This window comes from Equus przewalskii, chromosome 15, assembly GCF_037783145.1.
Source record: "Equus przewalskii isolate Varuska chromosome 15, EquPr2, whole genome shotgun sequence".
NCBI classification, from domain to species: domain Eukaryota; kingdom Metazoa; phylum Chordata; class Mammalia; order Perissodactyla; family Equidae; genus Equus; species Equus przewalskii.
Genome location: NC_091845.1, coordinates 75146408 through 75217516, shown reverse-complemented (window position 1 = coordinate 75217516; position 71109 = coordinate 75146408). Strand labels below are relative to the sequence as shown.

At 51.1% G+C, this 71109-nt stretch overlaps 1 protein-coding gene, 1 long non-coding RNA gene and 1 pseudogene across 7 annotated transcripts; 2 read left to right on the top strand and 1 right to left on the bottom strand.

Moving 5' to 3' along the window:
* The first annotated feature begins 9019 nt into the window (after nt 1-9019).
* Nucleotides 9020-12353, top strand: LOC139076207 (proline-rich protein 23A-like; annotated as a pseudogene).
* Nucleotides 12354-28502: 16149 nt separating this feature from the next.
* LOC139076209 (uncharacterized) lies at nt 28503-58539 on the bottom strand. Of its 6 annotated transcripts, XR_011527587.1 has the most exons (9): nt 58134-58534; nt 57697-57799; nt 56288-56412; nt 35243-35378; nt 33920-33990; nt 33229-33395; nt 32016-32173; nt 31757-31858; nt 28503-30269 (listed from the first exon to the last, which is right to left on the bottom strand). It is a non-coding gene; the product is annotated as an uncharacterized lncRNA (long non-coding RNA). The 6 variants fall into 6 exon arrangements; XR_011527583.1 differs by lacking the exons at nt 56288-56412; nt 57697-57799 and adding an exon at nt 36375-36495 and having other exon boundaries at nt 58134-58539; XR_011527582.1 differs by lacking the exons at nt 57697-57799; nt 58134-58534 and adding an exon at nt 36375-36495 and having other exon boundaries at nt 56288-57548.
* Nucleotides 58540-59270: 731 nt separating this feature from the next.
* On the top strand, nt 59271-61862 carry FOXL2 (forkhead box L2). Its single transcript, XM_070577569.1, has one exon. It carries the CDS (start codon nt 59412-59414, stop codon nt 60546-60548), a length of 1137 nt encoding a protein of 378 aa, XP_070433670.1. The 5' UTR covers nt 59271-59411; the 3' UTR covers nt 60549-61862.
* Nucleotides 61863-71109: the final 9247 nt, after the last annotated feature.

Below are 71109 nucleotides of genomic sequence, written 5' to 3'. Positions count from 1 at the left end.
TGAGAAAGGAGTTGGGCAGGAAACCCATGTTCGGGTCTTTGGACAGAGGCCAACACCCTTGCTCAGCCCTGCCTGTGCTGACAAGGAGCATCTTAGCTTCACGGGAGCAGAAACACCAAGGCTCACGAGGCCACAGCTCAGCACACGTGAGCACCTTCCATGTGCTGGGACTGTGCTCAGGACTTGGAATACAGAGAGGAACACAAACAAAGCTGCTGCCTTCAGGTTGCTCAGTGTCACGGCGAAGGGAGATGTTAATCAGATGGACCCACAAACTCATATATGATTACAACTGTGATAGGACAATGAAGAAGAAGTCAGGGGAATATGAGCTGGGGGGGACCAGGAAGGCACCCTGGAGGAAGTGACTGAGAGTGGAATGATGGGCAGGACTAGCCAGGTGGCTGACACTCCAGGGCAAGGGAGGAGCGCATGCAGAGGCCCAGGGGCCCAAAGGAGATGGACCAGTTCTGAGAACCGGAAAGAAGTTGCTGCAGCCAAAGAGGGGGCTTTAGAAATTGTGGGTGTGGACAGGTGAGGAGAACCATTCCTGGGACCGCAGCAGCTGATCGGGAGATGCAAGCCTAGGAGACCCCTGCCCTGGGAGGCTGTGGAGTGGGGAAGGAGCCCTGGATCAGTTGGGGATCAGTGCATCTGCGTATAACAAAAAGCCAACATAACAATAACTGGGAAAAAAGTAAATGAAGTTCTTCTCTCTCAAGAAGTCTGGATTCTCCATGCCAAGATTAGGGCCCTGTCTCCATCTTTCTGCTCCATCACCCTCCTGTGGCTTCCATCCTCGAGGTGCCACCTGAGGGGGTTCGGCCATCACATGCTCACTGCACACCTGCAGGAGGAAGAAGAGATGGCAGCAAAGGGGCCTCTGCTTCACTTCCAGATCCTCCTCAGAAATGCCACACAGCCCTTCCGCTCAAAACAGTCACATGACCACACCAGGGCTCAAGGGAGCCAAGAGACTCGCCTTCTTAGGAAGGGTGCACGGCTCTGGAAGAGGAAGGAGAGGTGTGTGCTTTAAGATTACGGAAGTTGCCTGAACAACTGCCAACCTTACTGGCTTATGCCACGACAAGCTCATCTGATGGGTTTGTAGATGAATTCCTGGTCTGTATTCAGGTTCCCTCCTTGCGGAGGAGGGGAACACAGGCCCTTCATCTTCGGGATCCACCCTCCTCTGGGCCAGGCCTAGACTTGTCCTCTGACTTGCTTTCACAGCAGTGACCACAAGGAGTACACTGAGTCATTCAGGTTCTTGCTCTCTTTCTCCCTGTTGTTTGTTTTGTTTTGTTTTATACTAGTAAACATATTGGTCTGGGTGAAGGGCTGTGCTCTGTTGATGGCCCAGACTGTAAACCATTCATTCATGCTTTTATTCGTTACACATGTTTAGCACTGACTATGAGATAAGCAAGACGCTAGGACACTGGAGGATACAAAGGGAAGGAGATATGACTTTGACCTACAATGGCCTATGTCTCATCAGGATAAATACAAAGTTTGGTAGTTAGAAAGTGGAATCGGCACAAGAAATATTTAGATATTTAGATTGTTCTGGAAATGAATGGATCAGCTAGGGTGCCTTCAGCTTCATGTAACAGAATTTCTGGCTCCAAGTGGCTTCAGCGCAGGTGGTTATGATCTCACCAACAAGGAGTCCAGAGGCAGGAGGCTCCAGGGTTGATGAATTCATCCTGTCAGCAGGGGCTGGCCTTTGCATCAGCTCCTCTGGGATTCTCTTTACCTCTTTCCTCATGGACTCACTTTGGCTGCTGCAGTTGCTAACATCACACGCTCACCCTACCAGGTCTAAGGCAAAGAGTGATGACTGATTCCTACCATCTGCTTTTCTTTAGTTAAAGAGATAAAACTTCCCCAAACACCACCTGCCTCCTACAGCAGGCGTCCTGTCAGGCTCTATTGGTCAGAACGGAATCAAATGCCCTCCTCACCCCCAACCAATCCTAGCAAAAAGGAAGGGAAGGACCATGATTAATTTCCTCCAGTCACGATTCATTCTCTGGGAATGGGCCCGCTCTCTCTGAGCCCATTGCATCACAGACCAGAACAATTTACGTTTTATTTATTAGTATTACCGTTATTCAATGTAGAAGAAAGAAATGACTGCTGGGGAAAATACCAAAAATGTTTTCAACAGCAGGCAAGAAGCTCAAGGACTAAAAGTCCAAGTATAGAATGGATTATCATTGTAGATGTAGAAGCCAAGGAAAATGAAGACAGGGTGTAGTGGTGCCAGCAGTGAGCAGGGCTAAAGTGTTTAATAATGACCACAGGGTTGGGGAAAGGGCAGACAACTGCATAGCAGGGGTGATGGGGTGCCGTCCAGGAACGGTACTCCCATGTTCTCAGATGGGCAGCTTATTCCTTCTGTTACCCTGGACCCTCAGCAGGAGGATGCTTCACCTTCTTGGAGTCTTACCTCCTCTGTCCTTGTCCTAGGCCACCTGCAGCCCACCCACTCTGCACTCGATCTCCCTTTCCCAGAGGTCCAGTCCTCACAACCGGTATCAGATGGGAGAAGCTGGGACAGCAAACCAAGTAATCGCAGTGTCAGGATCCAGGCGCTTGGGTCACCATAGAAAGCCCTGGGCGGAGCTTCCGTGATGGACGGGCCCAGGGAGGACCCACACCACTTGAGGGCAGCCTGCCCTCTGTCCGCTCTCAGACCCTGGCAGGTCCCGGGAGCAGGTAGTTAGGCTGCCATCACCCCGACTTGTTCCACCTGTGAAATGAAGGCTCTGCAACCGGGGAGAGGGAGCCTGGAGCTGCAAGGGGCAAGGGTCAGTATGGACACCAATCTGCCTCTTAGGGTATGGCATCCTAGAGGTGACATCAGGAGGGCCACAATGAGAGCCACCTGGCGACGGGCTCGCAGAGCTGCCTGGTGATTGGCCGCACCAGCAAAACCAAGCTCAGGGCCTCCTGGCGAATGGACACAGGCACGGTAGTGACATCACGAGGAGGCATTGTGATGGGCCCGGGCGCCAGCCCCAGGCCTCAGTGAGGGGAGAGAGACGGCGCTTCCACCTCAGCTCCTCCTGCTCTTTGCCTCGTTCCCACACCAAAGGGTAGCGCGCCCCTGCCCACTCGTCCTGCCGGGGCCTCTAGCCCACACCCTGCGCTCCGCCTTCTCGTTCGAGTCCACCTTCACCGCCTTCTGCAGTCCGGCAGGTCCCCGCACCGGCCCTCATGCCTCAAGGCCCCGCGGCCCGGCCCGCAGCTCTCCTCAGCCCCGCGTTCCCATTCGGTGATCCCGCCCCCCCAGCCGGGAAGGGCCACTCCCAGACCTCTAGCATCGCAACCGGGTTGAGCACAGGTAGCAGTGTCCCCCAGACACCCAGCTGACCAGAAGCCCTCCGACCCATCACAGCACAGGGCAAATGAGTCCCCTGGCCACCCCCAGACCAGGAGCCCTCTGACCCAGCGCAGCAAAAGGCAGCTGCTGACCCCCACTCCTCGTCCTCAGGGACACCCCCACCCCGCATTTGGACACCGGGTGTCCCATCCCAAGTCTTCCCTATCCGTTCCCCGGGTCCTCATCTGCCTGTGGCCATCAGCACCTCTGCCGGACCCAGGTGAGCTGGCTGGAAGAAGAAAAATACCTTGTCCCAGTGTTGTGGGCCCCACCACTGTGCTGCATGGGAGAATCCGCGCCCGGAAGTTGCAGAGTGAGGAGAACGGTCTCAGAAACCTCCCATCACCTCCTGGCAACCTTGGCCCTGCCCATGTCCCTGGCTCCCAGGTGGTGCCCCACCCGCCAGAAAGGGAAAAATGAGTCCCAGAGGCCCCCAGTGCCCCACCACCATTCGATCAATCTGTAAAGCAGATGGAAGGCCAGGAAATAAGGCACGAAGAACATCCTCTACACCAAAACGTGGGGCATCTTGACCCAGACATGAGAAATCCGAGGCCACTGGTCCAGGCAGAAATGCATCTTCCACGGAGCGGCCGGGTGGGGCTGTCTGTGAAGGCGGAGGTTGCTGCCTCCGCGCGAGGCCGGCCCAGAAAGGTCAGCGGTTCCTGGCCAGGTGCCAAGGCCTGGCCGAGCTTGGAGCCTTCAAATCACAGTCCGCCTGTGCTGAGTTGCTGGTGGGTACATAGGCTGAATACCCTGGGCCTGGGGCTGACTTCAGCCTGATGTCCTGGTGGCATATCACCTGGGGAGCCTTTTTCTTGTGGGGAGTTCTCTTGTTCACAGGACGCGAAGGCTGCCATGCCTTCGAACAAGAGAATGACCAGAAGTTGGAAGAGCTGCCCATGGAAATCCTGCTTATAGAGAAAAGGTTGACAGACTCTGAGGGAACGCTGAGATTAACAACAACAGCTCTTAACGCCAGCAGGGAAATTAATAAAAATCTGTCTAAGTGTCTGAGCTGCAGGGTTCCCTAAAGCGGTGTGAAGAAAATCAAAAGTTGAAAAATCTGCTTGTCAACTTGGCATCACAGGAAGGACATGATTTAAAGAACTTGCCAGAGGACCAGGCCTCCCCAGACATGACTGGATAAGGAGGGGCCTGCAGCAAGTTCCTAGAGGAGTCCTCCTGATTGGAGGGGGAGGGGAGGGGTTACAGGAACAGGCCAAGGGTGTCAGTAGCAGACCCAGGTCCAAGAGCTGGAGAGATGCTATGGCGAAATGCAGGGATTCCCAGAAGCTTTTGCCTGCCAGGCAACATTGTCACAGTACCAAGGGTTGATGTCCCCACACACCCAACCCAGGAGGGCATAGGCCTAGCAGGGGAGCTGGAGCAGAATGCGGGTCAGCTCCTTGAGTGGAAGCGGTGTGAGCTTCATGGTGTTTGTGGGTTTTAAGTAAATGTCTTGGATGCAAAAGTGTCCCTGAGCGATTGTGATGTACAGCCCAGGATCAGAGTCACTGCACCCTGTCACACGAGTCGTCACATTCTCCAGCTGGGCAAGGGTCTAATTTGACCCTCAGAACAGAGGCATGAGGTGGGCAGGGGTCTCCGTGGTCTGAGAAAGTGTCGGTGAACCAGAGTGCTGACACTGAGCACAACCTGTCCTTCCCCATCAACACTTTCCACACGGTGACTCCTCTAAAGCTCAAAGCCAGCCGCTGAGGTGGGCGCCATTCTGATGGAAAGCAGAAGCAGAGCGTCTGCTCACAGGCATTTCTGCAGAGAGCATCGCTGGCCCGAGACCTCACAGTCAGTTTGTGGCAAAACTTGATTTTGGACCCTGATGTTATGACTCCAAACTCCAGTCAAGCCAGCAGGTGCATCTCAGCCGCAGGTTCCTGTCTGACTCGGGCCTTTGATGAGCAGATGTGAGGGGAAAGACCATGGTGGAGAGAGGCCAGAGGCATAGGACACATTCCCTGCCTCGGGGTGAGGGGGTGTGGGGTGAGGGCCGCAGGGGAGAGACTGGAGAGAGGGGGCCGGGCTGGTGGGCTGCGTGCTCAGAGCCGCAGGAGCCCTGCAGGATAGAGAAGTGGGCTTTGCTCCGGCTGCTCTGGGTGCGGAGATGAACGAATGGAGCAAGGCGGAGCCGGAGGCAGGTGGGAACAGGCGTGTCAGGGAGATTGGAGGCATCTGTGGACACGGAGGGAGGTGGCTGCCTCCAAGAGGCAGAGCTGAGAATCGGTGATGAACTAGACGTTGGGGGGCGGGCAGGGAGGAGAACATCGAAGTTCCAGGCTCGCCACCTCTCAGGCCATGGTCCCGGGGACTGTGGCTGGAGCTCAGGTCGGGTGCAGATCCCCATGACCTGGGCCCGCCTGTAGCTCAGGCCAAGGGGGAGGTAGAGAGCCTGGAGCTGTGGCCAGGGCCGTGCTCAAGGCGCACGTGCTCACAGCAACCAGGCATAAACCGAGGAGAGTCACAAAGAAGGCTGGGTTTAGGGGGGAAGGCGAACTTGAGGGCGACTTGCACGGTGTCGGAGCCGTTTCGAGGCCTGCTGGCTTCAGGAGCCAGTGGGGAGGCGGGTGGAGTCCAGGTAACTGGCACCTGAGGGCAAGTGGCTCAGAGCTGGTGTTAACATGATGAATGTCCACCTCCAGTGAGGACTAGGAGGAAGTTAGCGGTTTGACATTTGGTGAGGGTCTGCTCTGGGGGTGGACGCCGTGCGGGGCCCAGACCTCTGGGCCGGCCCTCCCGGGCAGGGCAGCATTTCACACTCCTCTCCTGCCAGCCGGGACCCCAGATCTCCTGCACTGGGCAGGCTCTGAGGGGCAGAGGGCACAGGGTGCACTTGCGTGAGTCCAGCGCGGGGAACTTCCTCTGCTCTGCCGCTCAGACCCAGCCCACCCACACCCCAGGTCTGCAGACACAGCAGCCTCCTCAAGGCCAGAGGGGCCAGGACCTGAGTTTGGGGGTGTGATCCAGAGCTGCTCACCCCTCCTGAGGCCCCAGTTCCTTCAGCAGTAAAATGCAGACAACGAGGGAGGGATGGGATGGGGTGAGCGGGAGGCAGGAAACTACAGGGATTGGGGAGGTGGTGTCAGGGGCAGGGGACTGGTGGAGTCCGGTGGAGGGAGGAAGCGGGGGTCCACCGTGAGCCTTCGAGCCCTCAGCTGACTACTGCTGGAGGAGGCAGGTGTAACCTGTGCCTGGAGCCCCACAGGATCAGATGGTGCCCATGAACAATGAAGCCCCTGGTGTGCTTTGCAGGTGAACTTTCAGGAAGCTGCCCCACCAGCCAAGACGGCTGCACACACTTAGGACACCACAGACCAGCCACAGACACAGGATGAGGCCAGAGGAGACAGCTCTGCCTTCAGACACCACAGCCCAGCAGGCCTGGAGGGCCTGCAGGCTCCTGTCCCAGGCTCTGTGCGCTGCTTCAACGTGAGCAAGTGAGCAAGCGTAACAAGAGCAGGGGATGAAAACAGGAGGAACGGCAGGTTAAGCAATTTCTTACCTTTTGTAAAGGACAGGCAGCTATTTTAACTACTCTACTGTCCTCTATTTAAATAAGCTACATTTCCCCACTTGTCACCATCTCTGGTCCCAGGTTTCTTCAACCACATGATTATTTAGGAAACCTCATGGAAGGCTTGTGACTATTCAAGCCCTCAGCCGTCCTCAGGTCAGGTCACCAGGCAGGCTCTGGGAGGAGAGCTTCCCCTGGCTGGGGGCCTCCCCGTGTGGTGGGGGTGCTGCTGCTGCCTCCGGACCCCTGTGTGCCCAGCTTCTGAAAGAACCAGATCTCAGCAGTGCCCAGAGCCAAAGTCAGAGGCTCACACGCTCCCAGCCAGGTAGGCCCCTCGGTCCTCATCACCCTCCACCTTCATCTCCAGACAGAGACAGCCCAGCCAGGACCCTGCGGGAGCCCCAGAACCACCAGCATCAGCACGGCTGGTATGAGGGCATGCCCAGGGCCGGGATGTCCTGCCCTCAGAGAGGTCAGGTGTGGGGCCGGAGGAAATCCCAGGACATAGGATTTGGAGACGGAGTGTGGTGACAGCTGCTGACCTCTCCACCAGGCAAGACCTTCCACCAGCAAAAAGATTATGACTCACTGAAGGCTTAGATGATGCTTAGCATTGTTTAGAAATAAAGTATTTTCTAATTAAGGTATGTAAATGTTTTTAGACATAACGCTATTGCACACTTAATAGACTACAGTATAATGTAAACATCACTTTTATATGCACTGGGAAATGAAAAAATTCGTGTGACTCACGTTATTGCAATATTCACTTTATTGTGGTGGTCTGGAACCAAACCTGCAGTATCTCCGAGGTACGCCTGTATTACACAGAAGATGTAACGTGAGTGGCCAATATATATATGAAAACATGATCAACCCCATGAGTAATCAGAGAAATACAATATAAATACATGATGAGATACCCTTTAAACCATCAGACTGGAAAATGCTTAGAAACTTAACCATACTAAGTGTTGGCAAGGATGCGTGTGCAAGGGGCACACTTACCCACTGCTCACAGAAGCATAAACTAGGACAGCCCCTTAGGCCAGCAGTTTGGCATTATCTACTATTGTCAAGGCACCACTCACGACCACCCAGCAATCCCACATCTCGGGTTTTTTGCCATAAGCCTAAAGTCAAAGATCTTTGTTTTAAATATATCTGGATTTAATTCCCAAATCCAACACAAACCAAGTATTTAATTTTGTAAAATTTCCTTCTCTCCTCTGAGCTTCACTACCGAGTTCTGAATAAAACGATTTTTTAAACACTCAGTATAATACAAGTCAGACAGCAAGTTTGAACACAGAAAGTTAAACTTATGATAAATTTTTGCTACGGTAATTAACAATTACAATCTGGCTTCCAACAAAAATTGCAGTCAGTTTCACCTGATTACTTTTTTAAAAGCTTTTTTATCAAAAAAAATTGCATTTCTAGTTTCTCTCATGAATAAAAAGAATTTCAAGAACCATGTGGGTGGGGTGGGGGAGGAGTGGTCGATGATGGGGTAAAGCCCTTGTCATAGCCTCCTGGAAAATCTCAGACGACATTAGACACAGGCTACTTCTAAAAGTAAGCAAGCAGTTTCTGAGATTATGTTTCGGCTATTTTCCCCACAAGCATAAAAGCAATGAGGGCTCCTAGGCCTCGGACGGGCATCCACGCAGTATTCCCTACACTTTCTAAAAAGCTTCCCCTGCTACTGCAGCCCACTAAACCTGATACCCTCTTTGGCAGCAGGTGGAGCGCATACTGAGAAGTTCTGGCGGCCGCAGGTCACCTGACGTCCCATGTTGTTAATCATCCGGGGCGCAAACGGACCAGGGTGAGGAGCAGGAGATTCGAACGCGCGAGGCCCAGCGCTGCACCGGGCGCGGCTCCCCGAGAAGCCAGGACCGCGGCCTCCCTGGGGCGCCCCACGAGCTCCCACGACTCGCCCGCGTCACGCCGGCCTGCGCCCCGCCCGCCCGCAGCCCGCCTCTGCTGGCGTCCAGACCTGTCACTGCGTGCAGGACACGGCCCGCCCCGCCCCCCCCTCCCCCGTGCTCTCCGCCAGGCCCCGGGAGCAAAGCCCGCAGCGCGTCGACGTGATGGGCAGCCGGCTCCGCAGCCCCAGCGCCTACCCTGCGCCCTGGTGGGGACCGCAGCCCCGCCAAGCGCCGCCGGTGGGAGGAGCCCGCGGGCCCCGAGGCCCAGCCGGTGCCCAGCCTCCAAGACCTGGCGGGGCCCCCGGCCCCGGCCGCGCTCACCTCCGTCGTGGTCCTGGCCGCGGGCTGCGCCCTGCAGCTGCCCCTGGACCACGTCGACCTGCTGCTGGAGCCCGAGCCAACGTCGGTCCTGCAAGTGTCTCTCGGAGATCACACCCTCGTGCTGGTCCCCCAGGCCCTCCTGGACGCCGGCGACCAACGCTCCGGAGGCCAGGCCCACTCGCCCTTCGGCCTGGAACCGGCCGCTTTCCCGGGCGCTCCCGGGGACGACGACGCCGTCGAGCAGGGATTGTTCTGCGCATCTGTCCCGGAGGTCGCCGCCCAAGTCGAGGCCTACGACGAGGACGCCGACCCTGAGTTCCCGCCGTCTTGGGCGGCCCCTGCAGCCGGCTCAGTCGCTGGGCTCCGCCCCTCGCCTGGAAGGGAGTCCGGCCCCTCCCCGCACGGCCGCGTCCCAGAGCCCTCGCCCTGGGCCCCCACCCCTAGTCCAGAGAGACGCTCTCCTGGCCCCTACTACCACCTGGACTTCCACCTTCTGGAGCCCTTTCCCACCTCGCCCCTCCAACCTCTGCCTCCCTCTCCGAGTCCAGGTCCCCACGCGCGCCCCCCGCGCCCTATTGGTCCTCCGCGCAAGGCCCGGAGACGCCTCTTCGAGGAATGAACCGCCTCCCACAGTCCCTCGACAGCCGGCTTCGGGCGCTAGCGACGTACCCAAATCCATTGTGAGCACATGCAGCCACTCAGAGACGGGGCATCTTCATTCGTAGACAGCAGGCAGCTGCCGTCTTTGTTTTGGTTTTGTTAGTTTTTGTTTTTTAGCAAAATGCCTTATCAGCAAACAAGAACATTTAAAAAAAAAAAAAAAAGCCGATTCTGGTAAAGACCTTTAGCAAGGAGAGTACACCAACATCTAGGCAACCATGGATTTTTAAACCCCTTGCCTCTGCTGCCTGAGCTCTTTCTTCCACTTCTGTCACCTTCAGCCAATTCCATTCTTCTTGTTTCACCCCGACTCTTGCCTCAGACACATCTCAATTTTCTTTCCGATTTATCCCTTTTTTTTAATCACCTCCCATGCATCTCTCCTTTCTTTCCATTCCAGGTTGTTTTTCTTCTTTTTGGAATTATGAATTTACCTGTCTGATTTCCCCAGTGTCCTCTGCTGTACTTCTGATCACCAATTTTATTTTATTTTATTTTATTTTTTTTAGCGTGCACAATGTTCAGTGAGAAGAGCCTTGTGAAAGAGAAGCAGAGGGACAGTAGTGGTCAGAGGGAGACGCCGAGGTGCTGCAGGTGCGGTGACAGCCTCAGCCAACCTCTCTGGGAACTCTGGAGTTCGAATGGCTGGTCGGAGTTGTCCCAGGTTAGGCCGAAATAGCCCACTTCCTTAATGGATCAGTCGCTGGGTGTGAGAGACCAGGGGAGGGCCACGGTCCTGGGCAAGGCGGCTTTCTCCAGCTGAGACAGCTTCCGAAGGGGATGACAGCTGAAGGCTGACTGTCGCAGATAACACTCTTAGCAGTTATGGGAACAACTCTCATTGAAGAAGAGTCTAGATGGTGCATCACACTGTCCACCACAACCTCACGATGTTGGTTCTGTTTAGCTTGACGTTCATCTCCATTTATTCTGGTCTTTATGACCAGCAGTAAAGAAATTATAATTTTCTTTATGTAAGTCTTGAATATCCAGATAAAGCCTGATCACCAGTTTTATTTTTCCCTTTCTTTTTGCTTTCCTAACTCTTTTCCCGGGACCTGGTCAATCAAGATAGGTGCATATTGAATAAATAAATGAAAAAATGGCACACAAATGTAATGCATTGGACTTTTTAGAAATTTTCTAAAATTAGAATTAAAAAATTGGTAAGAGCAATAAATGGAAGAAGGAAAAGGCGAAACTGTGCATTGTTTTATTACAGAAGCAGTTTGCACAATGCCATATTCTCCTGTCCTTCAATAATAAAAGGGGTATTTCTAAATTTCACAGCAGCCTGGGCTTCGCCTTGATTCCCCCTCAGAGTGATGAGAAAAACAGCTCCTCACTAGGATGCGCTCAGCTTCACGGCAGGGACATTTGGTCTGATCTGTTATTGAGCACTTTTTCATGCTCATGAGACCACCACCCAGAACTGGCAGCTGTTATTTCTTAGTACTATTTCCTTAATGCCTTTTTCACTATAAAGAAAATACATTATTGCAGATAATGTAGTCATATCCTTTGATCCCCATTTCCTGTCCCCTCCTCCCGTTCTGGAGGAATCTCATCACATCATGAAGTTGGCAGGGATCATTCTAGTCAATATATGCATGCTACACGTACATATGTATAGATATAAATAATCAATATTTATGGTTTTTTGTGGACAATTAAATTTATGTAGCTGGCATATTCTTCAGTTTACTTTTTCCTCAACTTTATTTTTGAAATCATTACTTAGAAATATATGTATGGTTCATTTCTCCTAAAGATTTCAGTTTCTATCATATGAATATACTATATTTTATTCAGCAATTTACTAATGGATATTTGTGTTTATCGTTTGTAGTATGTATTACAAACAGTACTGTCGTAGACATCCTTACACTTGTCATCTTCTGCACCTGAGGAAGAGTTCCTCTAGGAAATATACCTAGAAGTTGTACCAATGGGTGGCACAATATGTACCTTTACAGTTTTATTAGATATTGCCAAATTGTTCTCTAGGGTGGTCGCAACAGTTTACACAGCCTCTAGCTGTCTTTCATCACACTCTATCACCAAACTCCAAATTGCTTGCCAATGGTATCTCATTTTCAAAATTTGCTATTTCCTAATTCTGGTAAGATAATGCAATTCTTCATGTGTAGTGGGAATAATATTTTTAAAGTAATTTCAGATATATTTTCATACATTGTAAAGTCTTACTGTCTTTCAACTTGTCATACATCAAATCTAATGACTTTAACCTTTTTACGGGGGAGGACAGGTACAAGCTAGATTAAAGCCGTTAGCTTTCAGCCTGCAGTTTCAAAGCTGGCTCTTTCTAGTCCATTACCAGGCAAATATCAGGAGAATCAAATTGTCTCCAGGAAGGAAAATCACACCTTAATTTCTTAAGCAACATTTAAATATCAACAGCCAAGTCTGAAAGTCTGAACACCGCGTTTTACTAGAAATCATTGTGCAGAGAGCACTGCGGAGTTCTAACCAGGCAAGAATGGAAAGAGAAAAAGGCCACTCTTACCAGAGAGTAGGATGTGGAAAAGGAAAAAGGCTGGACTAGAGAATGTAGGTATTCACCACACTCCTGGATCGTGACTCTCAGCTTCTCTGAGTAAAACCCCTTAGCATTAGTGGAGGAGAAGGCCCAGAAAAAGAAAGTTTTATGCCTTACTTCCCATTTAAGAATCTGGGAAGGGCGAGATGGAGGAGGGTAATCTGATCAGGTGAGCCCCCCATGTTCCCAGCCACCATCTTGAGGAGAAGCAAGGAGGCAAGGAGGGAATCCAAACATGGAACGTTTGCAGAAAGTTGCCTGTATTACTGAAGGAGAATTAGAACCAAAAATGTCTGAGATTGACTTATCCAGAAAGTTTACAGTGCCCCTACTCCCCATCCCCCAACCCCAAACTCCCCAAATCAGTCAGGTGGGGGCTCATGAGGAAGACGAAGCCAATTACGTAAAATAAAGAAGTTACATTTTCTTTATACAACTGAGTAGAAATCTGTTTGTTGATACACTTATTTCTGTTTATTGTTAGTTTATATCCCTGACTCTTTCCTCTATTAGCCTTATTAGACTTTATTTATTTGAAATGTTTTATATATTCAAGATACTAATCATTTAATTGCTTTATAGTTTATATTTTCTTCCAGGCTGTCCTTTGTTTATTAACTTGTTTAATTGTAAAGACTTTTATCATTCTTGTACAGTGAAATTTCACAATCTTTTATAGTTTGTACTTTTTGGGTCAGTTTAAGAAATTTTTCCCAACAAAGATCACAAAGATATTTCCTACACTCTCTTCTGATAGTTTTAAAGATTTGTTTTTCCCAATTTAGACATTTAATCTCCTAGGATTTTATTTTTGTGTATAGTTTGAAGTAAGGATTAAATTTTTTCAGATTAAAAGTCATTGCCCGAAAATCAGTTATTGAATAGTCCATTCTTTCCAATTTATGATGCCAATTCTGTCCTGTACATATTTCCACCATATGATGGCAAACTAAAGATAATTTCAGATAAACAAAAAACTGAGTGAGTTTGCCACCAACGGAGCCTCTCTAAAGGAAATCGAAATGATGTACAGGCATACTCCGGAAATATTGCAGGTTGGGTTCCAGACCACCACAATAAAGTGAGTCACACGAATTTTGGTTCCCCAGTGCATATAAAAGTTATGTTTACACTCTACTGTAGTCTATTAAGTGTGCAATAGCATTATGTCTAAAAAGATGTACATACTTTAGTTTAAAAATATTTTCTTGCTAAAAAATGCTAACCATCATCTGAGCCTTCAGCAAGTCATAATCTTTTCACTGGCAGAGGGTCATGCCTGCCACACAATATCTGTGAAGCTCTGTGAGGCCAAGCACAATACGAGGTATGCTTGTCCTTCACGTAGAAGAATAGTGATCCCAAGGTGAAGTTCTGAGAAGCAGAGGGAAAAAAAATAACAATGAGATTGGTATATATGTGGGTAAATCTAAATGAATAATGGCTGACTAAACATTAATAATGTCTTAAGGAGATAAAAACAAAACAAAGATAGAATAAAATATATTCCAACCATCAAGAGAATGAGAAGACAAGTCACAGACTAGGAGAAAATATTTGCAAAAGATATATCTGATAAAGAACTGTTAGCCAAACTGTATGAAGAACTCCCAAAACTCAACAATAAGAAAGCAAAGCCAAAGCAGTATCTTTTCAAATATCCTCATTACTATGCTTAGAAGGTAAATGTTATCATTATTTATTATGGCACCTATAATCTGTCTACTCAGGCAAGGGAAACAAAAGAAAAAACTAAACAAATGGGACTACATCAGACTAAAAAGCTTCTGCAAGGCAAAGGAAACCATCAACAAAACGAAAGACAGCTGGCTAACAGGGAGAAAATATTTGCAAATCGTATATCTGACAAGGGATTAATTTCCAAAATATATAAAGAGCTCAAACAACTCAACAACAAAAACATGAACAACCTGATCAAAAAATGGGCAGAGGATATGAACAGACATTTTTCCAAAGAAGATATACAGATGGCCAACAGGCACATGAAAATATGCTCAACATCACTAATTATTAGGGAAATGCAAATCAAAACTACAATGAGATATCACCTTACACCTATTAGAATGGCTATAATCATCAAGATGAAAAATAACAAAGGTTGGAGAGGATGTGGAGAAAAAGGAACCCTCATACACTGCTGGTGGGAATGCAAACTGGTACAGCTACTTGGAAAACAGTATGGAGATTTCTCAGAAAATTAAAAATAGAAATATGATATGATCCAGCTATCCCACTACTGGGTATTTACCCAAAGAACATGAAATCAATAATTCAAAAATATATATGTACCCCTATGTTCATTACAGCATTATTCACAATAGCCAAGACATGGAAGCATCCCAAGTGCCCAACAATGGACAAATGGATAAAGAAGATGTGGTGTGTGTGTATATACATACACACACACACACTGGGATGCTACTCAGCCATAAAAAAAGACAAAATTGTGCCATTTGTGACAACATGGATGGACCTTGAGGGTATTATGCTAAGAAAAATAAATCAGACAGAGAAAGACAATTACTATATGATTTCACTCATATGTGGAAGATAAACACATAGATAAGGAGAACAGATTAATGGGTACCAGAGGAGAAAGGGACAGGGCAAAAGGGGTACAGGGGCACGTATGTATGGTGGTGGATAAAAACTGGACTGTCACTGGTGAACACAATGCAGTATAAGCAGAAACTGAAATATAGTAATGTACACCTGAAATTTACATAATGTTGTAAGCCAATATGACCTCAATAAAATAAATTTTTTTTAAAAAGCCATTCTAAGAGGGAAGTACATAGCAATAAATGCCAACATTAAGAAACAAGAAAGAGCTCAAATAAACAAACTAACTTTACACCTCAAGGAACTAGAAAAAGAAGAACAAACTTAGCCCACAGTTAGTATAAGGAAGGAAATAAAGATCAGAGCAGAAATAAATGAAATAGAGACTAAGGAAACAATAGAAAAGATCAATGAAACTAAGAGATGGTTATTTGAAAAGATAAACAGAATAGACAAAACTTTTAGCTAGACTCACCAAGAAAAAATGAGAGAAGAATCAAATAAATAAAATTACAAATGAAAGAGGAGACATTATGACTGATACCATAGAAATACAAAGGATCGTAAGAGACTACTAGGAACAATTACACACCAAAATTTTGGACAGTCTCGAAGAAAGGTTAAATTCCTAGAAACATACGACCTACCAAGACTGAATCATGAAGAAATAGAATATCAGAACAGACCAATTACTTATCAGGAGATTGAATCGGTAATCAAAAACACCCAACAAATGAAAGACCAGGACCAAATGACTTCATTGGTGATTTCTTCCAAACTTTAAAGAACAATCAATATCAATCCTTCTCAAACTCTTCCAAAATACAGAAGAGGTGGGAATACTTCTAAACTCATTGTACAAGACCAACATTACCCTGATACCAAAACTAGACAAGGACATCACAGGAAAAGAACATTTTTTTCTTTTCACAGGCCAATATCCCTGATGAACATAGATGCAAAAATTAGCATCTATCTGCTAAACAAAATATTAGCAAACGAAATTCAACAATACATTAAAAAGATCATACACCATGATCAAGTGGGATTTATTCCAAGGATGCAAGGATAGTTCAACATCCACAAGTCAGTCAACATGATACACCACATTAAGAAAATGAAAGATGAAAATCATATGATCGTCGCAAAAGATGCAGGAAAAGCATTTGACAAAATTCAGCATTCATTAATGATAAAAACTCTCAACAAAGTGAGTAAAGAAGGAACGTACCTCAACGTAATAAAGGCCATGTATGACAAGCCCACAGCTAACACCATACTCAATGGTGAAAATCTGAAAGCTTTTTCTCTAAGATCAGGAACAAGATAAGGGTGCCCACTGTTGCCACTTTCATTCAACATATTATCAGAAGTCCCAGCCAGAGTAATTAGGCAAGAAAAATAAATAAAAGACATCCAAATTGGAAAGGAAGAGGTAAAACTGTCACTATTTGCAGGTGATATGATATTATATATAGAAAACCCAAAAGAATCCACCAAAAAACTATTCGAACTATCAATAAATTCAGTAGTTTTGCAGGATACAGATTCAATATGCAAAAATCAGCTTTGCTTCTATACGCTAATCAGAAAAGAGAAATTAAGAAAAATTCTCATTTACGATTACATCAAAAAGAATAAAATACCTCGGAATAAATTTAACCAAGGTAGCAAAAGACCTGTATGCTGAAAACTATAAGACATTGATGAAATTGAAGAATACAAAATAGATGAAGAAGACACAAATAAATGGAAAAGATTCCATGTTCATGAAATGGAAGAATTAATATTGTAAAATGTCCTTACCACCCAAAGCCATCTACAGATTCAATGCAATTCCAATTGCATTTTTCATAGAAATAGAACAAACAATCCTAAAATTTGTATGGAAGTTTTCTATGGATCTTTTGTAAAAGATCTCAAATAGCCAAAGCAATCTTGAGAAAGAATAACAAAGCTGAAGGCATCATGCTTCCTGATTTCAAACCATATCACAAAGCTACAGAATGCAAAACAGTATGGTATTGGCATAAAAACAGACACACAAATCAATGGAACAGAATAAAAAGCCCAGAAATAAACCCACACATACACGGTTAAGTAATTTATGACAAAGGAGCCAAGAATATACAATGGGGAAAGGGCAGACTCTTCAATAAATGCTGTTGGGAAAACTGGACAGCCACATGCAAAAGAATGAAACTGGACCACAATCTTACACCATACACAAAAATCAGTTCAAAATGGATGAAAGACTTGAACATAAGACCCGAAACTGTAAAACCCCTAGAAGAAAACATAGGTGGTAAGCTCCTTGACATTAGTCTTGGCGATGATTTTTGGATTTGACACCAAAAGCAAAAGTAAACAAGTGGGACTAATCAAACTAAAAAGCTTTTGCACAGCAAAGAAAACCATCAAAAAAATGAAAAGGCAACCTACAGAATGGGGGAAAATACTTGCAAATCATATATCTGATAAGGGGTTAACATCCAAAATATATAAAGAATTCAAACAACTCAATAGCAAAGAAACAAATGACCAGATTGAAAAATGGGCAGAGGATCTGAATACACATTTGTCCAAAGAAGACACACAGATGGCCAACAGGTACATGAAAAGGTGCCCAACATTACTAATAATCAAGGAAATACACATCAAAACCACAATGCGCTATCACCTCACATCTGTTACAATGGCTATTATCAAAAAGATAAACAATAACAAGTGTTGGCAAGGACGTGGAGAAAAAGGAATTCTTGTGCACTGCTGGTGGGAATGTAAATTGGTGCAGCCACTGTGGAAAACAGTATGGAGTTTCCTCAAAACATTATGAATAGAACAACCATATGATCCAGCAATTCCACTTGGTCTGTATCCAAAGAAAACAAAAACATTAACTCAAAAAGATATCTGCACCCCCATGTTCATTGAAGGATTATTCACAACAGCCAAGACATGGAAACGGCCTAAGTGTCCATCGATGCATGACTGGATAAAGAAAATGTGGTGTATATACAATGGAATATTATACAACCATAAAAAGACAGAAATTCTACCATTTACGACAACATGGATGAACTTTGAGGGCATTATACCAAGTGAAATAAGTCAAACCGAGAATGACAAACACCATATGATCTTATTTATATGTGGAATCTAAAAAAAACAGAAAGAAAAACAAACCTGACTCATAGATACAGAGAACATATTTGTTTGCCAGAGGTGGGGGGAGGGGGAGAATGGATGAAGGGAGTCAAAAGGTACAAACTTCCAGTTATATAATAAATAAGCCCTGGGCATGTAGCGTACAGCCTGGTGACTATAATTAATAATACTCTATTGTATATTTGAAGGTTGCTAAGAGAGGAAAAGTCCTCATCACAAGAAAAAAAAGTTTGTAACTGAGGTGACAGATGTTAACGAGACTCATTGTGGTGGCCGTTCTGCAGTACATACATATATTGAACCATTATGTTGTACACACACACATACAAAGAAAAGGGTAGAAAATGAGCAATAGAAAGCATCTGTTTTATTTTTAATTTTTAATTCAACATTTTTCTTTACCCATTTTGGGGGGAATTTCTGTTTGTTTTTCTTCATGTTAAATCACAATCTAAAAATATTTCGTTTGGAACACTAGATCATGATTTAGTATCTTCACTTTATTGCTGAATATACATTGTTTCTGTTTAAAGGTACTGCATCCCTTTATACCTGTGGCTGAGAAAGAAAAACAGAATCTTTCTTCAAATTCACTCCTTTAAACAATGACTGTCTTCTGCCTTGGTTTACCTATGGTCAGAGTGAGGGAGCGGCCAGGATGGCGGGATCGGGCAGGGGCAGGAGAGCGAGACATTGTAGGACGGGATAACCACGGTGCGGAGGAGCTGAGAACCGGGACTAAGGTGGCACAGCGGCCAGTGTAACAGTGAAGGAAGAAAAGGGTGCTGGATGGACAATCCTGTCGGGGCTTTCAGTTCTGACATCAGTTAAAAGTGCCTTGTCTCCAAAACTGGGTACCAAGAACCCACAGTACTCTGTTTTGACAAAGAATGCTTTCTGAACATGACAATTACACACACACACATACATAACACTGTTAAAATACTACCTTTTCATAAGGCATCAAGAATCAACTTTATAGCTTTCTTCAAATGTTTGGTTTTTAAAATCTCATTTTCAAATGGGCAACGATAGAGCAGACAGTAAAGTTGAAAGAAATATAACTCTTTTAAATATTTGGTCCCTGTTTTAATTCTTCTTCAAAGGTAATTTGCTTCAGGAAGGAAGAATCATAGGCTCTTTTGACCTGATGAAATGCAAGAGCAGGGCAATAGGGATGCACATCAAGCCTTCTATCTAAAATTGTTTAACTGAAAAAGCACCCCAGACGATATTCTTATCAAGCAAATAGTCTTAGAAAAGTGTGGTAAATACAAGCTTTACAAAAAGTGCACTGGTCTGGTAAGCAAACTCCATTTTGTAGGAAAGATTTTTTTTTTCCGGAGGAAGATTGGCCCTGAGCTAACATCTGTGCCAGTCCTCCTCTCTTTTGTATGTGGGTCGCTGCCACATCGTGGCCACCGATGAGTGGTGTAGGTCCGCGCCTGGGGGTCTGAACCCACAAACCCAGGCTGCCAAAGCAGAGCAAGCCAAACTTAACCACTAGACCATGGTGCCAGCCCCAGGAAGGATTTTTTTTAAAGCTAGCTTTAAAGAATTATAACTCAGTCAAGGAAAAAAATAAAAGGGTTAATTTTATGGTATGTGAATTATATTTCAATAAAGTCATTATTTTTTGAAATGTAGGGGCCAGACCCGTGGCGTGGTGGTTAAGTTTGGTGCACCACGCTTCGGTGGCCCAGGTTCATGGGTTTGGAACCTGGGCACAGACCTATACCACTCATCAGCCACGCTGTGGCGGTGACCCACATATAAAGTGGAGGAAGATTGGCACAGATGTTAGCTCAGGGTGAATCTTCCTCAGCAAAAAAAAAAGGCAAATCGGACCATCTCACTCTCCAGCTTACAATAATAGTTTCTCAGTGTTTTTGGAATAAAAATCAAATTCCTCACCAAAAACAAAAAAAAAAAAAAAGGAAGAAAAGATGAGTCTACAGACTCAGATTCTAGTCCAAGCTCCTCTTCTAAGAGATTGAGCATCACTCAAGGTCTCTGTGCCTCAGTTTCCCCTGCTGTAATGGGACATTATTTGGGGGCATGCTTCTGTGGACAAGTTCATCAGCTGGGGTGTGTGTGTGCCCAGAGAAATCCAGCCAGGGAATCACTTGCCCCCTGCTCCCCGGAGACCTGGCTCTCACATAAACTCTGTTCTGAGCTGGGTTCCTTTTAAATCCGCTCATCGAGCTGAGGCTGTCACAGGCTCAAAGCACTGTAAGCCAAGCCTGCATGGAGAGCCCTGAAAACCCAGGCAGGACTGAACGATGGGACCACCAGTCCCTGTCGTGCTCATTAGAAGGGGCCTTTGGGCCTTTCCTGGAGTTTTCTTCCTTTTCCTGCCAAAGTGCCAAGGACTCCAGGAGATTTCTATTTATTAACCTGTGGCTCTCTAATTCCACTCCCATCCTCCACCAACCTGTCCATCAAAAACTGAGGTACGACGGAGAAGACTCACTTTCCCAGACGCCTTGTAGAGGCCGGGCCCACCAGCCTCTCCTTCCCCTCGACCTCTGGACACAGCATTCCAGAAGCTTCCATGCCTTCCCTGACCGCTAACCATGACTATCCGGGCCAGGGCTGAATAGGGAACTGCAGTAATAGCAATTGACGACGGGCACCCGCTATGTACCAGGTTCCTCTGAAACACGACCACATTCAAGCTGCCCCGCTAGGCCTATTGTTATCCTCATTTTGCAGATGAGAAAACTGGGGTTCACAGGATACTAAAATGGGGTGCCCAAGTCTCATAGCACTTAACAGTGAAGCTTCACTGTCTCAGGTGAGGACCAGAAGGACAGCAGCCAGAGGGGCCCTCCCTAGAGACAGTCCCATGACGATCCCAGGACACACCTTCACCAGGCTCTTCTGCCCAAAAGCAGGAGGCACTGAGACTCCTGGAAACCCCTCCCTGGGGAGCTGAGGCAATGACAAAGGGGCGGGAGGGGCAGCACACAGAGGAGGGAGCTGGTGCCAGCTTTGAGGAAAGCCGTTAAGGCTGGGGAGGAGGAAGTCAGGCTCACAGACTCTGGAACAATATGGGTAACCAGCCGTCATGTTTCCCTGAGCTGCATGACTGCAAATCCCTCCTCTCAGGGCCTCACTCTCCCCATCTGTCAAATGGGCAGGTGTCAGCCTGGAAGATCTCCAAGGGCCCTCCCAGCTCCATCCGTTGAGCCTGAAGCTGGGAAATACTCGTAAGAGGCCAGAGTAAAGGGTGTAAAATGCATGGGGAAGAGCAAGAGAGCTAGAAGGAGAAAGAAGGACAATATCACCTGGCAAACTCCTCCTCAGCCTTAGGACTCTCCCAGGTGTCACCTCTCCCAGGAAGCCTTCCCTGAACCACCCGCCATGGCCCTCTCCCAGGTGCCCCGTTAGCTCTCAGCCAGGGCCCAGAGCAAGGCCCCTCCTGACTGAGAGGACATTCGTGAAGTGAAGGAGCAAATTTCTGAGGGAGAGAAAATGTGAACAAAGTGAGCCGCTCCCCTTTGGGGCCAGCAGGTGCCAGGAAGGTCCCCGAGAACGGAGCTGACATGCTGTGTGAATCAACGATGTGCAAACACATAAGAGAGTGAGATGGTGAAAGAAGGACCAGGACTGGGCAGCCACCTCTCCAGCAGGGGGCTTGGAAAGGGATAGACCAGCTGCTTGGTTCTGGGGGTGATGCCAGGGGCTGGGACCCAGAGATGGGTTCCAGAAGTGGAGTCTAGAATGCATGCTAAGAGCCCCTGAGGCCTGAGTCAGGAGCTGAGGTTTGGAAGGAAGCAAGAAGAAGCCGGAAAGCCAAAGAGAGTGGAGGAGTTTGCGAAGACACTCCTTGACCTCCCAACTCTGCACGTTGCTAACTCCTGGTCATCCCCCAACGGTCAGCGTACTAGCCTCTGACTGCCACACTAACTCCCTCCCTGCATCATGAACTCCCAACCCCCCAGGAGGCCCCTCCCCCACCTTCTGTCATAATTTTAGTTAAATGACTATTCAATAGCATCTGACTGCTTTCCCCATATGGTCTATGAGCTCTGTGAGGGCAGGGACAGTGCCCGGGGCATGGCTGAGTGGCCAGCCCCAGCCCTCGGCCTGGCACATGGTGGGCACTCAGGAAATATTTGCTGAGTACAAGAATGAGTGAAAGAGAGCAGAGGTGGTGGTCTGGAGGACCTCCTGGGGCAAGGCGGTCCTCTCAAGGCCCCCGTGGGAGTTGGCCTGCTGAGTGTGGACAGGTGGGGAGTGGCACACAGGCTGGCACCCCCTGCCACATTGGCTGTGCAGTTTGGCCCCAGATCCACAGAGAGGGCGAAACCAGGCTGACAGGCGGCCAACCGGAACCGCTCAGCACACTCCAAGCAGCGTGTCAGTGGTTCTTTGCCCCGGTTTGAGGGCCAAGCTGGCGGCGGGAAGGGAAGTTGTTTCAAGCAGCTTGCCTTGCTGGGGCCTGACATCATGCCGCCCCGTTGTCCCGCCCTCTGCTGTGGTTTGGTGTTTAGGGAGCTTGCCTGTGGCTCATTCTCCAGCACACAAGCCCAAATGAGCCCCGTTCTCCCTCCAGTTCGCACATGGAACCAAAACATCCTGGCCCCGGTTTTACTTTCCCTCGTAAGCCCTGCGCTTGCCTGACTGAGGGTCCTTCTGAAATCCTAGACGTTTGTTCCCAAGCGGTGTAGGCCATACACAGCCTGAAGTGGGATTACAGTAGAGATAAATAAAAGATTAGTTTCCGAGTTTCGGGACTAAATAAAGGATCAGATTCTTGGTGATTGGGAGATAAAAGGAATTTTTGGGTTTGTTCATGGATGAACCGATTCAGAAGCAGTTTGGGGTAGTGGGTGGGAGCAGGAGCTCAGTTTTCCCTGGGGTCTTTTCGTGAGTCTCCCTCACTACCCACCCTGGCCATCTGGTTTCACTTCTGAGACAGGCTGTGCAAGCTAGGGCAGCAGGAAGCCCGAGCCCATCCCAGCCACGCAGGCTGGTTAGAGTCTCTCGTCAGAGTCCAGGCCGGGTGTCCGCTCAGGGACGGCTGAGCCTAACTCACCCTTACCTGGATTTGGAGGGTCTTCTGTGTCCCGCTGGAGTGTAACGTCCAGCTAACACTTCGCTTCTCTGGAAGATACTTGCCCGACAATCGTAACTCTCTAGAACATCACTAACAACCCAGGATTGAACAAAAGAGGCCCTCTGGCACTGGGTATACTTCTCCTTATTTTCCACACAAGTTTAACGGCATTGTCTGTCCCGCTCGTCCCTAGGGCCTGACAAGATTTGCTGCAGCAGGTTAGAAAGGAAAGTAGAGAAGATTTCTGGACCAGAGACAGTTGAGCATCTGAACGGGGAGAGGGCACCACGGAAAACAAGGAGAAAAAGAACTCAAGTGACATGTGCTGTGGGCCACATAGTGGCCTGATAATCACCAGCTGGAGTTCTGAATTCGGAGCCCAGGAGACCAGGGAAACATTCGGCTGTGCCATCGAGCTTTATTCAAAAAGGCAAGGGCGTCCAGCATGGCCCCCCTGTCCCAGGTGGGTCAAGTACAAAGAGCTCCTCTCTTAAAGTACAAGGATCAGCTGGCTGAGAACTTCATGTCTGTAGGATGAACAATTCCCATCGGTCTGGGGTAATTGAGGAGTTGCCCTGGTTGCATTTATGTCAGCAGGATTGTATCTGTAGTGGTGGTCATACTAATAATCATAGAGAAAAATGGGCATCCTTTTATGAGAATTTACCAGGCACTGTTGCAAGCACAGTTCACGTGTTAACTTGTTTAACCCTTATAAGAAGCCCACGAGTTAACAGAACTTGTTAGCTCTGGGGAAAGGTCCTGGGAGGAAAAGGAAAGAATTACAATTTTAATTGGATTTATTTTGAATTTTTAATAAGAGCTCAAAAGTCCAACTACCTGTTACAAATTCATGAATTCGGCCTTAATGATGTTGATGATGACAACAATGATAAATATGACCGTGAAGTAAAATAACATCATCCAAAAATACGTTTTAATCAGTCATCTACTTGCGAGCTGCATTATCACACCCTGAAACATACAGATGAAACATTTCCATTCCATCCAGTGCATGGGGGTTTGCAAAGACCTCCATGTTTAGCAACATGCAGAAAAAAGTGCCAAAACATTCAACTTGTTTTTTACTTTCCACTCAGTTGTTTTGGGGACCATGTAGACAGGCAACATCAGGAGTCTCTCTCTCTCCCTCTCACCCTCTCACATACACACCACCACAACCGGAGTCCCCGGGCTGAGCCCCAGCCAACCCGCCTCCTGCTTGCCCTTCCTCAAGGATCCTGGTCTGAGGCTTGTGGACGGAGTTGGGGAGAGCAGCACTTGGTCCACATAGGATAATTGGTGACGAGCAGCATTGGCAACCTAGGCCCCCAACCCTCCTATTTCACTTGAGATAAACGGGGAAATGCCCCTAACCTGGCTGCTTTTTACATGGGCCTCGCAGGTCGAAGCACCTCGCAGAGGACCTCGCAGGTAAGAGCATCAGTCAGCTGAGGATGGGGCATCCCAAGGAGACAGCCAATGAGGGTGGAGGGAGCTGTCCTTCCAGGTGACTGCCTCACAGACACACTGGCTCTGGGAACCCCAAAGTGGGAATTCAACTCCTGAGAACAACTGCCGGCAAACCGAGGCCTCTCTGTTCATTTTAACTCCCACTCTCTCTGGAGCTGTATTTCCCACAGAGCGGGTGCTGGGCCACCTGCCGCAGAATTCCCAGGAAGGCTTGTTGAACCTGTGGATTCCTGGGTCCCACCCCGGGCATCCTGGATCAGCTCCCTGCAGTAGGGTCCAGGAATCTGCAAGCTGAAAGGGCTCCCTGAGCAGCTTTATATGCCATAAAGACTAGAGCCTTTTTCTAGAGATGGATTTCACCGAGTTGTCGTTCTTTCCATTTCTACAGGTTTATATTTCACCATGCTTCAATTCAACAAAAATTCATGGAGAGTCTGCTCCAGACCAGACCCTGTCCCAGGCACTGGGGGAGCTGGGCTGACAGGGACCAGACCCTGCCTCCAGGGAGGCTACAGTGATTTTAGGCTCACGACAATGCCAACAGCCGGAGCATGTGTTAGGATTCCCTTTTTACAAATTAGAAAACAGGGTTCAGAGGGTGTGAGCAACTCGCTTAAGGTCATACAGCTGCTCGGTGATGTGGCTGGAGCTAGAATCCACTCCCCTCATTTCAGACTCCCTGATCTTTGTACCACCCCTCAGGGCATTAAAGACTCAGCGGTAGAGTCAGAGCTGGAAGGACTCTTAGCAAACAACTAACTGTTCCAGGAACATCCAAGAGGTTCCATTGTTGTTTCAACTCTAACCAGCTGACAGCAACTGCCTCCCTGTATGGGGAGGGCTCTGCAGCCACATCCAGGATCACTGACAAAGATGCTGCGACTGAGTAACATGTCTACAGTGGGTACGGACCCAGGCAGCGGCTGCACACAGACCACGTATGCACATTGGTCCTGAATACGGACAAATCCTCCATTTTATTGATGGGGAAACTGAGGGCCAGAGAGACAGAAGTTGTCCAAGTCTCAGACCTGGGACTTGACTAGAACCCAAGGCCTCCGAAATTCTAGCCAAGGGCTCTTTACACTGCCAGTACTGCCTTTCCCATGAGGCCAAGGTGAGAAATGGATCAAACTGCCAGGAATCAAAGACATTCTGGTATCAGTGCAAAGGGTCCTGTGGAGCCCAGGAGAGGGAAAGGAGGCTGAAATGTGGGAGACTGACTAGGGTAGAGAGGTGGCCCCTCCCCTTCCTCCCATCCTCAGGGACGGGGAGGAAGAGCCCTCGCCGGTGCCCAGCACTGTGCTGACTATATCGATTATCCCACTTAATCTTGCAGTTACCCTGTGAGGAAGCTCCATTTTGCAAAGGAGGAAACGCGTGGGAGAGGTTAAGTGACTGAGCCAACCTCACGTAACCTAAGTGGCTAAGCCAGGACAGGCTCCCAGGTCTTTGTGGCTCTATAGCCCACCCACGACTGCACAATGGGGTTTAGAGCACACGTGTTGGGGTCAGAAAGACCTTATTGTGAGTCCCAACTCTACCATACACTAGCTCTGTAACTTTTGGTAAGAGTCTTAACCTCCATGCCTTAGTTTCTTCATCTGAGAAATGGGTGCTAGGAGGGCTTAGCTCACAGGGCTGTTGTTGTATTAAATGAAATGATGTATGGGAAGTGCTAAGCCATCTCTGGCACATAGTAAATGCTCAATAAATGGTAGTACATACTCTTGCCCTGGTACCACACTGCCCCTGGACACCTGCCACCCAGTGCTGGCCTGGATGTCCCAATTGGAGAAGATCCCATTCTGAGGTCATCTTGTTCGTTTCGCTTTTCCTACAGCTAGAGTTAGGACCCCAGAGTAACCCATAAGGAAATGCATGCAAGTGCTGTGTAAATCACAGGCAAGCATGTCTTTGGAGAAGTCAGGAAGCCCATTACCCACAGGCCGACTCACCTTAGAGCAACTGCCACAAGATGGCAGCCTAAGAAGTAACAAGCTCTTCAGAGCCAGGCCACGCCCTGGGCTTCTGTGTCAGATGGTCTCGCAGCTGTGTTCACGCTAGTGACCAGGGGGCCTAGCTGTCCACAAGAACCTCTTTAGAGCACTTGCTGAAGCGGTAGCTGCTCTCCTGACCTCATTAGGGATTGTTAGCACATCAAAGCTGGGTGGTTGGTGTTTTAACCTCAGAAAGTGGGGCACTGTGCTTTTATTTCCTCTTTGGTGTCCAAGAACATTGATGAATTTCTCTTAAATGCCTCTTTGATGGACTAAGAGCCCCAAAGAATATACTTAAGTAAAAAGGGTTAGTAAAAGGAACAAATAAAATTAACTACTTGTATCTATGATACATATGCAAATAAGGGAGCTGCTGGCTACAGATACTGCAATCTATTTTATTTCTTCTGATGACATTTAGTCTGCAAAATATGCTGGTTCTAAATCTGGGCCTTGGCAGTAAAAGGCAGTGGTCTCTATTTTCTGTGTTTGGAAATCAGATCCAAAGGAGTGGTGAACTTAGAAGGCCTGAGACCTCACCTCCAAGGGCTCCAGTGTGTGCCATCATCTCCTCTGACCCCTGATCCAAGAAGGAGGGGCATTCTGGGCACTCCCCCCTCATTCATTCCACAAACTGGCATTTATTGTGCTTTACCTGCATTATCTCATTGAACCTCCTCACAAAATCTTCTGCAAGTAACATAACTACTGTATGGTCCCCGTCTTACAAGTAAGAAAACTGACACTCAGTGATGTTAAGTAACTTGCCCAAAGTTCTCAGACAGGAAGTGGCAGGTCCAGGTGACAGACTTAGTCTCTCTGACCCCAGTACTTAATTTCTATCAATTTCATGGTCATACCTCTCTCGCTGCCCAAAGAACTTCAATGCACCCATACAGGCCCAGACAGCAAGGGTAGGGCTTGGAAAGACCATGGTCTCTGCCCTCAAGGGCCTTTCCATCTATTCGAGGCAGAAACAGCAGTCAGAGTTGCCACCATGAGGCCGGGATAGTTTTCTTGGAGAAAAATCTTAGGAGAGGGGGTCCTGAAATTGGAGCCTGCGCCAAAAGCCCGGGCTTGGGCCTTCTTCCCACAGTCCACTTCTGCCTGAATCCCAGAGACCCACCATTGTGACTGGTATTTCACTAGACCAGGCAATGCGGGCGGGTTGGGCCATGTTCTGATGACCGAGCCGGCGTGACGTAACCTTGACTTGACCTTGCTGTCTACCCACGGATGTCCTGGTCCTGAGGTAACACAATCTGTCACCTCAGGCAGGAGCCAATAGCAAGAACAGGGTTAGAATCATCATGTTTCCCCCTGTGAACTGCTGTGACCAAGAGAAGCACTTTCAAAGGGCAGCTGATAAAATTGCTGTTTTGACCCTCCTTTTAGCTGAAAACCAGACACCATCAAAATAGCTTTTCTTTTTATTAGCTGCATTATTGGAGAAATAGTTAGGGATTCATTTCATAATTGATTCTCCAAATAAAGATAATGTCTGTGGAGTAAGCAGGCAAGAGCTGAGCAAGGATGGATGTGTGTGTGTGTGTGTGTGTGTGTGTGTGTGTGTGTGCGTGTATTCGCCTGCCCTGTTGTGTGGCTGTGTCTCATCTCAGAGCACGTGGTCCCCTCAGACCCTCTCTTCAGCCTCCATAGACAAGACCACTTTGCCCCTCGGCCTCATGGAATGCAGAGCCATCCAAGCACGTGAGCCTTGATTTCAGCCTGAAAGCAGCAAGCTCTAGTGGAGTAGCCGCTATATTGACAGACCCCAGAAGGAATCAAAAGTTTAAAATAAAGTTATTCACTCACTTAGGTATTCAACAAATGTTTATTGAGGCCCAGATGAGGTGCTAGGTGCTGGGGATACAAAAGTCACCAAAAAGCTAGCCCCTGCCCTTACCCAGTGTATAAGCTGGCGGGAGACGCAGGCAGAAATCAAATAATCACATTAGCAAGAATAACTTACCCAGAAATAAAAAGAAGAAATTACCAAAGGCGATGGTAGCTTGGCTAAAAGGGTGGCAATGAAGATGGAGAGAAGAGAACAGGATGGACGGGTACTTAGAAGGTTAGACCAAGAACGCTGGTGACGCACGGGGCAGTGAGGGAGGGGAGTCAAGCACGATTCCTGGTGCCATTCACTGGGCTTGGGACCCTGTGGAAGGACCAATTGGGGGTGGAGGTGGTTACGAGTTTATTCTTGGGCATGTGAAACCCTGGGGGCCTTGGAGTCATCCAAGAGAGGTGTCAGATGAGTCACTGCAGTCTAGGTTTGAAGCTCCATGGAACAGTCTGCTCTGAAAATAGAAATTTGGGATACAGGTAATGATAGAAGCCCTGGGCGTGGATGCGGCTGAATCAGCAGAAAGGATACATTGAGACGAGAACTGGATGCAGAACTAGGTCTTGGGGAGCTCTACCCGAGCTACCCTTGGGGTCTCCCCAGTAACAAGAGGTTCCAATGGTTTTGCCACCATGTCAGTGGTGTGATTTCCAGCTCTGCCAGTTACCCTGTGTGCACCCTGATCCAGTTACTTAAGCTGTCAGGGTCCCTCACCCCACACATTCTTTGTCAGCCTCGACCTCTCCCTTTTTACTGCCTCCTTACCCATGCCCCCTCCCTGCCTCAAACCCTCCTCCACTCCCAGCCCCCAGCCTGGCCCCTCAGTGGAAGGGAACAGGAGCCCGAAAGCCAGCTGTTTCCCTTCAGAGGGGTTCTCAGGCCTGGATGCTCCTTGGAATCACCAGGGAGTTCAACAAGGTCCTGATGCCCAGCCCCACCAAGAGACTGGTCTTGGTGGCCTGGGTGGTGTGCATTTTTCAAAGCTCCCCAGGTGACATTAATGTGCAGCCAGGGTTGAGAATCACTAGTTTAGAACCAAGAAAGCTGGGATTGCCCAAACTGGCAAAACCATTCCCTGGCTTGTACACGGCGCCATGACAGGAAGGGTTCTCAAGCATCGCAATTGGCAGCCCCAGGTGGGCTCCAGTGTCTCAAGACCATGACCATCTTTGACTTGGGAGGAGGGCATTCCTGGCCTCAGAATCGGGGATGTGTGACCCTTAGGGGCTGAGAGCCCAGACTTCGGTATCAGACAGCCTGAGTCCCAGCACCTTCTCTTACCGGTGTCTTAGTCCATTTGAGCTGCTATAACAAAAGACCATGAACTAGGTCTTTTATAAGGTCTTTTATAACTAGGTGTTTATAAGTCTATCAACAGCAAACATTTATTTCTCACAGTCCTGGAGGCTGGCAAGTCCAAAATCAAGGTGCCGGCAGGTTTGGTGTGGTGAAAACACTTCCTGGTTCGTAGCCTGTGCCTTTCGGCTGTGTCCTCACATGGTGGAAGGGGCCTGGGAGCTTTCCCCACGCTCTTTCACAAGGACACTAATCCCCTTCATGAAGGCCCTGCCCTCATGACCCAATCACCTCCCAAAGGCCCCACCTCCCAACGCCATCACATTGGTCATTAACTTTTCAACATACAAATTTGGGGAGGACACAAACTTCAATCAATGGCACAGGCCTTGGGATTTGGGCGATCATGGAAGCTTTCTGAGCTTCAATTTCCTCCCCTGTAAAAAAAGGAACATAGTAACCTGAAGTGTGGTATTGTCACAGGAGGGCCTGACTAGAGTCTCCATACACAGCACCCACTCGTAGAAAGCTCTCAACAAATCATTACAGGTGTAATTTTTATCAGCAGCAAAGTTCCTCCTACTTTCCATGGGCTCTCTCTCTTCCTCCTCCCCTCCTTTATTCTCCAGATACCCTCTTGTCTCCCCAATATGTTGAACAGTGTTATGGCCATAGGCCATGCCCAGCAAATAAAAATAATAATAGCTATCACTTATTATGTACCAATTGTATGTCAGACTCTTCACTAACGGTTCAGGCTTCAGCACAGATGCTCACATCAACGGCATGAGGCAACGACTATGAGCCCCCCTTCATGAGGTTCTGGGAGTTCAGGCCGTGAAGCGGCCACAGTGATGCAGGTGAGTGGTGGTGGTAATGCAGGCCTGTGTGCCTCTAGAGACTGAGCTCTCCCCGGTCCTTGTACTAGCACTGCAATACACTGTGGTTCACAACCTGCTTGTTGGTCCACTTGCACATTCAGATCATTGAAAAATCACAGAATCTTAGTTTAAACACCAGGAGGGGGCGTTAAACCATGCTGCGCAGGGCCCTGGTTCCATGGCGTACCCTGACATGCTTTGGGAAACACGTGGACTGGCTCTGAGACCTCCAGCCCCTACTTTAATGAGAGCAAACCCCACTCCCATCTATCAGGAAAATCACCAGTTTTACAGAGGAGGAAACTTCCAGTTACTTGGAGGCAGAGGCCTCCTCCTCCCAGAATGCAAATAACACATGACTTTCCTGGTGTGGAACTTACCCCACTGTGCCAAGCGGCCATTTCTGCAACCACAGGGGGCCTTCCTCTGCCTGGTGGGCTGCCATTAGGACGTGGGGGGGCGGGGGCGCCCACCCCACAAGCCAAGAGGCCTCCCTGCCCTGTTTGTACTCGATTCCCGGGTCACTCCTCTCAACCCCGCGACTGTGGGGTCAGAAAGCACAGGCCTGCACTGAGAGCCGGGTCGCCCTGAGCCGCAGGGCGCCCACTGGAGCCCCCTGTTTATTTTCCTTCCTGGACACTTTGGGGACTTGTGTTTGGAAACCTCCAATGAGGCTGGAATGAGAGTCCGCAGGAGAATGGACGGTCACCTCACAGGGGCCTGCTGGTGATTTGGAATGTCCTTTGGAAGGCTTTTTAATAAACTTTGTTTGCCTCTGCCTTGATGAGGAACACATTTGCCCGGGACCGTGCAGGGATGTTTGGTTTCGAGGCTTCCCTTTCTTGCCCTTAGAAGTTCTTGGTGGCAGTGGCTGCCTGCAGGCCCCTGGGACTCCCCTGTGGAGGGCTGACCCACCTCCAGCTTTGTCCCCGTAACTCTAGTCGTGCTGCACGCCTGGCCCCCAGCGTCCCCGATAAACTCCAGGGCGCAAAGTGCAGGCTCAGAAGGTTTGGAAAGTTCAACAGGAAGTAAGGGCCCATCACCTTTTTAAGAAGCTTCCAGGCCCAGCGCTGGAATTTGTTTTTTTAATCCATCAGGCAATGTCCCTTGGGCTCCCGCCTCTCCCGATCCTCTGCTTTTCCAGCCTACATCAATGGTGAGAATTAGTTTTAGGATCTTACACACACAGCAGTTCCTGGCCAAGATCCCCATTCTAAAGAGGAAAACACTTAGGAGCTCGTTCCTCCCACCGGGTTGATCTCCGAGGCAGGAGGGCAACCACCCCTGCTTTCCCAGACTCACCACGCGTGGAAGGGCCCCAAAACGCTGTGCTGAGCCGCTGCTGTTCACACATGTTCTATTTGGCCAAAAGGGGATGAACACTCCACCCCAAGCGCTCTGTGCTCTGGGGAAAGGGTGACAAGGCCACCCTGGCTGGTCCTCCTTCTTTCCTTTCGGCTCTGGTATGCACACGCAGAAAGGGTCCAGGCAAACGTTAGGTCAGTAGGAACTCGAGGTCAGGGCACAGGAAGGAGGCAGCAGGATAGAGCTTCTGCCCCTTTCTCCAGGGTGACTTCCATGTGGCCCAGCGTGTCAAATGCCCACCTTGACTGACCCATCTAGCAAAAATAACAGCCCAGAGAAGGGGCGGCAAGAAGCCCACTACAGTTCACTAAGACCAAAGCCTGTGACTTGCTGGGGGTTGGGGCGGCCAGAGGAAGAGGATCTTCCTGCCAGTCTCTGGAGTCACACAGGCCTGAACACCCAGCTCTGCTCCTTCCTGGCTGTGTGACCTGGGGCAAGTCGCTCAGCCTCTCTGCACTTCAGTTTTCTCATCTGTGAAATGGAGGTAGCAGTACTTTCCTTGATGGGTTGCTTTTACAGTTAGAAATAACATATGATGTGTATGTATACAAATGCATGGAAAAGACTCGGGAAGGACCAACACCAAAGTGGGGGGGGTGAAGGCTGGGGAGGGGAGTGAAGGTGGGAGAGACGGAGAGGGGCTTTCACTTTCACCAGGCAGATCAGGATAACAGCGTGAGGGGAGAGGCAGAGAGAAGAAAAGATGGGAATGTGTGTGTGCGTGCATGTGTATGGATGTGAGCATGTGTGTGGGTGTAAGTGTGTGTGTGGGTGTGATTTATTTTATAATTTGCTTGGTACATTGCACATAGTAAATGCTTAATAAATGGTAACTATTTTTACTCATGTTTTCCTCAAAAAGTGCTGGTACTTAGGGATGTGGTAAAGGCCCTGTCACCATCAAAAGCCCCATGGAGAAGGCCCTTTTGATTCTCACGAGGTACAGAGGAAGGAGTTTTGATCAAAGGGCCCCTAATCCCTTCTTTATTTTGGTTCAAAAACACCAACGGGAGAGGAAGCTGGATGTGTGGACACTCTGTGGGTCACTCTCTTGTTATGAAATCCGAGAGAGAGCAGTCCCTGCCTGGCCAGCAAATCTGCGGCCTCCCTTGCGGCCTCAGGTGGTGGCCCCTTTGGGCTGGACACTCACCGGGCCAGGCAGCCTCCCGATGCCATCCTGGAGGGGCAGTCCAGATATGCGCTACGAAAACACACCAGCAGCAGCCCGTTTCATAACATCACGTGTCCAAATAAATGGAGCTGTTGACTCAGGCTAATTAGATGAGGGGCCTTTCCCAAAGAGCAATCTGTGTGAGGCTAAGAAAAACAGGATTCTCGGCGGAATTAGGCTCCTAATCCCCGCTTCCCCGGCAGAGCCGCAGCCCTGAGGATCTGGGGGCCTCCCAGAGATGCCCTGTCAGGAGCTAGCAGAGGCTGCATTCCTGCTCTGCTGCCTGCCTCCAGGCTGGTTCATCCCTCCTGGGCAGGAAGATGGGGGCCTCGGGGCCTCAGTGAGGCCAGGACCCAGGCTGAGGGCTTCCCAAGGGCTGCACATCTGAGCTGTGGGCCGCTGGGGCTGACGAAGGAGCCCGACAATCCCTTCATCACCCTAGAGGAGCTTATCTGGACCCCAAGAGGTGGGTACCATCTCAAACTGTGGCCACCCAGGCTCACTTTCCAAGTAGAAATTGATTAAAGGCAGACATGGGTTTATGGGGAACACACACACACACAAACGCCACCAGCATGCAGAAAAACAAGAGGCAGGTGTGCTATGAGGCATCTACAAAGGAGCCAGCCACCTCACCAGGCCCACGGTATCCCACATTCACATCTCTTACCGTGGTGCCTGTGAGCAGGGACCTTGTTCAAGTCAGCTCTACACTCAGGGCTGGTCAGCATCCAGGGCATGCTGTGAGGACCAAATCAGAACATCTGTGTGAATGGCTGGCCTCTCGCCCAGCCTGCAGCAGTGCTGTATCAATGGTCTACCACCAGCCATGAGGCCTGTGGGGTGTGCAGAGTGGGAGGGAGATGTGGCCTCTGCCAGACCCAGGGGAGCTTATAAACTGGGGAGATGAGACAGACTTTAGAAAGGGGCCCAGACACCCTCAGCTAAGAACCAGGACAACTGGAGTTGAGAGGAGAGAAGGAGATCACAGCAAAGGTCAGAGAGGGCTTCCTGGAGGAAGCGAAACCTCCAGTGGACCACGAAGGGATAGGCGGGATTTGGAAATGTGGGGAGCATAGAGGACAACATTCAGGTGGCGGAACAGCAAATGAGAACCAGAAAAGAGCCCAGCAGTAGCAGAAAGTCTGCAGGGGGCGCCAGCAGGAGAGGAGGTTGGCTTGTTGAAGGAGACAGGCAGCAAGCAGCTGGGCCCCTAGGTGGGTCAAAGAAGACCCTTGATGAAGGTACTGGGGCCCGAACAGGAAGTTCTGCATCAATCAGACCTTTTACCTCACTGACTGCCATGCACAGCCAACTCAGTCCTGCCTCCTTGCTTTCACTCTGTTCCTACCACCTCTAACGCCTCCTGAGACTTATCCTCTCATCTGTCCCCTCACGTACCTACGTCTTACCTTCCCCAGAAGCCTTCTGCATGGGAAAAGCATGGGTTTTGGAATCAGTCATCGGGCTTGAATAAGTCATTTAACTTCAAGAGACCTCATCTGTATACTCATACTTGGTTCTCTTTAAATGGGGAAAATGTCTACCTCCCCATGTCTGTCCTGAGGATGAAATCAGATAAAGTATGCAGGGTGCCTAGTGGGTGCCTGACACACAGTAGGTTCTTGAAAACGTTTGGGGAATGAATGGATTTTAAGCCATGTAACGTCCAAACTTCCCTCCACTCTACACAGAAAGTGCCTCTCTCCATCCTGTGAGACCCTGATCTTCTTCTTTCCTCCTCACACTTGCTGTTGTAGGCTCCCTTCTCTGAGCCTAACCAACTCCCAGGAGGCCCAGTTCAAGGCCCAGCCTGGCATCACATGGCCTCCTGATAGCACACCCAACATTGTGAGTTGCTCTCTCAGAGGGCATATCTGGCTTTCCACTCCTCGGGGACAGAGAACATTCCACCTTTCCTTGAATCCTTCCCAGCACCCAAGACAAAGCTGGGCACACACTGCATGCTGGGGAGGGGCTGCTGCTCAAATACCTTCAAGGGCCAGGCAGGTGACATCAATGAGGGATGCAAGCCTGGTGGCACACATGAGGGCATGGTGGGGCCTGTGGCAAGCTGGAAAGTCTTGCTGTATGTTGATTGGTTGATCAAATGGCACAGGGAAGAGGCTCTGCAGAGACAGAAATACTGGGTCACTTGCTCGCCGGGGGACTGTAGCCAACTGGCTTCCCCTCCCTCTGGACCACAGGGACACTGTCTGTCCAAGGAGGCCAAGAAACCCTGCCAAGGCAGTGCTCAAGCTGTGAAGAAGATCAAACCAGTCAGTACTTATGGGAACACTTTGAAAACCTGAGGTTCTGTGCCTGAGGGACCAGGTTCACAGGCCCTAACATTTTGCCCAAACCGGGCCCCCAATCTCAGATGATCAGGAACAGGTGTATGGTTAGGGGAGCTTAAAAGGTCCCTCCTGCCCTGCTGGGAGCCACCTTCTATCTCCCCAGGATCTCTGGCAGCCCTGGCTCCACAAGGGGGTGGTAATTGGGTCCCTCTGGAAAACAGCAGAGCCGGCTTAGGGCAGCTGGAGGCGGCAGAAACCCTATCCCCTCCAGGGCCCAGACATTCTCATCAGCGTCTTTCCCGCCTGCCAGCAGGGCCTGCAGCTTCCTGGGGCCACCTGGATCCTGGCCTCCCCTGTTCCCATGGCTCCCTGCTGCTCCCCGCTACTGCCCTGGCAGAGGCCAGTGACCGGAGGTGCCCCAGGGTTGTCTTCCCTCCAAGGTCTTGGTGGCAGCTGCCAAATGGCACAGAGACCTCCTCAACCACCCAGCTCCAGCATCCCTCTCAACTCCCGGGGCAGGGGGGCACTCAGCCCCCACCTGTGGCCCAGCCTGACCCCAGACATTGAGGCCAGCTGTCGTCTGTCACCAGGAGCACAAGCTGCCTGTGAACAAGTGTGCTCATGGCTTCACATCAAAGATGATGCTCTGAAAGTTACCAGGGCTCAAGCACCTGCTACTTGCCCGGCACTTTCCGAGTACTCCCAACAGCTCCGAGGGGCAGTGTTATTGTACCCATTTTTCAGATGGGGAAACTGCAGCTCAGGGAGGTTAGGTAATGTGCCAAGATGCAGGAAAAGAGTTCACCCCCAGTTCTGACTAAACACTACCTCCTTGTGCTGTCAGAATGCCTCACGTGTTCACTTCACAACATCGCCTGAGCACCGACGACGTGTATTTCTGGTAGAGCACAGAGGAGAGGATGGTGCACAAAACAGATATGGTCCCCGCCTGTGTGACATAAGGAGTAAGAGGAGAAATGACACTAAAGGTCACATCAGAGAAATACAACAGTGTGAATAGCGATAGATGCTGTGGGGAACTGGACCAGGAGGCTCCACCTGGTGTGGGGGTGAAGGAAGGCTTCCTGGAGGCAGGGGGGCCCTGAAGGAGGAAGCAATGTTAACTAGGAGAAGCCAGGGTGCCCAGGGGCAGGTGGGCATAAGGGGGTGCTCCCAGCCACAGAGAACAGCGTGACTTAGGAAGGAGGATGACAGGAACTGGAGCGCCACCAGGGTGGCTGCAGTGCAGGCAGCCCAGGAGAGCTCCTCAGAGGAGGCAGCGGGCCACAGGGCCAGACCACTCTGGACTTTATAGGCTGCTGTCAGGATTTGCTATTGCTCCAAGAAGCCTGAAGAAGCCACTGGAGGAGCAAGGGCAGCAGGTTGGCATATTTCTAGACCCACCTGGGCTGGAGCGTGGAAGTGGATGGTTTATACACACACACACACACACACGCACACACACACACATACACACACAGGCCTCCTGCCCGTGCCAATTCAATCACCCCCCTCCTAGAGTCAGGGCTCCTGTGGGCCAGGCTAGAGTCCTTGTCATGCCCATCTCAGGTCAGGAACCCAGCGAGCTACGCTGAACAGAAACATCCCAACCCCGAGCCCCACCCGAGTGAGGAGAAGCCTGTCACCTAGCCAGGAGAGAGGACAGCAGGTCCCAAAGACCCGGTGCCTGAAAGCAGGGTCCCTCGAGGTCCACAAAGTGTGAAGCTGAAAACCTTCCATGTGTACAAAATAACCTTGCTGGTTCACTTTTCCTGCAGACTTCAATGTCTCTATCTTCCTCAGACCAACTGACTGCCATCACCATTAAAACTCTGTACCACCCGAGTGTTCATTATCCTATTCTTTTCATTTTTCTCTATGTTTAAATTTTTTTTAAAAAAAGAAGATGCGAGGGACCTGTATTACCTCAGTGGAGGGCAATTTGGCAATAGCTGTCAAAATTACACGTACATGGATGCTTTAATACAGCAATTCCACCTCTAAGATTATACTCACACACATGCAAACTTAGACATATTTTTTGAAGTTCTGCAGGAGGATCCTGCACACATATCTGTTTCTAAATGCTAAAGCAGCTCAAAAGGACACACAACAAGCTGGTAATATTGGACGCCTGTGAAGAGGAACTGGCTGGTTAGGCAACGGGACAGGAAAGACGTTTTAAATTGGAACAACGTGTCTGTACCTATTCAGTAAACTGGGATACATACGCACAGCGGAATACTACTCAGACATCAACAGGAATGAACGGATGCGCTCAACAACACAGAAGAGTCTATAAAACATTACGCTGTGCAACAGAAGCCAGATACAAAAGACAACGCACCGTATAATTCCACTTATTTGAATCTCCAGGAAAACAAATCTAATCTATAGTCATAGGAAGCAAATCATTGGTTTTCCAGGGCTGGGGCGGGGGAGGAGACTGATGAAGAAGGCACGAAAGAACTTTTTGGGGTTTGGAAACGTTCTACATCTTGAGTGAGGTGTTCATTACATGGGTTTTAAAAGCATCAAAACTTATCAAAATATACACTTAAAATGGGTGCATTTTATTGTATGAAAATTATACCCCAGTAGAGTTGACTTTTTTAAAGAGAAAAATATATGTGTGTGATATAAATCAATAAATGGGAAGTTTTTAAAGCAAGAAAAACCCAGTATTGAGGGTCCAATGGGAAAGGCAGTTCCCCAGCAATCCCGACCTCACCCAGAAAGCGGTGGTTAGAAGAACTCCTTGCTCAAATCTGCCTGCCTGTCTGCACCCAGTAAAATTTTTATTTTAAGAAGCAGACTTTCTTTTCTCAATCTAACAAATAATCTTGAGAATCAGAGGTGGACAGAAGCGAACCCACGGGCGGCCCCTGCTCCTGACTGCTGCACGTGTCTCAGCAGCTGGTCTCTGGCCCAGGAGCTCGAACGGGCAACTGCTCACAAGGGAGGGATCAGCCCTTCCCCAAGGCCACAGTTTCGTAGCCCTGGAAGGAATCCTAGCGGTTCTCCCGTGGCAAGGTCCATGCAGTCATCCCCACAAGACGTGGCCCAACATTCAGAGCAGGCTCTTCCCCACTGCCCAGCCGAAGCCACCATCCCATCTCCCGCTAACACTTGCTGTACCCCCAGAGCACCAACCATCTGAGCAGATGGCCACGACAGAGTTCTGCTGTCCCTTCAGTGTCAGGATGCTGATGCCAATCTGGACATCAGACTGGCAGAGGAAAAGATTCACACCTGAGACTCTGCTGACAGAAGCCAGGGAGCAGCCACAGGGACCACAGGCTCCGCCCAGTATCTGAGACCAGGGCCAAGAGGAGGGTAGCCATGGGCTATCCACAGAAGCTAGGATTCCCATCCCCTCTCTCCCCTCCTTTCCCTCTCCCCCATAAAAACATGTTTATATTATTCTCAGCAAATAGAAATATAGATATTTATACACATATATTTTATAAATAATACATATTATTTCTATTATAATATACTCTATATACTGTCATTAAACATATATTTATATGATATATCATTTATTTTACATATATGGTATACATCTATATACCACCCCTGACCCCTGAACATCCCTCTAGCTATGACTCTCTCTCCTCACTTTTCATCTACTCATCTTAAGAAAATTGTCTGTGTTCCTTCTTTGCACTTCCTCATCTCGCTCAACTAATTGCAATCTGGCTGCTACATTACTCCCCTCACTCCCATGACATAGAAACTGGTCAAAAAATGATATTTATAAAAATGTTCATAGCAGCTTTATCATTGATATCCAAAAACTGAAACAGCCCAGGGGTCTAACAATAGAAGACTGGATAAACTAACCACGTTATAGGCAAACAATGAAATACTCCTCAGCAATAAAAAGGAGCAAACTGCTGGTACACACACAATACAAATGAATCTCAAGATGGGTATGCTGAATGAAAGAATACTGACCCAAAAGAGCATACCTGGCAAGAATCCATTTACATGAATTTCCAGAACAGGCAAAACTAGTCCTTGGGGGGAAATATCAAGAGTGGTTGCCTCTGGGTAGGTGCAGGGTTGACTGGGAAGGGGCGGGAGGAGGGAACTTCCCGCAGAAATGATCGTGTTCTGTGTCTTGATGTAGATTTGCATTATACAGGTGTATGCATTAGTCACAGAGTTGATATTGGCTCATTCGTGGCTAGGGAAAAAAAAGAACCATAAACAAATATTCAGCTCTAGTTAATGATGTGCATGCTGGCTGCTTAAGGATAAAGTATACTAATGTCTGCAACTTATTTTGAAATGCATCCAAATATAAGATGGATAGTTGGATTAATAGGATGGGTAAGTGGACAGATATATAATAAAGCAAATATAGCAAAATGATAATTGTAGAATCTGAGTGGATAGTATAGGTATTATGCTGGAAGATTTTCATAATGAAATGACGGAGGGAGGGGATCATTATCAATAACTTCCTAAGTGCTACATTAAACAGAATCAGAGAAACCTGGGCTCAAATCTTGATGAGGCAATTTCCTACCTGTCTGATCTTGGACAAGACTTAAACTTTGCAAGTCTCACTGTCTTAATGCGTGAAAAGAAGGTGATAAATAACATCTGTGTCATGGAGTTCCTGCAAGGATGATACAAGAGAACATATGCCAGGAGCTTGGAAAGGTACATTGTGACCCGAAGCTATTAAAAAAAAAAAGAGTCCTCCATCATAAACTCACAGAAATTCTAGATTTAAAAATAACTAATAAAAAGTATCCATTTTCTTCAACTTCTAGCTCTCAAGAAAGAGAAATCCCTAGATACCAGAAATAGAGGGAACTGAAAGCGCATGAGCTGACATTGAAACCCCAGATGGGGGCAGAGGGCTTCTAGACTGGAAAACACCCCTAGAGGCAAGGAGCTTCAGCTCTAGCCTGCTTACAGGGACAAGGTGCAGACCTTTGGGATCACTCAAGTCAAGTTAGGAGTGAGAATCCTGCATGAAGTCCTCTGGATCTCTGAAGAGCGGCACACTTAGTGAGAAGAGCTTTAGAAAAACTCCCCACCAGCCCAGTGACACAGCAATGCAGCTTGTTTCTTCCTGTTCTCCCAAGAGAAATCAAACACCAAGCTTGCAACAGGGGATGGTTTCGAGCTGGACTTACACCCCCCCACATTGTGCAGCAATCCCAAGTCAAAAAATTAACAAATAAAAAATAGATCCCAGGCTGGTGATACCTCCAGGGCACCTAGCAAAGCCAAAATAAAACTTCTCTGTAGGGTCATTCGTACAACTTGGGCAGTACAGGATTCCCACAGAGAAAGAAATCACCAAGGAAAATGACAAACCATACAAAGAAAAGTTTACCATGAGCTAGAATTTTCAGACACAACGAATAGGAGAAATGGCATCCCAAGAGCTTCTGATAATTGGACATTCTGAAAGACTATAAGATAAGTATATTTAAACTAATAAAAGAGAAGAAGTAAAAATCATAATGAAATACCAGGCAGATTTTTTAAAGAACTAAATAAAACTTCCAGAAATGAAAAAATATAGCCATCAAAATTAAAATTTTAATGGATGGGTAAAATTATAGATTAGATGGAGCTGAAAAGAGAATTATTGAATTAGAAAGCAGCTATGAGGAAATCATCCATAAGATTGTACAGAGAGATAAAACAATGGAAAGTACAAAAGACAATTAAGGGAAAAAGAAGACAGAATGAGAAGGTCCAACAAATTTGTAATAGAAAAGAACAGAAAGAATGGGGAAGAGGTAATATTAAAAGATATAACAGCCAAGGATTTTCAATAATGATGAAAAATATGAATCTTTCATCATTATTGAAAATAAGGATGAAGCAATCCCCAAGCAAATAGTATAAAAACAATGCATGCCTAGATATATCATATTACAATGCAGAACACCAAAATAAAATCTTAAAAGTAATTAGAGAGAAGAGACACATCACCTACGAAAGAACAATTAGACTTACCACAGACTTCTCAACTGCAACTACCGATGCCAGAAAATAAGAGAATATTCTAAGTATCTTCCATGTACCAAGCAAAAATGTCAACTTCAGTGTTCTCTACCCAGCTATATTATCATTTAAGAGGGAGAATGAAATAAAAATATTTTAGCAAAAGACTTAATACCCACAGGCCTTTGGTGAAAGCACTATGAAACTGTACTGCAGGAAGAAGGAAATTGAACTCAAAGCAAAGAAAATGCAAAAGTGGGTAACTCTAAACAAGCGCTGACTGTGAAAATATGCAGGTAACAGTGATAATGGCTTAGCTCATAGTAAGTGCTTGACAAATGTCTACTGGTTGGTGATTCCTGATTGTGCACACCTCTTCTGAGACAATTCTGCATATGTTTGGGGCATGAACTCAGAAGCACTTCAGCTCATGGCTGTCTCATTCCATTTCCTTCTTAATTTCAGGATGTTTCATCATTTCTGGTTTGCCAAGAGTATCCCTTCATAATTGAAGTGCAACTCATATTATTTTATCTTTCGAGTTTTTGCCATGTTTTGTTGGTGAGGGAGGGAAGGCCAGTTTGGGTTCAGTCTACCATTTTGAAACTCCACTCAATAAATTTTTATTGAACTAGAAGAAAGAGTTCCCACCCCTCTGGTAGTGCACCCAAGAAGAACAGTCCTCAATGGCTGCCAAACTCTAGCGTAGTGAGATTCTTACATGGTGACTCAGGGCTCCTGGTATAAGTGTTCTAACAACCTGAACAAAGCCTGAGAAGTCACACAGTGTCACTTCCACTGAACCACACTGGTCAAGGTAGTCACAAGGCCACCCAGATTCAAGGGGAGGGGACACAGACCCTGCCTCTCAATGAGAGGAGTGTCACAGAATTTGGAGGCCATATTTTATGCTTTTTTGGAGGGGGGGGGAGGTTAGGAAGATTGGCCCTGAGCTAACATAAGTTGCCAATCTTCCTCTTTTTTTTTTCCTCCCAAAGCCCCAGTACATAGTTGTATATCCTACTTGTAAGTCGTTCTAGTCCTTCTATGTAGGATGCCACCACAATACGGCTTGATGAGCAGTGCGTAGGTCCGCACCCAGGATCCAAACCGGAGAACTCCGGGAGTGTGCAAACTTCACCACTGGGCCACAGGGCCACTCCCTGGAGGCCACATTTTATTTTATTTTATTTTCTTAGATTGGCACCTGAGCTAACATCTATTGCCAATCTTCTTTTTTTTCTTCTTCTTCTTCTTCTCCCCAAAGCCCCCCGGTATATAGTTGTATATTCTAGTTGTGAGAGCCTCTGGTTGTGCTATGTGGGATGGCGCCTCAGCATGGCCTGATGAGCAGTGCCATGTCTAAGGCCAGGATCCAAACCGGAGAAACCCTGGGCCACCAAAGTAGAAGGTGCAAACTTAACCACTCGACCACAGGGCCAGCCCCAGAGGCCATATTTCAAAACTATCACTTGCAATTATAACACAGCTGAAATTTGGTGCAACTACAAGGCGGGAGGTAAAGAACAAGTAACAACAACAATGAGATCTGTAATTTATTGAGCACATACTATGTTCTAGACACTTTACTTCCATATTTCATTTATCCTTACATCAAACCTGTGAGATACTTAGGAATAACACCCCGCTCTTACAAAGGAGGACTCTGCATCTACAGAGTTGGTGTGAATTCCCAAGGTCATACAGCTAAGGGGGGGTCACGTTCAAATCCAGGGCAGCCGCACAGCAAGGCCATGCTTTTGCCTATTCTGCTATACTGATTCCTAAAGTTGCTGAGCAGTGACAATTGACTCCAGTCCTCGCTCACTGAGGCTGCCTCTGAGGAATTCAAGCTTGGAGCCAGCCACCAGGAGAGGGAGGTGGCACCCCGAGCGGGGCTTCCTGTATAAACAGGAGGCGTATGGGAAGCGGCACTGTGGTGCTGGGACAATGGGCAGCGAGCAGGCAGGGGCCCCTGTCTCCGGTGGGTGCTCAGGGCTGCGGGCAGCCGGGCAGGAACAGCTGGGGCCCTGACTCCCTGACGCCCGGCCCAGGAGAGGAACTGCCCCTCTCGTGGCTTTCCCAGGAGGAAGTTCCCCACTGCTTCTCGGGAAGCCCTTCCCATCACAGGCCTCGGCTGTGCCTAGACCTCCTCTTTCTTCTTCAGGAGCGTGTTGTCTTTAGGACTAATCTGGGATACAGGCCTCCTCTGAAGTCCCCGTGGCCTGGAGGCCTGGAGGGTGTGGGCAAGCCGGGCCAGGCTCAGATGCCACTCCAGGAGGCAGCCACCACTGAACATGTGGTAAGAAAAAAACCAGAGGGCAGTAAAAAAACCAAAAAAACCAGGACACGTAAAGCAAAACGATCTGATGTCACATCCCAGCTCCAGTTCTAACCAGTTGTGTGTCCTCGGGCAAGCCACTTCACCTCTCTGAGCCACAGTTTCCACATTTGTAAAGCGGGGAAAATAATATCTATCTGAAAGAGCTGAAGATTAAATAAGATAACGTGTGTAAAGTAGCCAACACCTAGAAAGACTTGCAGAAATAGTAACCTTGAGTATTTAAAGCACCTAAGAAGCCCCCCACCTTCGGCCCACAACTAGTCTACTGCTGCATCTGAACCTTCACCATCAGTGGGACTGGGTCACCTCTGAAATACCAATTACCCCTTGGAGGGGGACAAACACCGCAGGCCTGGGAAGCCAGGGCAGGTGGATCTGAAAGAGGATCCAGAGCAGACCCTGACCACTGCCCTCCCAGGCGTCCACACCACCACACACTCCTGTTACCTCTCACTTCTGTGGCTAGGCCTGCTCACTCACTTCTCAGGCTCCACCACCTCTACCCATCTCTTTTCTTAAATGTTCTCTCCTCTCTCTCTACACCCTCCCTGGGTGACTTCATCCCATCCCATCTATAAATTAATGACTCTCAAACCTCTCTCCGGAGTCCCGTTCTCCATGTCCAACTGCCTCCCAGACATGTCCTCCTGGATATGCCGTGCACAGCCCTCAAATGCACCGTATTCCACACAGATAATCATCTCACCCAAGAATCCTGCGCCTCCAGCCTTCCGTATCTTGGGGAACGGCCACACCTACGCCCCGCTGACCCAGCCAGAAACCTGGGAGTTGTTCCGACTCCTCCCTCACTCCCACTCGGCTCAGTCACCACGTCTCACACATTCCACTTCCTGAAGGTCTCTCCAGGTGTGCTCTTCTCTCCACCTTCCGGCTCCTTCCTTAGTGCAGGCCCGTCATCTCTGACGCGGACTCTACTGCAGCTGGAGTCATCTTTCTAACACGCAAACTCGCCCCTTCACTCCCCTTCGACACCCCTAAAGGCCTCAGCATAAAGTCCAAGTCTCCCAGCGAGGCACCCTAGGCCCTCAGCGGTACAGACCTTGTGGACTTGTCCAGCCTCGTCTCCCAGGGCCCAATACCCCTCCCCAATGCTGGGCACCGCCAAACGCAGCCGCTAGCGCCCCCTGAGAGCACCATCCCCTCCCTCAGGTCTGGGCCTTTACACACAGGCTGCTTCTTACTGGAGTGCCTTCCCCACACCTTCCCTGGCTCTTACGCATCCCTCAAGACTCAGCCCCAGAGGCACCTCCTCCAGGAAGGCTTCCCCCATCACAGTACTCATCATACTAAACTGCATTTGTCTGTCTGCCCATCCGACTCCCCACTAAACTGCACTGCCCCGCGGGCAAGAACAGGCTGCCTCTCCAGATCTCCAGGCCCAGCACGGGCCCAGTGCAGAGGTGGCGCCTGGCAGGGCTCACGGGAACGCGGGAAGGAACGTTTAGGACCGAGGGTGCTGAAGGCCGTCCTGCGAAGGAGGGCGCGCAGCAGGCTCCAGCACACTCACATGTGCCCTGGAAGGTTCCTCCTCCCAGACGGCTCATGCAGTTCAAAGTTTGCAAACGATTTCGCCTCAAAGCCCCAGGAGCCAAAGAAAATCTGGTGGAATCTTAACAGCAAGCCCCTCCCAGACCTGAAAAATGGAGAATTACCACGGAGCATTCGGTCAGCACAGACTGCCACGGACAACAGGCATCCTGTGTGGACAGTCTTCCTAAGGCTCCGCCCTGAGCGATTAAGGAGAGACCATCCCTGGACATATAAACAATGTCCCACAACCTTCGTCATGCCCCAGAACGCGTGGGCCCTGGCTTCTCACAGAGAGTTGGAACCAAGGCAGCCACGCCTGCCCTTCACGAGGCGCTGGCCTCCGCACACAAGGTGGTCCCTCTGCCTGGACTCCACCGCGGCTCCAGGCCGCCCTGCCTGAAGATGCCTTAGCGACCCCTGCCTTTGGCCTTAAATGCCCCTGTTAACCGTCTCCGGAGCTGCGGGCGGCCCACCGTGTCGGGCAGATGCTCTGCGCTTCCCGGACGGGCGGCCGAGGCTTCGCGGGGAGCAGCGGGGGCCCGGGGAGCGCGGGGGGCGCGGAGCGGGCAGGACAGCGCGGAGGGTGCGCGGGGGGCAGGATGGCTCGGGGGGCGCGCGGAGCGGGCAGGACGGCACGGCCACGGTGCCCGCGCTGGAGGGGCCTGCGCGCCCGCTCGCTCAGCTCCCCGCCGGCTTCCTGCGCCGCCCGCCCGCCGGAGGAGATAACACCCGCCGGCCCGACCACCGCCGGCCGCTGCTTCCGGCGGGCCTGGAGGGGAGCGGCGCCTACAAAGCGAGGAAGCCCCCAGGCTCTGAGGAGCCCCGCTTCCGGCCGACGGGATGGATGCGCGGCGCTCCGTCAGCGCCCCCCACCCGAGGCACGCGTCAGCCTGGCACACCCGAAGCTGAGCCTTCCTTCCTCCCTCCAAGTGCTGGCGAGCATGCCGACAGGCTTTTCCTTAGAGCCCTCCAGGATCACCCCCTATCCTGAATCCCCCTCCTCTTCACGCTGACGCCTCATTATCCCTGAATACACACATAGGGACATCTAACACTTGTCCTAGATTCTCTCCCACCCGCAGTTTCTACCTCTCACAGAACTATAATTAAATCCTGGACTGATTCATACTAAAGTGTCAGTGACTAATACATTTGAATGTTTAATCTTTTCCCAGAGTAAATATTCACCTAAAAGAAAGAAGCACTAAATGTGGAATCCTAGACACTCATTCAACAAACATTTTCTGCAAGACATACAGATACATCAGGCATTAAAAATACAAAGATGATAAGAATACAGCCACTGCCCTCGGGGAGTTCAGTCTAGTAGGAGACAGACAAGCTAACAAATAAATTACAACAGAAGGTAATAATTGCTGAGATAGAAGGAAGCACAGACAAAGTGCCATGGGAGCCCAAATACCCAGCCCAGGCTGCTGATGTAGATTACTGGGCCAGGGAAGATCTCCAAGAGGAGGTGACCCTTGAGCAGACTTGAAGGATGAACAGCAAGCAGCTGAGAAGACATTGACAGGCAAGTCATCTTTACCACGTCCAGGTAGGGCAGCCTAAAGGTCCACGTGACCAAGGATGCACCCCTAGTTTGGGGTGAGTGGAGGGGTGTACGGAGCACAGAGCACCCAGAACAGGGGCATGCCCAGGTGGCCAAACGGCATGTTGAAGGTGGGAGGCATGTGCCGCTCACCTTCAGAGCCCAGCCTCTGGCTTATAGTAAACACCTCGGAAATGCTTGTTAATTACACCCAGCGCTTACTCACCTATTGTGGATCAAGTGTGTGTTGTTTCTCTTCCCAATCAGACTGAGGAAAACTCTTCAAGGGCAGAAACTAGGTCTTTCTCAAGTCCACCAGACCACTTGGCACATACCTGGGGACCTCACAGGTACACAGCTGAAAGGGCCCCCTGATTAAAGCAATAACATGCTGTCCTCTGTCCCCCGGCACCTGCAGTGGCATTGCTGGGCACCTCAGCCCTACTGTAGCCTCTTCTGGGGTACCTGACCTTCACTGCCAGGCCTCCCCATGTTACCCAGTCAGAGATCTCGCCTTTCTCCCTCTTCCCTCCTATGGCACCTGTGTCTTGGGCTGCCGAGCTGTGTACAGGCTGTATATTGTTACCTGGAGCTCCCTGTGGGCAGAAATCATGCATCACTGCTCTCTGCATCCCCACACCCAGACAGCCAGTGCAGAGAAGAGGGATATGACAAATGTGTGTGAAGAAATGAATGATGGGATTGGGGAGTTGGTGCATTTGTTCATTCCTTCTTTCTTTCTTTTCCTCCTTCCTTCTTTTGGCTGGAAGACACTCCCTAATATATTTCAGGACCCACAAAATCAGCCATGTCCTAAATGATCACTTAGCCCCTTTGTCATTGTCATTAAATATAAGAAGAATCCGTCATTCATCCTGCTGTTCCTTCACAGACCCCACCTCACGGCAATCAGATGGTTGATGGGAGAAGTTTCTCTTGGTGGAAGAGTTCAGTTAACTAACAAAGAAAGAATGATTGAATTAAAATATCACCAGTTTGCTAATGACCCTAATGAATAATGGCTCCAGGCAGTGATCATCAATGGCTGTTAAAAATCAAACGAGAAAAAGCTAGACATGCTGGAACTACATAATGCCAGTGGTGAAGAGTTCTTGCCAAAACAGCAAACCAGAACTAACCAAGGCTCTGGATCTGCCAGCGCCCAGGACATGCAGAGGACAGAGGAGCCTGTTACCGGATGCCACAGGGATGCACTCGGCAAAGTCCAGGCTGCGAGAAACTGTACCACAACTATCTGTACAGATATATTGGAAGGAGGAAAAAAGAGAGGAGAGAGATCTACAGATGAAAAGAGACTTGAGACATAGTAACCAAATGTAACGTACGGATCTTGTTTGGATCCTGACTCAAACAAATCAACCATAAAATCCTTCCAAGACTACTGAGAAAATTTGAACTTTAACTGTGAACAGTAGGCCCTTATCCAAGGGAGATACATTCCAAGACGCTCAGTGGACACCTGAAACCATGAATAGTTATCGAACCCTATATATACTGTTTTTTCCTATATATACATTCCTATGATAAAGTTTAACTTACAAATTAGGCACAGTAAGAATTAACAATAACTAATAAAATAGAACAATTTTAACAATATGCTGAAATAAAAGTTATGTGAACGTGGTCTGTCTCACGCATTTAGTATTTTCAGACCGAGGTTGACTGCGGGTAACAGAAACCCTGGAAGGCGAAACCACGGGGACGACACATTTGATACACCAAAAAAATCACTCTCAGTTTTTAGGTATGATGATCATATGGTGGCTATGTTTTTTTTAAGTGCCTATATTGAGGGATATAAACTCATATATTTACAAGTGAATAGTAGATATGATGTCTGAGATTGGCTGCAAAAGAATCTAGTGGGGGATGGGTGAAGAAATGGGTGGGGATATAGAAGAAACCAGATGCGGCTTCATTAGACTATTCTCTCTCCTATTTTATAAATTCGAAAGGTGCTACAATAACAGGTTAAAAACAAAGAAATCAAAGACACAGTCATAATAATATTAATAACTATGATTGCTGGGTTCTTTGTGTGTTTGTTTTGCTGAGGAAGATTCTTCCCGAGCTAACATCCATGCCAGTCTTCCTTTGTTTTGTATGTGGGTTGCCACCACAACATGGCTGCCAACAAATGATGTAGGTCTGTACCTCAGAACCGAACCCAGGCCACCACAGCAGAGCAAACTGAACACAACCACTAGGCCACAGGGCTGGCTCGCTGGGGGTTTTTTAGTGCTTCCTCTGTGCCAGATCCTGTGCTAAATGCTTTTCACACAGTATCTTATTTAATCTTTTCCTGAACCCTGCAACCTAGATACTATCATCACTGTTTTGTAGATGAGGGAACTGAGGCACAGAGAGGCCAGATAACAGGCCCAAAGTCACACAGCAAGTAGATCACAGATTTAAGTCTAGATCTGCTGAAACCCGAGCCCACATGCTCTCCCACGCCCTCTCGCTCACTGACACTGACTTCCCGGAGTCCAGGCAACACTCTCTCTGTCTTACAGTGAAGAGGCCGAGGCTGTGTTCAGTAATAACTAGTAAAGTTGAAGATCTTTGTGCCTTTCAATCCAGCACTCCCACTTCTTGGTAAACTGTAGCACAGGAGCACGAGCAGACATATAGGAGAATGTCCACGGCAGGGCTACTGGTAACAGCAAAGAAGAGGAAACAACCCAACGTCCCTCGATGGATAAACAAACCGTGGCGTGTTCATACAATGGATGGGGCAACACAGTGAAAACGAATGGAGCTTGTCTTTGTGTATCAACCGGGAACTTTTCAAAAACATAAGCCTGAGTGAAAAAGCAAGCACGTGTCTTTCTGCAACAGCAGGATACCATTTATATAAAGTTATGACACAGAAAACAATACTAAGTATTGCCTGGGAATGGATACACATGTAGTACAAGTATGGAAACAGCTACCGGAATATTAAGCGCCAAGTTTACCGTGGTGATCATTTCAGGAGAAAGAGGGACAGAAGGGGATCAAGGAAGCGTAGAGAGGGGTCTTCAACCATGTCTGTAAGATTTGTTTCTTCAAAAGGAAATGTATGTCAGGGAGTCTGTGGAGAAACAGGGGTCCCATACACTTCTGGTGGGCATGAATACTGGGTCAATCTATACGGAGGGTACGGTAGTCCCCCCTTATCCTCGGGGGATGCGTCCCACGACCCCCAGCAGATGCCCGAAACCACGGCTTGTACCCTATATAGACTATGTTTTTTCCTATACATACGTATTTAAGGTTCAACAGCAAAACCAGCACAAATTCCTCTTTCCTTCTTCACAACTTCACAGATAGAAGATTCGTTCTTAGGGTAGATCTTAGCAACCTCAGCATACAATTATTTTTCTTTCCTTATTAGGTCAAGAACTTTCACCTTTTTTCTTGAGGGAAGCACTTTATGGCTTCTCTTTGGCATATCCGAATTGCCAGCATCACTACTCTCGCATTTTGGGGCCATTATTAAGTCAAATAAGAGTTACTTGGGAGCCGGCCCCATGGCTGAGTGGTTAAGTTCACAGAGCTCCACTTTGGCAGCACGGGGTTCACGGGTTCAGATCCTGGGCCTGGACCTAGCAGCGCTCATCAAGCCATGCTGAGGCTGCACCCCACATAGAAGAACTAGAATGACCTACAACTAGGATATACAACTATGTACTAGGGCTTTGGGGAGAAAAAAAAAGAAGATTGGCAACAGATGTTAGCTCAGGGCCAATCTTCTTCTCCAAAAAAAAAAGAGGAGTTACTTAAACACAAGCACCGTGATACCGCAACAGTCAATCTGATAACTGAGAAGGCTACTAAGTGACTAACAGGCAGGTAGCATATACAGCACGGATACTCTGGACAAAGGGATGGTTCACATCCTGCAGGAGGGAGCAGGATGGCTCAAGATTTCATCATGCTGCTCAGAATGGCACACAATTTAAAACTTATGAATTGTTTATTTCTGGAATTTTCCATTTAATATTTTCAGACCACAGTTGACCGGGGGTAACTGAAACTGCAGTTAAGAGAGGGCTACTATAATTTGGTAACATCTGTCAAAGTTACAAATGCACATACCCTTTGATCCAACTCTTCACTTCCGGAAATTTTTTTACAGATATATACACACACCTACAAAATTAGGTACATACAAGATTATGCATTACAATATTGCTTATTTTAAAAAAAAGATTGAAAACAACCTAACCCCATGCAGCTCTAAAAAAGAGAATGCACTGATACGGAAAGATTTCTAAGGTGCAGAACACAGTGGATTAGATGCCGCCATGTGCAAAAAGCGAGCAAAGTCAGGGAAATGTATGCATTGTACTTGTATATGCATAAAATACGTCCAGAAGGATATACATGAGACCAGGGTCACTCGCTGCCTGTGAGAAGGGTGACTTGGGAACAGAAGTGGGAGGGAGACTTTTCACTGTAAGTCTTCACGTTTTTAAATTTTGGTATATGTGAATATATTGCCTATTCAAAAAATGATAAAATTTTAAAACTCTGAAGCTCAGCAAGGTGCCATAATTTCCCAGGCTACTATCTACAGGAATCAGGACAGAGGTCTGTGTTAACCACTCCGCCGTGGCGCCTCCTGGCCTGGGGGGTGTGCACTGATGACAGTACAAGCACCAGCACCTCCATTCTGTCGCACTACCTGTGTGGCCTAGAGCAGACCTGGTATATTTCTGGACCTGAGTTCCCATCACCCATATAAGAGGGTCTCTTCCTGTTCAGACATGCTACCAGTCCCCATTCCTCAGAAGTGCTGCCTCCTAGCAAAAGGCTAGGGCCAAGAGGTACCTGGAACAGAGCACACCAGAATCCCACTGTTCCTACCCAAGGCCCCTGATCCTGACCACTGTTTCCCCCAACAAAAGCCTGCTTGTACCACCACAGCAGCCTGTCAGCAATTACCCCCAATTACAAACCCAGAGCCCAGCAAGGCCTCAATTAGTTAAAAAGGGGCCTGTGGAGGGGCCCGCTGCCCGGAGTGGGGCACCCACATACGATGCCTCCACCCACAGGGGCAGCACACTCCTCTCAGTCAAGCCCAGGGGCTTGGATGCTTGGTAACAACATCCTCAGGACACGGTCCTGGGGAGAAGGCTGTTGGCTCTCCTTTCCAGAGTGGCCATTCCCTGCAGGGCCTGGTCAAGCTCTCTGGCCAGAAGCACAGTTCTCCAGACTTCATGCTGCCTCCCTGCTCAGACCACACACATTCTCCCTCTTAGCCCTGTCCCAGGCAAAGCGCAACATCTCCAGGCTACCACCTCCTCCTAGGAGAAGACAAACATCCCTGGAGGAACCCTGCAGATGGAGGGATGCCCCAGGCGGATGCCCCTAGAGCAGCGTGGTTATGGGCTTGGCTCAGCGTATTGGGAGGAGGCCCAAATGCCCATCTCTTCCCAGGGAAGGATGGCCTCTGAATTCTTCTCTGTAGCATCCGGAAACAGACTTGTCCCTGGTCCAGTCTTCTCCTGCAAATTCCCTGAGAGGAATACCATCAGGTTTCTGAGCCCAGGACTTGGCAAGCCTTGAGGTTTTCACTGAATTTGCTCCCATGCCATTCTTCACAGAGCATGTATGGCTCTGAGAAGACTGGGGGCATATATGTGTGTACACAGATCTCAAGCCTGGGTGTGACAATGTATGTGGGGAGGACCAGAGGTTATAGGAAATGGGTCTCATAAACAGCAGGTAGATTTGGTCAGATGGAAAGAAGGACTTCCTGACCTCTCAGAGACAAATCGAGGCGCATGTGCAGGGGCGAAACTCAGGACTGCAAAGTCAAACTGCCACTTATTGGCTGGGGGACTCCAGCAAGGTACTTAACTTCTCTGAGCCTCAGTTTCTCCATCTGTAAAATGGGAATAGTACCAAACCCTTAGGTTTGTCATAAAAATGAAATGAGAGAAGGCATGTAAAGTCCTTGGCTCAAAATACAAGCTCAATAAAGGAGAGCTACTTTATTCTATCATAATGATAATAATAAGAATGGCTGGAGGTACACAGTGCTAATAAGCACATTAGAGAGCATGCCATCTATAAAGAAAAGGCCCTGTTACTGCATGTCTGTCTGTCTGTATAGCACGGTAGTTTGTTCTTTCACTTTGGAAAACTGTTTGCAATAAAACTAATAAATAATAAAACTAAACATACGCCTGCTCTCCTAGGTACTGACCCAAGGGTAACGAAATGCCCTTCACAAAAAGACATGTACAAAAATGTCGATACAGACTTATTCACAATATCCCAAAACTGGAAACAACACAAATGCCCATCAATAGGTGATCAGATAAGCTAAGTGTGGAATACTACATAGCCAAAGAGATGAACGTCTGACACGTGCAACAAGATGAATATCAAAAACATGTTATGCAGAAGAAACCAGACACAAAAGAATCTATGCTATATGCCCCATTTATATGAAGCTCAAAGCCAGCAAAGCTAATCTGTGGTGACAGAAATCAGAACATGGGTTACCTTTGGGAGTAGGTATTGATGAGGAAAAGCTATGAGGGGACCTTCTGGGGTGACAGAAATGTTAATGTTCCATATCTTGATCAGGGTGGTGGTTACATGGTGCATTATATGTAAAAATACATCAAGCTGTACACTTGAGATGCATATTGTGTACCACATGTAAGTTATACAGCATACACACAGACACGCACAGACACACAGACACACACACACATCATTTTGGCCTGAGGAAAATCTCCTTCAGAAGACTAGTAATACAAAACACAAAACTCAGCCCTTCTTCCTCCCTTCCTCTAGACTTCATCGAAGCTAGGCATCTAAAACTGCTCTCCTGCACGGAGGCTCTTCACACAGTGCCCATTTGTCTAAAGAGAAACTTGAGCTGGGAACGAGGACCAAGATGAAGGTCCCCTCATGGTACTGCTTGGGGCTCCAGACAGCAGGCCTCACCTTGCAACCCAGCCGGCGCAGATGCAGAGGCCTCTCTATTCCTAGTCAAGTTTAGTTTGAATCTTTCAGGCAGGTCCTCACCATGGTCAGGGAACCAGGGAGGTGTCCTGTGTCCTTGCCCAAGGCTCGGCAGCATGGCATAGCCGCAATGAGCAGATAGCTCCAAATGACAGAGGACTCGGGAATCCAGAGCTGGCCCCTGGTGGTCCAGCCACTCTTCCCCACCTGCAGTCCCTTTCTTGGGAAAACAGCTTCATTACAAGGTAAGTGGCATTTCTCAATTCTCTCTGTGGAGCAGAGCCATTTTCCAGTTCCACTAGAATGCATCCAGCCCATCCTGGCGGGAAGCGCTGAGTGAGAAGCAGAGGACAGAGTCTCTGCCCATCACGGCCTACAGTCTGGGTGCGGAGAAAGACAAGAGGCAGCTTTAAACAACACATCGCCCTGCCAAGCAAGTGCTGGGCCTGGTGGCAGGGTACTCACTGTTCAGGGCTGAACAAAGTGGCTTTGGGCCATGGGAGGCACAGCCATGGGATATCAGAGGAAGCTGGTCAGCAGAATTCTGTCTCTGGGAGCATCCCAGAGGTCTTTGGAGGAGGCAGATCCCTGCAGGGCCCAGGAACCAGCCCCCTCTGTCTCTTCTCCCTGAGTTAGCTCAACCAGGAGAAAGGCCTAGAACCACCCTGCAGTCGACCTGGTAGAGGGAAGGGTACACTAGGGTACACACTCCTTGGGGCAAAGAGGTTCTGGTAGACTTGAGGGCCAACGTCAGTGAGGCCAGGAGAGCCCAGAACTCTCGCCTGCTGCCTCCCAGCCCAGTCACCCACAGCAGGGGGTGGGGAGCAGGACAGGACACGACGAGTCACATTCAATAAGATATTTACCAACTAGAAACAGCTCTCCTCTGTGAGTCTTCCCCAGAATGGGTAGTGGCTTCTCCTCTCTCTTTCTTTTCTCTCTCCATTTCTCTACTCCCTCTCTCTCCCTAGACATATTTGGGTAAGTGACTCTGCTAATCTCATCCAGGCAGAACAATGCCCGCTGGCCTGGGGTCTGGTGCTGTGTGGGTGTGTGCACAAGAACTGTGCAACCCTCTGGGTGCAGCCTGTCGGTGTGGGCAGCGAGCTCAGCAGAGATGAAGCCTGTGTTAGTGGCCCGCGTGCACTCAAGTGGATCAGGACTATCTTCGGTACCCGAGCTTGTCAAAAGAACTCTGAGCAGCAACCTCTCCTGATGGGAACATCCAGGTGGTAGCCCTGTCACCCTTACCACAGGCCAAGGACATCAGAGAATCAACCGGCTTCTGGGAGTCAGACTTGCAGACATGGAGCCACGAGGTCCTTCTGTGTCCCGAGAGAGGTGGATGTGCGAGTGTGTGAGGAGCGTGAGTGGGCATCAGATGGACAAGATCTGAACCAGCACGTGTAACAGGCGGGTGTGAGACAGGCGTGCGTGCGGGAAGGGGAACGGCGGGGATACGGGTGACTGAGGGAGAGGGAGAGAGAGCGGGATGGAGGGAGGACCTGAGGAGAGGGCCGCGAGTCCCTGTGGGGCAGGCGGGGGGTGCCGCCTGGCGGGAGTGTGCCCTTGCGTGGGGCCCGACGGGTAAGCGCTCGGGCTTCCTTTTCCCTGCCGCGCGCCGCAGGCCGTGCGGAGATGGGGCCGCCGCGCTCGCTCGGGAGCGGGCTCCGGGGCGTCTCGGGGCCCCAGGACTGGGGCTGCGGGGCCCGCTCAGGCCTCGGCGGCGGCGCGGCACAACCGAGGGGCGGGAGCAGCGCTGCCTGCCTGGGGCCGCCGCGCGGCTGCCGCAGGGTCCCGGCCGGGGACTCGGGGACGCGTCTCCCTCCATCGGGCCCCGTGAGCAGCTCGCGCCGGCCGTCGGGGCCTCGGGGGCGCGGGGCGGAGGGCGCGCTCGGTCGGCGGGTCCCGGGCACGGAGTCCGCAGGCGGCGGGAGGACCGGCGGGAGCGCGGGCGGCTCGGGGAGGCGGCTGCGGGCCGGAGAGGCGACGAGCTGGGCCCGGCCCTCGGGGGTGGACACCGCCCCAAGGTCACTGAGCCGGGCCCCGTCGCCGCAGTGCCGCGGAGAAGGGGACGGCTTCGGGCCCCACACGGCCCCCGACCGCGCAGGAAGCGGCCCCCGCCGGCCTCAGAGGCCGAGGAGTAAACCGAGGCGCACCCGCCGCTTCCTGCAGAGCCGCCTCGCCGCCCGCGCTGGCCCAGCCGCCAGGGCCTCGCCGTCGCCCTCGCTCCTCCGCCGCCCGCCCGAGCCTCTCGCTGCTCCGCAGACGGAGGCCTGGAGGGCCTGGGTCACCGTGCGCACCTCCCGGTCTGCATCTCCTTGCCTGTTTCCCGAGCCTTCGAATGCGGGGCGGCTGCGTGAACGCGCATCTTGGGGAAAAAACGGATCCCAGCCCCTCCTGGTGAGCACACGCCGGCCGGGCACGCCCTCTTCCATGTGGGCTGGGGTCTTCGTTCCTCGGAAAGACAGTCAGAAATCAATACCTGGGAGAGCAGGACTCCGCTTCTTTCCACAGAGAATCCTTTAGAGAAACTCCTTCCTTTACCCCCACCCCCTACACACACACACACACACACACACACACACACACAAACTCCTTAAAGGCTGAAAAGGGAGCCGAGTGTGGAATTCGGGGAAGTGATGACACACACAACAATGCTGTTACACCTGGCTGCTGCAGGCCCGCAGCGGAAATGCCTCTAAGGGGGAGGGGGAGAGAGACAGAGAGAGAGCCAGCCTGGGTGGTCAGAAAACAGAGGAGAGGAGAGAGCATCCCCCCGTTAGGGTGGGGCCCAACCCAGCTGTTTTTCCCCCTGCCCAGGCCCTGGGGGAGGATGGGCACTGGGATCCATCTGCAGCAGCCCCAAACCTGACTCCCCCAACTCCTACCCATAGCCCGGGCACGGACGAGGGTGAGGAAGAAGAAAAACATCTGCCCTCCTGCTCGGGAAGCAGCAACAGAGGTTTTAAAGAAGTGCTGCTTGCCCCCGTGTCTGTTGGGGGCAGTGGGAAAAAGCAACCAAGCTAATCTGAGATACAGGTCGGGCGTCGCTTAACGACTGGGGCGTCGTTCTGAGAAATCAGGCGTCGGTCAATTCCGTCGTTGTGCGAACATCCTAGCGTGTACCTGTGCAAACCTAGATAGCATAGCCTACTACACACCTAGGCTATATGGTACTAATCTTAAGGGACCACCGTGATATATGCGGTCTACGCTTGACCAAAACGTCTTTATGCGGTGTATCACTATTTTCAGTGGTGGGTGGAGGAGGGTATTTACTGAGGTGAGTTTAGGAGAGCCCTGCTCCCTTACTGCGGTGGTCAGACCAGGCTGCCCTCTTGACCTCTCTGGAGTCATCTTCAAGATGCTGAATTCCAAAGAGCCCCATCACCCTGTCCTCCTGTCCTTTAATCTCAGAATGTAGATCAGAGGCCAGGTGGCTGGTGGATGCTGGGGCCACAGGCCACCTAGGGCTCTCGAGGCTTCCTCAGAGACTGAGCGAGCAGCCTGGGAGGAAGAGGTAGTGACAGGCATTGGGCCAGCAGCTCCAGACACGCCAGTCACTAACACACACCTGCATGCCATCCAGTCAGTCCACCTTGCTCCACACAGCATCCCAGCCCCCTCAGCACCAGGGAGTTTGGGGCACGAGGATTCAAAACGCCAGCCATCTCCCTCACACTATGATCACAGACTTTTGTTAAGACTAAGTTAACTATTAAAAGGCACACCTGACTTTCTGCCAGCGCCTATTTCCCCTGAGACAATCTCCGTGCATGCAGGTGTAACTAAGTCCCAAACAGACTTCTGCTGAAGGGAGGTGAGAATGCACCCCTGGAGAAAGATCAGAACAAAGGTCTCATCAGGACAGAAATTTGAACAAGTGCCTCCCTCACAGCCTGTTGTTTTTCCTCCTAGTCTGTGATAGAATACATATATACTCTGGCAGTGAGGGAGGCAGGAAAAATTGAAAATGAGAGGAAAGAGGAAAGAGAAGAAAAGAAGGAAAAAAGGAGAGAGAGGGAGAGAATGAGAGAGAGGAAAAAGGAAGATGCGATATCCGTGAACCACATTTACTCTGATACATGATACACAGGTATCATCACATATAAGTATAAATGTGTTTTACCCCATAAAAATAAATAGCACACCTAACACAGGTGCGTACCTGTTTGTGCACCAGCTCACGTGGACCTGGGTATCCGGTATCTCAGATGTCTCAAGGACAAACCCTCCCCATGACTTCTATGTGTGATACCGGTTCACATACACACACAGCCCCACAGAACCCGCGGCAACAGTGGCGTCCATGTCGGAGCAAGAGCAGAGCGGGGTCTACTTAGTGTTGGTAAAGCACATATCCAGCCCGTGGGATTGCGACGCGGATTCTGAGGAGGGGTCCTGTCCCTAGGTCCCGGGCAGCGCGAGGAAGGACGGAGGGGCTTCAGGCGGCGCCCCAGGGCGCCTCTTCCGAGCGTTCTTCTCCCCAGCTGCATCCTGGCCCAGTCACTGTGAGAGCGCGAGGGACGGGCCAGGCCAAGGTTTCTTCATTCGGTGACACGCGTTTCTGGGCTGATTTTCCCAAAGCCACCGCGCAGCTCTCTCCACCCCAGCCCACCCCCGTCCGGCCCCCTCGCCGTCCGCCCCTCCCCCAGCCCCCGAGCTAGAAGTTTCGCCCCCAGACAGCAGCAAAGGGCCGAGCAAAGGCGCCGTTTTCTTTCACCTGAAGCTGCGAGGAGGCTTGGCGCGGCTCTCTTCGCTCGGGCCCGAGCTCCCTGGGCACGGGCCGAGCGTGGACGGGCCCGCCGGCGCCCTCGGCATCTCCTGGCCCGGTCCGCGGAGCGAGCACCGGCAGACTGCACGGGTTTGTGAGAGCGTGAGCCGGGCCGTCCGCCGGGCCCCCGAAGCTCGCTGGGAGGGGGCCGGCCGGTCCGGGCTGTGCGGGGCGTTTACAAAAAAGTGACTTGGAGATGAACTCGCCCGTGCGCGACTGGCCGCCCCGCTATAGGGGCGAAGGCGCCTGACGCAAGCGGAACTTGGCGGAGCCGATACGAATCAGAACAGAGCGAGGCTCCTGGCGCACTAGGGACTCCAGGAGGCAGCCCGGCCAGAGACGCGGGTCTTGCCTCGGGAAACCGGAGGGTGGGGGGAGGGGAAGAGCGCGGAGAAGAAAACCCACCGAGGCGGGGACTGGCCTGGGCGGGGAGGGGCGGTGGGGCCGGAGCCCCTCTCTGTTGGGCGGACTCCCCATGGCCAGAGGCTGAGCTCCACTCCCGCCGGCCGCTCCCTAGGGGAAGGGAAAGAAGAGGGGAGAAGAGCGAGCGGCCGCCAGCGAGCGAGCGCGGGCCGCATCCGCACTCTGCAGAAGTTGCAGACTCGGCCGAGGGCGGACTTGTGCGCCGGGGGCAAGAGCAGGGCTGCCTGGCCGCAGCGCGCCGGCTTTGTCATGATGGCCAGCTACCCCGAGCCCGAGGACGCCGCGGGGGCCCTGCTGGCCCCGGAGACCGGCCGCGCAGCCAAGGAGCCCGAGGCGCCGCCGCCGCCGAGCCCGGGCAAGGGAGGCGGCGGCGGCGCCGGGACAGCCCCGGAGAAGCCGGACCCGGCGCAGAAGCCCCCGTACTCGTACGTGGCGCTCATCGCCATGGCGATCCGCGAGAGCGCCGAGAAGAGGCTCACGCTGTCCGGCATCTACCAGTACATTATCGCCAAGTTCCCGTTCTACGAGAAGAACAAGAAGGGCTGGCAGAATAGCATCCGCCACAACCTCAGCCTCAACGAGTGCTTCATCAAGGTGCCGCGGGAGGGCGGCGGCGAGCGCAAGGGCAACTACTGGACGCTGGACCCGGCCTGCGAGGACATGTTCGAGAAGGGCAACTACCGGCGCCGCCGCCGCATGAAGCGGCCCTTCCGGCCGCCGCCAGCGCACTTCCAGCCCGGCAAGGGGCTCTTCGGGGCGGGAGGCGCCGCGGGCGGCTGCGGTGTGGCGGGCGCGGGGGCCGACGGCTACGGCTACCTGGCGCCCCCCAAGTACCTGCAGTCCGGCTTCCTCAACAACTCGTGGCCGCTACCGCAGCCGCCCTCGCCCATGCCCTACGCCTCCTGCCAGATGGCGGCGGCCGCGGCGGCGGCGGCAGCGGCGGCGGCGGCCGCGGGCCCCGGCAGCCCGGGCGCGGCCGCGGTGGTCAAGGGGCTGGCGGGCCCAGCCGCCTCGTATGGGCCGTACTCACGCGTGCAAAGCATGGCGCTGCCTCCCGGCGTGGTGAACTCGTACAACGGCCTGGGGGGCCCGCCGGCCGCGCCCCCGCCGCCGCCGCCGCACCCCCACTCACACCCGCACGCACACCATCTGCACGCGGCCGCCGCACCCCCGCCAGCCCCGCCGCACCACGGGGCAGCCGCACCGCCCCCGGGCCAGCTCAGCCCTGCCAGCCCGGCTACCGCCGCGCCCCCGGCGCCCGCGCCCACCAACGCGCCCGGCCTGCAGTTCGCCTGCGCCCGGCAGCCTGAGCTCGCCATGATGCATTGCTCTTACTGGGACCACGACAGCAAGACCGGCGCGCTGCACTCGCGCCTCGATCTCTGAGAGCCCAGCGTACGCCAGATGGGAGGATGTAGGGACGCGCGACGCCGGTCTTGGTCGCAGCCACCGCCGCCAGTCGGACCGCGCACCCGCTGGGGCCGCCTCCTGAGCCAGCGCCCACGGCCGCTCTGCGCCTCTCCGCTGCCCTCAGCTCCTCTCGCTCCTTTGTCTCCTCCGCTTCTCCTCCTGTGCTCGCCTCTGCGCCCCTTTCGCTCCTCCTGCCTGCAGGCCGCCTCTCCACGCGCCTTCGGCAGGCCTCGTCTCCTGCCGGCGCCCCGTCACCGCACTTGGCCCCGCGCGGTCCACGGCGGAAAGGAAGCGCCGGGGGCCGAGGCACAGACCTCTCGGCCTTCTCGCACAGGTCGGTGCGCTCGCGCTCGGCTTTCCCCGCCCGGCGGCCGAGCAATCGTCGGCCCGAAGCGCCGGCCTGGGCCGGCAACGAGACTCGCGCCGCCCGAGAAAGGAACGAACGTGTGTCAGCTCCGCGTACCCTCTTGGAGCTGTTCAGAAGCCGCTAGCCCGGGCCCACGGGGCGGGGCGGGGGCTGGGCCCGAGCAGGGAGCCGGGGCCGCCTCGCTCGGCGGCCTGCGCCCGGGTTTAGCCCACGTCCCGGCTCGGAGGGAGGCTGCGTTTCCTCCGCTCTCCATCCCGCCTCTTCGGGCACCTCCAGGCCCAGGCGGCTGGCTAACGTTTTGCTAAAAAGATTGGTAGGGCTATTTTAGATACCATTAAAAAAAATTTTAAGGAAAAAAACTCACCGGGAAAACTGGCGAAGTATTGTGGCCTTGGAGTTTACTAAAGCAAAACACGTAAATCGCCTCTTCCAGGAGATTGGAAGCAGAATTCCTGTCGGGCCTTCAAAAAGCTATGGTCAGAGAGAGAGGCAGACAAATATATTCAGTAAAAGATGGTCTCATCTACGAATTGGGGGTTTTTTTCCCCTCTCTCCTTATCTAAAAATTAAAAAATGACAAATTTCCCGGGATCTTCCGATGCAGACCCGGAGTGCCGGCAGATCACCGCCTGCCAGGCGGACGCTGCAGGGGCGGCTCGTCCTCTCCCTGATTTTTGTTTTTCAGACGTCTTGCTTCTCCCACCTTGGGCAGGAGAAATGTGAAACCTGGCCGCGGTCGGAGCCGGCGGGAGTGGGACCTGGAGCCGGCCGGCCCGAACCCCGAGACCTGGTTGTTCTGTAGTCTGTCGTTGGGAGGACCAAATTTTCTAGAGACAACTAGAGCACTTTTGTTGTTTTGTTCCTTGTTTGTTGTTGTTTTTGTCTTGTCAATTCCCGAATAAACTTTTTGTTCTTTCTTTTAACAGAGACCTATATTATTTCAGTCGTGCCTAAGTTTGTTCAGCCGCTAGTTAAAAGAGAGATTTTCAGCAGGATTTTATCCTTTTTCAGATAAACAAGGGGTGAGGGCAGCCGGAGTGGGGGGCGTTTGTGGTTGTGGCCGCCGTTTTGTTTTCCCCGGGGACTGTTTGTTTTCTGTGTCGTCGCTGGTCTGTTGAAGCTGTTCGACATCATCAGAAACTTTATCTGCCGTGGTTCGATCACCAGGCGCGGCTGTCGGGATTCGTTCTGTCTTTGTACTCATGCAAGTTTGTGTTTTCCCTCTTACGCGGTCATACGAGGGTGTGTGGGCTGTTTTCATTATTTTGTTCTCAGACTTTTAAATTTTTCCAGTCAAATATAATAGCCGTAAGAGTTTATTCCAAATAGATAAAATCCTATTTGCGGAAATGCTCTATAAGCTGCAAACCTCAGTACAAATGAAACGAGTGACTGATTGCCTTATTGTTTTTCGTCAGAATTCATTTACCTTGAGATATGTGTAAGAGATTTGCGGGCATCAGACAGGGGTGAGCATACTGTGTGGCTGTAGAAATGTGATCTTTTTCTTTCTTTTCCTTTGCTGAGACTTTTCGAATAACGAATTAAGACCTGTGCTTCCGTGCAGGCACACGAGCTTTGGGCCGGGTTGCAGCCTGGGGCTCAGAGGCGGATTGGGGGTGGTCGGCCTTCAGTCCTCCGAGGGGATGGCGGGTATCAGCTGACTCCAGCCGCGACTGCCACGCTGCTTGGGCTGGACCCCACGTGTCCCTTATCGACCCTCACTCTGGGCCTGTACAGCAGTGGCAACAGCTCCAGGCCCACCAGTGAGCCAGGGGAGGCTGCGCACGGCAGGGAACTAGCCCGCAGGCCTCCCACTTCAGTCTGCTGGTGGTCACAACAGGGAACGTCAGGGTGGGATCCGTGGTATGTGTAGTTGGGCCCAAGGGGAAGTGGCTCCCGCACAGTACGCCCCCTCCTCCCTCCCTGGAGACTGGAAGGTGGAGGATGAAGCCGTGGGGATTCTGAGGAGCAACACCCTGAGACCGGCACTGGAGCCTGCCAAGACCAGGGGAGCTTGGAAGAGCAGGCCAGAGAGAGAGGCTCAGCTGGAGCCGGAAGCCCAAGAGGCTGGTCAGGCCTGGTGGCTGGGCCCTTCTGGAGACATGATGCCCCTTTGTCTGGCTGACTAAGGAGAGCTGCAGAAAAGAGAGTGGATGGCCGCGTGCTTGTCTGTTTGTGCTTTCTGTGGTGTGAACATGTATCCCATGGGCAGTTGTGTATTCTATGCCTGCTGCAAATGTGTGCATGCAGTGTAAGTCATGTCCTGGTGACAGGCTGGGAGGTGTGTATGTCTGTCATCCGCCTTTGGAGATGGCATATATTTTGGGCATTGTAATAAATCATATGGCTAATACTCAGGGAGTGCTTCCTGGGACCACAGTGTGTGTTGCATTCGTATGTCTTTGGTGACGTGTGCAGCTGTGTTCTGGGTGTATAACCCTGGCTTGCTGAATGATAACAGAGAATACATCCTTTGCTTCAGCTGGTTGAGGCTCTCTGTTCTGAGGCTGGCTCTCAGCACTCCCAACCTCTATCCCGAACAGAGAAAGCCGAGGAGGGGAGTCTCCAGCCAGAGCCTCCAGTGAGATGGAGAAGTTGGCCTAAGCCAGCACTGGAGGACAAAGCCCCTCTCTGCCTCCAAGAACAGAAAGGCAAGAGGCACCCAAGGTGGGGGAGAGAGCGGCAGCCTCACCAAGTACAGAGGGTGAAATGAAGGAATCGGTAAGGGATTCCTGCTCTACATGGAGCCTGGAGGAGGTGAGAGAAGGGAGCCAAATCATACTGCACTTCCCCATGGATGCCCACAGAAAGACATCTGTCTCTAATTCCAGCCCTAGGAGTTTTCTCCAAAACTCTGTAGTTTGGTCATTTTCCCCCCAGTGCTAAAAGTTTAGGGCAATGGCCATCTTCCTCTCTCATTTCCTTTCTATCCTCTCCCTCTTTACAGTTTTGAGTTTCTGTTAGAGCAGATGGTTTAAGGAATTCCCTAAATAAGGACAAAAGTATTTAAGAGAGTTCCAGATACGTAGCAATTATGCCTTAGCATACAGTTTGGTCTAGATGTCCGGACCATGTGGGTGTATGTGTATGTGTTTGCCAGGGTATACTGTAAATACAACATAAATAGAATTTACTGCAAATACTCTGCCGATTTCTGCGTGTCCTGGATAATGAGTTGCTACACATGGTATTGAATGAGGAGTATGTGTGTGCTTGTATGGATGTAAACATCCTCATACTCACTACTGACAAGATGAGCCCCCCTCCTCATATTTACACATGAATTCTTGGTCACCCCACCCCCCCACCCCCAAGACTGCCCAGTCAGAGTACTTGGGTTGGGGAGGGGGCGGTACCCTGTTCTCAGGCGGACCTGAGAGAAATCTTTGCCAGTGCAGTACATGCACCAAGGGATTGTCAGATAGGGACCTAGGGGGTTCTGTGGGATGCCTGCCCCTCCACTCCAGAAGGTATCCTTGGCCAGTCTCCCCCTTGCATAAGGAAAGAGTTCACTGCCCTGCATCCCTGGTTGGGTGGGCATGAAGCCCAGGACCTTCCACCTGAGGTTAAATGCCCTCCAGCCTTTGCCTGGGTCTCCCATTAGCAGAGACTGGAGCTCTGGGCTGCGAGGAGCCCCAGGCTGCCAGAAGCCCCCTGGCAGTGGGTGGAAATCAGGGGCAGACGAGGGCTTCTTGGAGCAGGAGGGGCAGGAGAGGATGGGCCAGGAAACTGGGTCAGACCCAAGACATTCTGCCCACGAATGAGCTCGTCCCTTAGTGAAGGCTTGGAGCACTGGAACTGCTGGGCCAGGTTCCTGGCCTCAGGGAGGGGGAAGGAGGGCCAGGAAGCAGCTTGGTCAGCTCAGGAGCCCTGCAGTGCCCCCACTCTATGGAGCTAAGCTGCTGGAGATTGTGCCTTGTCTGTCCTGCTGCCTCCACAGGGCAGCCCCTGCTTCTTGGAGTAGCCTGTGGGACCCATAGGAAGGGGTGGGACCAGGAGCCCACACTTCTCCTGTGTGGTGGGAACCAGGCACAGGGATCGGTTGGGACTGATCTTCATGCCCCAAGTTCTTCCTTCAGGACAACCAGAAATTAAGGATTCTTGAAACCAAGCAGTTTTATTGGTTTTCTGCTTTCTGGAGGGAGAGCTCCATTCTGTCACAAGAATGCCTGGACCCCAGGAACCCCAAATCTCCTGGTTTATATTTAAGGAACCTGGGGTCCTGAAAACAGAAGGGGCCAGCCAGAGGTCACCCAGCTATCTGTAGGGCAAACAGCCTCAGAAATGTTAAGGAGATACCTGAGAGCACTGAGCCCAGCTGCCCACTTGGGCTCTCCAAGTGGCACAAGCCCTGCCACGGATGTTGGGGGGAGGGGCTCAGTGGGTGAAAGGGGAGCCAGCTGAGAAGAAGGAAGCACGCTGCTGGGTCTGAGTTGCAGGCATATTGCACCCTGGGAACTTCTGTGCTGGCTGTGTGCTGCACAGCCTCCAGCTCAGTGATGAGTTCTGACTTATTCTAGGACCATGTCACCCCAGGGAGTTGGCCTGTGCCGGATGGGGCAAGGACAGGGTCCTGTTCCGCCGGAAAGAACTAGTGTGAAGCCCAATGACTTCCTGGGATAGCTGTGTGACTTTGGGCAAAGCACCCATTCTGAATTTCCGTTTTCTCATCTATAAAACAGAATCATATGTATCTCACAGGGTTATTAAAACAGTCAAATGTCCTAATGTCAAAGTGCCAGTTTATAGTAGATCTTTCAATATGGTTTTCCCTCCCCTATGGAAAGAAGGAAGGAAGGAAGGAAGGAAAAAAGGAAAAGCCTTTGGTACTGACCCTGTAGGGTCTGACATCCTAACCCAGTGGCCACCAAGAGCCCAGACCACTGAGCGCCTCCCAGGTCACCCCACAGGGAGTGTGTCCGCCCTGCCCCAGCCCCTAGACCCTGAGGGTGAGGTGCATCCTCTTGTCGCTGCAGCGAGTGAATACTCGAGCCCTGGGGACAGAGAGTGTGCCGAGCCCGGGGCTCCTCCAGCCGCCCTCTCGCTTCCCCTACGGCAATCGTCACCGATCTACCAGCTTTCCTCGGAGCAAGGCCCGGCTGACCTGCGGAGCGGCACCGACCCGGGCGCTGGGGTCCAGGCACAGCCGCCACTCTCAGGGCCTAGGGCCGGTGCCTCCCGCCCTCAGGCACCTCCCTCTGGAACGCGGGGCTGTTTGAACTTCTGCCCCCGACACACACAGTTTTTCAGAAAAACAGTAGGTAGCCCCCGGGAGGGAGGTTGCGGAGGTCAGCCCGTGGGAGAGGCTCCCCTCGGGTCTTTGTGGAGAAACGGGAAACCTGATGGGCCAACGCAGGAAGCGGGTTGGGCCGAGCTGCCTCGGGCAGAGGCGCCGCCCGCGGGCGGGGAGCGGGGAGGCGCGGGGCCCGCCGCACGCACCCGGCCGGGGCCGCAGGCCCGCGGGTGGCGCTGCCAGCGCACATCGGCGGGCGCGGGGCTGGCGCCTCCGGGCAGCTCTAAACCAAACCCGGGGAGAACGGCTGGGCCCGTCCGAGCCCCGGTGCTCTCGACGACGGGACGAGCAGAGGAAGCGCAGGGCCCTGATCGTCCCCAGAGGTGCCGAGCGCACCGGGCAGTGGCCGCCGGAGTCCCCGCCTCGCCGGGAGGCCAACGCCGGGTCTCCAAGGAGGGAGCTCAGCCTGACCCGGCTGTCCTTAGTAATACTACTAATCAGCCCGAATAAAACAAAACCTTTCCCCGAATTTTCTTCTATGTACAAAGGAAAATGACCTCTAGGCAGGCAAAGACGAGGAAAGGGCAGCGTCCCAGGAAACTTAATCTCCATGGACATGGACGAGGAGGCAAGGGGAATATGTTTTTTGCTTTTTTTGTTTGTTCCTAGGGGGGAAAAAAGGAAATTCGACACATATTTTTAAAAATCTCTCCCCAACAACCGCTAAAGGCCGTGTGAGCAGAGTCAGGAAACCGAGCCCCCGCCCGCAGTGACACCGGGCCTTTGTCTTCTTTCCTGAAGCCCCCAAGACTGCTGACCGCGCCGAGATAAAGGCCGGGTCAGAGCCCTGTGGAATCCCGGGGGAGGGGGCAGCCGTCCCGCTGGCGCTTCCAACACGCGGCCCCGCCGGAACCGGGCTACAAGGCTCCCCAACGCCAGGCCCAACTGAGGCACCGCTCCGCGTTTCCTGACTTTCCCCGAAAGTCTTCTGCCACTAAATTCCCTGGACCCAATTCCCACCAGCATTACGTTTTCCTACTCAAAGCCCCAGGAGGGGCGAGGGGCCGCGGCTCCCCGTCCGACCTCGCCTGAATTGGTCCTCAGACGTGGAATCGTGCGCAACGTTTGCTGCGACTCTCCCATTCGCGGCCGCTGGGCAGGGTTGGCCAACGGGATCCGAACCCGTGCCGTATCTGTCGCGGCCGTGCCTCTGTGCCTTCTGGTGGCCCCGGAGACTCCTCCAGCGCTTGACTCAAGTTTTCTACATAACGACCTCCTGCCAGAGGGAAGGGTCAGCGGAGATGGCGGAAGAGCGTTTGGGACCCTATCCTGTAGCTTTCTGTGCTTGAGAAACGCGGGTCGCCGAGGAACTCAAGTCCCCGCGGCGTGGCCTTTGCACGGCGGCGGCCTTGCGCTTCCCAGGGTACGCAAGGAGTCCTTTTCTCCGCAGACACACGCAGGTGTTGAGAGCGCTGGGCCGCCCAGAATCCTTTCCACAAAATAGAGAGCGGACGAGCCCGGCGACCTGCGGGTGCGGAGACCGAGGGAGCTCCGGCAGCCACGCTGCGCGCCTCGCCACGCACGCCACGTGGTGGCCCGCTCTGCAGCCACCATAGTTTCCCAAGCCGAGGACGAACCCGCGGTTCGCCTCCGTTCATGATGGCTTGTGAGGGTAGAGGACCCGGGCCGCCTTCCCTAAGCCGAATGGAAGATCAAGGCCCCTTTTATCTTCCATGGGGACGCGACTTGGGGAGGCAAAGAAAAAGCGACAGACCTGGGGAGTGAGGCCCTGCAGCCTCGGGTGCCCAGGGGGACCTCCTCCTCTTCCTTCTCTCGCCCCTTGCCCCCTCCAGCCGACTGGGGAATCTTGGTCCCCAGTGAAACTGGAGCTGCCCACTGGCGGCAGATGAGAGATAAAGGAGCCGGCGGCGCAGAGGCGCTGACCGGATCCGGGCTCTCCCGCACCCTGGAACAGCACGTGAGACCCTCTTTCCCCGGGCGGCGCTGACCCAGCTCTAGGGAGACGGATCGGCTGAGCTGTGTGTGCACACTCTGTCTCCAGGCACAACCAGTCGTGTTCGCGTGCGGAGTGTGCGTGCACACGACTGCACGAGGGTGTCCCATATCTTTGTGCATGTACATGCATACATGTGTGCATTTGTCATGCCTCTAGGGAGACAGGCATACACATGCACACACGCGTGATGTGCGTGTGCACACGTCTGTACTCTGTTCTTGCGTCTGTCCTGTTCCCGCGCTGCGCAGGCACTGATGGAGCTGGCTGCTCGTGAGTAGTAGTTACGCCTCACATTTGCACCGGCCTTTACAGTTTTCGATCACTATTTTCCCTACTATCCTAGGAAACGCTCTCCTTTCGAATTTTAGGTGGCGATACAAGCTAAGAGAAGTTAATAGGTACTCGTTTGCACACAGTCTGTGAGAGACTGAAGCCAACCAAAGACCCGGCCCGCTGCTGAACGTGGATGTGTTTGCCCGATGCGCTCCGAGGTTGGCCCGTTTGGCGCCCCAAGCGACCCCAGGTCCAGGGGGCCTTGGCCCTTCGCCAGGCTTCCTGGGAGACCCGCGGCGCCAGGCTCCAGGTTTCAGTTCGTTAGCTTTTCCGGAGCTCAGTGACACGGTGCCCAGGGCGGGGGAGCCCAGGGCAGGGGTGCCGCGAAAGAGCACTCAAAGATTCCAGGGCCGTGGCCGGCCACGCGCAACTTGGTGCCAAGGCCTGAGAAGCCTGCGTCTCCAAGGCAGCCACGTCAGGCGAAAGCGCGGTGACCTAGCGGCACACCCAGGAGCCCTGTGTTACGCCAGAGCCGGAGCAGTGACGAAACGAATTCCTTGAGCTTCTGCTGTCTCGACTCTCTAACGACTCTACCCGACCTGGAGCCCCCATGCCCGTTTTACAGAAGTGAGGAGTCTGAGGCTAGAGCGGTACAGTGAATTATCCCAAATTCGACAGCCAGAAAGTGGCCAAGGTCGGGACTGGAATCCCCAGTTAGCTGAGTCTGGGTCCCTAGACCACGGTGCCTCTGCCTCCAGCACGGCTCGCCAGGTCCCTGCTTGCGTCAGGGCTCTTAGCCTCTGACTTCCCTCGCCAATCTGTTGTTTAAATACACATATGTTCCCTGAGTGGGTTGCCTTTTGCTTCTTGCTTCCTCTCCTCGGGCATTTGGTTCTCTCCGGCCCCAAGCCCTCCCTCTCCGAGGCTGAGGCTGCCCGAGGGCTGTAGCTTGACCACATCTCGCCGTGTGCCCTTGGGCTTCGGCGCCCGGCTCCTGCAGACTGAGGTCGCTGGTCTCTGGGCTTCAAGGCCGCCCCCACCCCGCAGAGCCTGGGCGCTGGAAGGGAGCCCGCGGCGTGGCGAGGTCGCCATGCGGCCGCACAGCCTCGAGGCTGCCCTCTGCTGGCACCAAGCAACATTTTTGCTGCCTCCCTCAGCGGCCCAGGAGCTGCGCCGGTGAGAGAGGCTCGCGCAGAGCAAAGGCGACCCCACTCTCCCTGCATCCCAGGAGTGGCCGCTGCACCTTCACCCACTGCCGAGACCCTCCCGTATTGCTCAGTCTCTGGCCCCTGCCCCCTGGCGGCACTGGAGACTCCGGGTGCTCCCCCCAGGGGGCTGCTCAGTGAGCCGAAGCTCTGCGGTGGCAACGCAGCTGCGTTGCGACTTCCGCCTGCATCCCACGCCGACCGGCCCTCGGGGAGGAGCGGGGCGGGGCGTGGGAACCGCAACCCGCAGGCGTCCGCCAGGCGCGTCCCCCCCAGGCCACCGGCGGACTCTGGGGACTTCGGGGAGAGCCCCAGGCTGTGCTCAGGCCCCTGTACTCTCAGCGCCATAGCATTGATTGGCACCATGAGTCACCGCCGACGCGGAGAAAACCCTGCCCTCTCCCTCCGATGGACTTCCAACCCCACTTGATAGTCGCCTTGGCGCTTGGCTGCCTATATTTCTTTTACTGCACTTGTCTCCCCAGCCAAATGAAGGGCGCCTCAAGGACCAGAAGGGGCCGGTTCCCGACCCGCACCCCACAGGTCCTGGCTAAGGGTTTGCCAGGTGGTGTCGGAACTAGTTCAAGACGCCTCCATTTTGGATCTTGAAAAAAGCCTTCAGCAATGAGGCAGGGGGACACTTCTCGTTGCTGAAATCCAAGGTGGGGTAAAAATTAATCATCATACCTATGCACTTCTAATGCTCTATATTAAGACTTTTCACATTTTTCCCCCCATTTACAAAGATAATTCAAATTGAAGAAAATTGGGAAAATAAAACATTAAGATACACAAGGAAAATAGAAATTGCAGGTAACCCCACACCTCCCCCAGGAGGTAACCACGGTTAACATTTGGGTGACTTTCCTCTGGTCTTTTATTTACATATTTTAATGAAAGTCTAATTTCCATAATTAAAAGAATATATTTTATATAAAATTGGAAATTTTGTATTCTGCTTCTTTTAACCTTTCACCTTGAGGGCTTCTCCATATATTATTCTTTGAAACATGATTTTCAATGAATGCTTAATAATCCATTATATCGGTGGACCATAATTTTTTGATATAACAGCACAATTCTCTTTGTTTCAGGACCAGGAAAGTCCTTTTAGCCACACTCTCTGGGTCGCTAAATATATAATCAGGGGCCGGCTCGGTGGTACAGCGGTTAACTGCGCACATTCCGCTTAAGCGGCCCAGGTGCGGACACGGCCCCACTTGGCACACCATGCTGTGGTAGGTGTCCCACGTGTAAAGTAGAGGAAGATGGGCACTGATGTTAGCTCAGGGCCAGTCTTCCTCAGCCAAAAAAAGAGGAGGATTGGCAGCAGTTAGCTCAGAGCTAATCTTCTTCCAAAAAAACAAAATATATAGATATATATATATAATCAGTAGTTGATCAACAAATCTTGAATCATTTGCTGACCCAAAAAAAGG

What these genes read in the sequence shown, in the direction of transcription:
- FOXL2 (XM_070577569.1), top strand. Translation starts at nt 59,412, where the DNA reads ATGATGGCCAGCTACCCCGAGCCCGAGGACGCCGCGGGGGCCCTGCTG.